The sequence below is a fragment of the Micromesistius poutassou genome (assembly GCF_964030765.1).
Source record: "Micromesistius poutassou genome assembly, chromosome: 22".
Classification (NCBI taxonomy): domain Eukaryota; kingdom Metazoa; phylum Chordata; class Actinopteri; order Gadiformes; family Gadidae; genus Micromesistius; species Micromesistius poutassou.
In genome coordinates this window covers 6,203,458-6,275,546 of record NC_140292.1, presented here as the reverse complement: position 1 = coordinate 6,275,546, position 72,089 = coordinate 6,203,458, and the positions used below count along the sequence as shown (strand labels likewise).

Below are 72,089 nucleotides of genomic sequence, written 5' to 3'. Positions count from 1 at the left end.
AGGCTATCTGCAGCTGCTGTTTGTTTGTTTGTTTTTGTTTTTGGGACTGAAGATGTTTCTCTTGATAGGAGGATTTTTTTTTTATACTATACGTTTATTTTTTGTTTTTTCTACGGCTGAAATCGTATTTATACGTCTCTAACCGCATTCGTATGGCATTTAACCAAATCGAATGTATGGATTAAAAAATCGCCATGTGCAAAGCTAATCTAAAGTGTATCCAAATGAACTGCCTCCCTCTCTGAATTAAATTTTCATGGAGGCTAATCAATCTCGAGTCATTAAATCCTCCACAGGTATCGCTATGAAGCGGTATTAATTAACTAATTGGGAACTGTAACAGCACTGAAAGAATAAGTTGTTTGCTTAACATAGCACTTCTGTCAGGCTTGTAACATATACAAATATGCATTGATCGTATCTATGGTTTAAAATCGATGGCAATCCAGTGAGTTCACTATTGCTGGTTTACCATGTAATTATTCATTCATGAAGAATTGTGTTGAAATAACACCAACAAACCAACCATTAGAGAAAAATCAATTCAAATTCTAATTACCAAATAAAAAAATGTCTTTACCTTGTGTGCCATGGCGCTATATCATCTTGAAGTTATGTTTCATTTAGTTTGCACCCTTCTATTTATTCCACCCTCTCCACCCTGTGGAGAGAGATGAACTCCTGTTGAACTCTGCTGTAGAGAATGCTGTGATAAATGAGGCGGATTCCAGGCCCAACAAAACAATGTTGAAGTGATGCTCCATGTGACTGTCCCCCCTGTCCATAATGTCTTATAAACCTATACTCCTAAAACCTATAAAATTATCCTCTTTGACCCCCAAGTCATTTTCTTACACCTCTGAAGCCCCTATACTTGTACCATTCTATTCCATCCAGTCATTTTGCAGAGGCTTTTATCCACAGTGACAGCATACCATCACGACGTACTGTAGGTGTATTAGGGAGCAGGTAGCGGTGAGCCAATCTTGCTCTATAGGCGGCGGACATTGGGGATCGAACCCAGTACCTTTCGGTGTTATGAGTCCCAGTTTCCTAGCCCTACTACCCCCCTAAAATGACCCTATTGCCAGGCTCGGCCGCATGAGTACCCTAATGGTGGAAGTCGTTCCAGTAGGTTTCAACAGGTTCGCTTCTGCGATATACACCCTTTTCGCTAAGGTGACATTGTTGGACGAACACGAGTGTCGCTCATAACGCTAATTATGGGTCTGCTCCTTTGAGCCTCTGGTTCAGTCTACCCACAATGCCCTGGTAAAATCGTTTCAAAAACGATCACTGAGGTGGATAAATGTGAAAACTCTGGGTTTGCATTGTCGTGTGGTCAGGGTAGACGAAGGCTTTCAGAGACGATGACGTTCAGTTGCCATGACGCTGCCACACGCTTGCGCTCGAGACAGAGACGCTCATCTAAACAAAAATGGCATGTGAAATGGAAATGATGATTTATCTGAGCAATGTACTTATGTATCTTCAGTTACAACTGGGCATACTGTGTCATACATATTCGTCACTCCAACACCGAAGGCGAGTGCTGTACTTGCTGTGCTTAAGCAATGGGAAAAAAAAACGCAAAGACACCAGTTCAAACTACTTGGAGTGGCGTTAAAAAAAAAAAAAAAAACTTGCCTTTGTGCTTTTGGTTTGAGACATATTTTTGCTTGTGAGTGAAAATGATAAGCCAGCTGATCAACTGCAACTATCAGCTGATCGCGCGCCTGTAATCTAAACAGAGAGGCGTGGCGGAGTCACGTTACCATGACGACAACTGTTTATCAAAATCATTTCAGTGTAGAACATGGATGCAAAACATTCCGTAAACGATATGAAAACGATAGTGTGGACGGAGATCATTTTCAATGCGAATGTGCGTTTTTATATTTACCCGGGTTAGTGTGGACAGGGCCTTAGAGTGTAGTTGCATTCCTATTAGGGTGTAGTTACATTGCTATTAGGGTGTAGTTACATTGCTATTAGGGTGTAGTTGCATTGCTATTAGTGTGTAGTTGCATTGCTATTAGGGTGTAGTTGCATTGCTATTAGGGTGTAGTTACATTGCTATTAGGGTGTAGTTGCATTGCTATTAGGGTGTAGTTACATTGCTATTAGGGTGTAGTTGCATTGCTATTAGGGTGTAGTTGCATTGCCTCCGGGTCAGTAGGACATGTACGACTTTGATAGGCCGAACCAAAACAGGAGCTTAGAGAGGCAGAGGACATCGCTTTACAGCCTTGGAAGGAGAATTAATTAAAATTAACCACTCGGTCATAGTTATATAACCTCTAAACACTACTTACTTTAATTAAAGTTGCTCCATAATTGAAAGGCTTCAAGCATGTGATGAAAATATAAGCAATGTCGGTTTATGACAGATTTCCTTGCCGTGTGTATATGTGTATAATTATAAAGTGGTAAAAAAATCCCTTTTAAAAGGGTTAAAAACAGCTCCAGGCTTGCATTATTCTTTACTTGTTCTTATCCTTAGATAGTTGTTGTTTTTTAAACCAGGTATTTTCACTCTATATTACACACTCCCGTAGTATTTACCACAGGCAATTGCTCTTTGATTAAGCCAGTACCAATTTGCTCCGCCCTAGAAAGTCTATTTGTTAATAGACGCAATAGTTGCATATCAAATTAATGTAAATTAATTGAATCTCCATTTTGTATGCAGGCTGTAGTCCCAAAGTTAAGGTACATTGTTTTAAATGCAAAACGGCAAATCTGTAGCTAAAAATGTTCCACCGCGCTCATCAATATTCAACAACCTCAATGTTTGGCTTGTCTGAAACAGTTTATGTTCCATTATGTATGTGTGTGTATATATACACACACACACACACACCACACAGCTACCAGAAAGTGTTTTTTTAGCGGTGGTGAGTACTTTTGGCTGACTTTACATTCAGAACAGCCACCGAAGCAAGCGGATACTAAAAACACGCCTGGTGGACAGAATCCTGTCATGCTTTATAAAGGTTTCCTCCATGATGCAGACAACTACAATGACATGCAATGCTCCTGCTGGATTGGTTGGAGGGCACACAGAGAACAGACCACTGCACATACATAATACATCCCTGTATATATAAATGATATTGGTATGTAAGTATGTATGTACATATGTATGTATGTTTGTGCATTGACAAGCAGGTTTATGTAAACTATATCAGCAACATGCCAACAATATATTAATTATATATAATTGTGTACAATATATTATATACATGGAACATTATAGACAGGTACATAGCATGAGGATTGGCACTCTCTCTCTCTGTCTCTGTCTCTGTCTCTGTCTCTGTCTCTCTCTCTCTCTCTCTCTCTCTCTCTCTCTCTCTCGCTCTCTCTCAGGTACTTATGACTCTCCTCTCCTCTCTCCCTCTCTCTGTGTCTCTATGTCTCTCTACCTGGGTCTCACCCGCCTCCCGCTGTGTGGCCTGCAGGTCTGGAGTTGCTCTACCAGCCGGAGGTGGTGAGGCTCTACCTGTCCCTGCTGACCTGCAGTCAGAACCACAACACCTTGGAGGCCGCCGCCGGCGCCCTGCAGAACCTCTCCGCGGGACACTGGGCTGTGAGTGGACTACACACACACACACACACACAGGCACACACACACACACACACACACACACAGGCATACACACAGGCACACACACACACACACACACACATACGCACACAGGCACACACAGGCACACACACACACACACACACAGGCACACACACACACACACACACACACACACACACAGGCACACACACACAGAAACACACACACACACACACACACACACACACACACACACACACACACACACACATACGCACACACGCATGCACACAGACAGACACACGCACGCACACACGCACACAGACAGACACACGCACGCACACACACACACACACACACACACACACACACACACACACACACACACACACACACAGGGGATGGGTGTAGTATGTATGTGTGTGGACTGCTGTGTGTCTGGACACTGCAGTGTGTGTGTGTGTGTGTGTGTGTGTGTGTCTGTGTGTGCGGACTGCAGTGTGTCTGTGTGTGTGCCTGTGCGTGTCATTTTGTAAGTACTGTATGTGTTTTGTGTGCATGAATGCATTGCCCATTATGCATTCTAATATACTTTGAGGATAACTTTACTAACTCCTCAAATTCCCGGACACATAGAAGTTCCTTATACGTGAAACAAGGTATTTGACTGCAGCTCGGTACATATACTAAGTAGTGTGTGTGTGTGTGTGTGTATTCCCAGTGGTCCAGCTACATCCGCGCTACAGTGAGGAAGGAGAAAGGACTTCCTATCCTGGTGGACCTGCTGCGAGCAGACGCCGACAAAGTCCTACGAGCCGTGTCTATTGCTCTTCGCAACCTTGCCATAGATAGACGGAATAAGGACATCATAGGTACACACACACACACACACACACACACACACACACTCATACTTGCAGGCGTGAAAGCACATGAACAGATGCACACGGTCCATCACACATACACGGACAATAGTTCAGTCAGTGTCATACACTCAAATGCACACACACACACACACACACACACACACACACACACACACACACATACACACACTCAATTCACACCAGAAAACCCACTCACACACACCCAATCGTTTGTCCTGTGTCCTCCTGCAGGGAACTATGCCATTAGGGACCTGGTGGGGAACCTTCCCTGTGGCCAGCAGCACCCGGCCAAGAACCTTGAGGGAGACACGGTGGTGTCCATCCTGAACACCATCCACGAGATCATCACCGACAACCAGGACAACGCCCGCGCCCTCATTCAAGGACAGGCTATTCACAAGCTGGTGGCCATCAACAAGACCAGGTGTGTGTGTGTGCATGTGTTTTTTTTCGATGGTGTGTCTAACATATGGTCGTTGAAGGTTATATACGATAGGAAAACGACACCATTCACAAGTTGCGTTTTCATGTGATGTTCTATTGTTTTTAGTTGCAAGCGTTTCCGCTCGTATTGGGGTCTTTTTTGTTTATTGTTGGTTTTCTGTTTGTCAGCCAATCGTCACGCGAGATCAAAGCCGCTGCTCATGTCCTCCAGACAATATGGTCGTACAAGGACCTGAGGCCCAACCTGTACAAGGCCGGCTGGAAGAAGAGCCTCTTCAAGGTAATAATGAGTTATTTAATCCACATCGACCTGAGATCAATGAAATCTCCCACAGAACTCTGTTGACCCTTTTGAGTCCATTTGTAGACTGTAGTTGGCCTTGTTGCATTGTATCTGTACTGGGTTAGTTAAAGCAAATTATTTTACAACCAAATAAGTCAGAAGTGTGAACCTAAATCCAAACACTGTTTTATACTACATGAAGCCGTATTGGTGATTTCCTATTTTGACATTCCGGTTTTTCATTTAAAAAGCCTGTTAGCTCCGGTTCCTCCAAAAAGTCGAAGGGTGGAAAGCAAAGCAATGATGAGATCACCCTGCCTCTCATGGAGAAGAACACAGGTACGGACACAGCCTGTGGCATGACTCATCAGCGTGACCTCCGTACCACTCTATAGGCTTTGGCCGTCGTATTTATTTAAGTGTCTGGTCTTATTTAAGTGTCTGATTGTTATGAAACCTTCCGGAGATGAAGCCGTATGCTGAGAACCCGTTCCCTCCACCAGAAGTTTTTCGTGACGTGTTTTCCCCGTCAGCGAGTTCAAATTAGCTCTCCCGGGGGCCCCATCTAAGATGACTCATATGTCATCGTTATATTTTAGTATTCAGAGAAGGGAGATCTTCTAAATCCAATCCGTCCCCCTACTTGGAGCCATTTCCTTCTTTCTTGTAAGAGGGTGATGGGAACACGTGATGATTTGTGACATCACCCATTTGTCATCGAGTGATTTTACGGTGCTGCATTGAATTTGGAGAAGTATTTGTCAAATTGCGAGCAGACCAGTAGTGCCATATTATAATAGATCTATTTTATATTGAAACGTTATATGGTTTGGTCTCCACTCAACACACTGCTTTAATGGTAATATGTTACCAAATAAACGACAAAAAAATGTTGAAAAATCGAGCGGACATGAATCTTAGAAACATATTGGCTCATATGGTTAAGCAATATCCTAATGACCTAATTAATAGCAACATCAGGGATTCATATATATTGTTCAATAAAATATATAATTCCTCATAAAATGCATTTGTAACAGAGTAACTCTTACAGAATTACAGAGCTAATGTCTTTTAGGGGTTTAAAAGCCTGTGCATTCGGGGACCTTTTTAAATTACACCATGCGAATGATTCCACAAGTCTCGAGTGAAGCTGACCTTATTAAAGATCATATGCAGCCTTGATTCATTATAATTTATCCTGACCTGGCTTTTACTGCACAAATGGGTTTTGGGCCGAAATTGGTCTCACAAATATGGCATCAGATTACTGTAAGTCTGATAGCAGACGATGTCAAATCTTGGCGAACACAGTGTTTTACTTTCCTTTGCTTACTATTTGATTCTACCAATCATAATGCTGGAAGCGGGGATCTGTAAGGGAACTGTTATTGATGAACGAATCCCCTTCTTAAATGGGCATTCACTCGGATTAATTTATTTTCTTTGATTGAATATCTGTAATGAAACAGGAAACTAAGTGTGACTCCACCCCTTTCCGTGTCTGGTTTCCGTCACAGGTTCTGTGCCGTCTACCCCCAGAAGTTCTGCTCAAACATAGTGGAATTGCTATATCTGAGATTAAGGATATATATCACTATATTGTTATTATTTGATGTTCCTTTCCTTAACATCTTTGATATGATATTATTTTCACTCTCAGATGGGTACACCACATTAGAGCAAAGCGACAGGACGGGCGATGCAAAAGCGGCCATCATGGAGAGAGAGCCTCAACAGGTATTTGCTTTTCCCCCTAAAAATAGCAGAAGTAACCCACTTGCTATGCAGTATGTGAACACGGGTCAGAACCAAAGAAGAACTAGGTCTATGACTCTCTTATTAAAAATTATGGAGCGGGTGAAAACTAACATGTGATTCTTGGTGGTGAATATCAATACTGTGCTTATGTATGTTAATATAAAAGGCTATATGCTTTATATATGGGCATGGCTATATGTGTTGTATATGGCAGTATATGTTCTTATATAGGCGATATAAGTAATTTAGGCCATATATGTCCTTATATAGTCAATATAATTTATATATATCTTTATATGTTTGTATACAGGGATTAAGTTATATATGGCTACATATTTTTGTATATAAGCTATTCAAGTTATATATGGATATATATATTGGCTGTATAAATTATATATGACTTTATTTTGTTCTTATAGGCTATTGCTGAGAGAAAACATTTCATACGCACGGGGCGGCCTGCGGTAGGACTGGTGGACAGCAAACCTCCACCACTCGACTCCTGGGTCTGAAGTTAACAGCAGAAACAAGCAGACCTTTTTTTTACTGGTATTATATGGATTTTTGCCGGGTTGATCAAACATTTCCAGATGGAAACACTGAAAGACTCGTAATCTGAAATGAGGTGTGCAGGGAACAATAAACCTGCACTATGTAACTTTTCTACTGCAGCTATTAAAAAAGTATCTGAACTAGAAAGTTTCAGTGGAATAAAACACAGTTATTAATGAGTCAATCCATCCAGGGAATCTTTCTCTATGAATAGTTTTAGAGATCGTACATAGTACATACAAAATGTACATAGTGCAGGTTTGAGGCTCAAAATTGAATCCCACCTGAAATGATATATACTATGTACATTTTATTACAAATAATGAAGAGAGGACTCTATAGTTAATATAGTAGCAGTTAAACTATGGGTAATTTAGTAAAGTTATAAATCCCTCTGATTAAATTATTGAGGAAACTATAAATTCAAATATTTTCAATATTTTTCAGTCATAAAATAATAAGCATTTAGTGATAGACACTGGTGACTCCAAATTACTTGTAATTCTGATAATTATTCATAACCTAGTTTATTTGTTAAAACACCTCTTTAATGACAGGACAATGGGATTGTACATGTGTAATAAAAGATTGTTAATATTCTAAATGAAGGTTTTTCTATTGTAATATTTATTGTTATACTCATATTTATTAATAGTTGTGGATGTTGTTATCCAGTTAACAAAGAAGCTGTGTATTTAGCTAACTGTAATAGGCCGTCCTACATTTAATAGTGGCAGAACTAACTTTTGCTTTGCAGTTGTCCTTTTGCAATACTATGCTGAATGGAAAATGAAAATAAAGTCCATGATTTCTCATTAATAATTATATTTCTTTTTTTCTCGGTAGTTGGCTATCAACTAGTTGCTTAGAGTTAGAAGCTCAAGAGTAAGGTTTAGAACAATCAACAAATATTATCAATAGCCTATCAGAACTTCAGAAAGTTTACAAAAACAACCTGAGACGAATGGAGAATAGCTGTAGGAATCAAAATGTATTTGTTGTATTTTTTCATTACACTATTAGTAGGTAAACAATGCAACAATAGCTGGCTTATATTGCCCTCTAAAGGTCAGAAATAAGTTATTTCCCCTTTAATGGCAACTGGAAAAATCCACCGTAAACACTGCAAAATTGATTATTAAATTGCAATTAATCAAACAATGTGGTTATCGAATCCATTCGTGATGGGTCTCTAATTTAGGCCTACCTTCCAAATGCACTCACTTAGAGAGACACGTCTGAAAGAGTGCATTAGATGATGTGTTCACTAACTGGCATTTACCGTCAGCGGTCTGCCGCTAATGAATCTTTGACATGTCCCGCCGTTTAGAGCTCGTCTGTACTCAGTTATGACCCTAGATGAGAGAGAGTCGTCATTTCTAAGAGCTGTATTGTTTAACATAGTGCATTAATTGCAACTTGATGAATTATGCACACGAATTATGCAAGCAGTGATGTAAGCGCTTGTGTGTGTGTGGGATGGATTTAACATGTGCAGCATCAACAACACCAGTGTCCGTTACAAACGAGGACGCAGAACAAAACATCCCGTGTGAGATGTAAAATGCACAGGTATGAAAATGTTTGTCGAGTGGACATCTTTTTTTTGTTGTGTATTCGTGTAGGCCTATCTGCAGTGCAAGACAGAATTGCAAGAATTGCAAAATCGGGGGACGGGGCTACTTTTCATTATACATAGGCCTCCATTAATATCAAGTATATTTTATATATCCCAAGATATAAATAAAGAAAAATGTGTAAAAGGTCAAAAAATAAAAGCATTAATCAACATCACAAACTTTAGGGATGATTATAGTTATTTTAGGACACTTTGTAATGTGCTTTTTAAAGGGTGCTCAACAAATGCCATATAGCTCGTAAAACATGGTTACCAAATTATTTAAAATGAAACAAAATCATAGCAGCAGAGATTTACAAACTGGGGAAACTCTGACCTCTTGTGGTAGTATTATGAGATACATTAAGACGCATTAAGACGAGTTATAAGTCATTCTTTAACAGGAAAAAGCAGCACACAAAATTTCAGTCATAAGATTCATCCTATACAATTAGAAAATAATAATTACTAATGACTCACATCAATCAGAATCAGTTTGAATGGTGTGCTATTGGTAAAAATGAATGGTTGATTACTCTACCATTGTGCTATTTAATTTTTATTAATCAAGCTAATTTAGGTGATATTTCTATCACTTCCTCCTTACATTTTTACACAGATACCCATGGCTTAACGCGTTTTCCATTTTCCATTTTCCAAGTATGGTAGAGCGAATAGAAAAAAAATATAGAAGATAAGCAGAGTCATGGGGAGTCATAAGTACCTGAGAGAGAGAGAGAGAGAGAGAGAGAGAGAGAGAGAGAGAGAGAGAGAGAGAGAGAGAGAGAGAGAGAGAGAGAGAGAGATAGAGAGGCAGGGCCTTGGTTGACATCTCCAAACATGTCAGCACGCCACATTGGAAAACACAGCCCTGCACTCCGCTCCCGATCACAAGATTAACAAGGTCAACGCTGTTTTCCTCCAGACCCCTCCACCACGACCTGCCCGTCCCTCAAGAAGAGCGCCACTACCCTGGGAAGGGGTCACAAGCTCACAGGTGTCCTCTCTGGAGGACCTCGCCAGATTCTCATTCTGGGCGTCTGATCTCGAACCTTGGAACAAATCCTATGATCGTCTTGAACCATGACTCTCTCTGTGTTCTACTGTCTCTGGTACGGCTGCCATCTGGGGGTTGTACTGTTAGAGGCGTTCAACGGCCTGGGCGTAAGCAGCCCGGTCATTTCTGCAGAGAAATACCCCAGGAGGTCACCTCTGGGGAGAGATCGTCACAAGGGCCCTCTCCAGTGGAGGAGCCATGACCTAGAGGCCCAGGGCCTCCTCACCCAGCTTCTGTCCACGCTGAACCTCACCGAGCAGGGGCCCCACCGGACAAGGCCCCGCGTGGCCCGTGAAGAGACGGCAGACTATATGTTGGAGCTGTATAACCAGTTTGCCAACGACTTCAGTGCGGTGCCCTCGGCCAGCATTGTGCGGAGTTTCAAAAATCAAGGTACAGCTTTTTTGTTGGTCTAAATCGAATTGTTCAAGGAACAGAGAGTTGATTCGTTGTAGAAATGTTGTGGCAATATTGAATAATAACAATTTTCAATAACAAAGTGACATGCATATTGCTTTGTATTCTTGGAAGAGAACGTATATTCTTATTTGGAAAATTCAATCTGTGTATCTCGTGTCTTGGAATTTGGGCAGAAAATATTGCATTGATTTGCAAATTTGAGTAACATCTGTATTTCTTTTAATGTAGTATGTCATTTTAATTTCCCATGCTAATGAGATGGTTGCAATCAATATAATTCCACCCAAACAATCTACTAAATCAATGACATGCCAGCAAGACTTGGATTCAACCGTTTCAACGCAAATAGCCCGAAATAAACATCACTAGACCAAAACACTATATCCTTTTTTAATTTCAGACTCCTCCCCCTACAGAGTGACAGCTGGAGGTACACGGATACACCCCCTGTTGTTCAACATCTCCGTCCCCCACCACGAACATGTAAGATTAGCCGAGCTCCGACTCTACACCGACGTGCGCCACTCCATATCAAGTACACACGCGGCCATTGACCGCAAGGTGACCGTATACAAAATTCACGAGGAGGACCTCTCAACAAAAGAGGCGGTCACAGGAGAGAGAAGGAGAGGGGATCAGGGGATGGTGTCGGAGATGGAGCGACTGGCCACCAAGCGGATCCATGCCAAAGGTCATAACTGGATGTCATTTGACCTGACTCATGCCGTGAACATGTGGCTGTCGTCTGGGTGCGCAGGGACGCACAGACTGGAGGTTCACGTCGAGAAACCTCCGAGGTCTGAAGAAGAGGAGGAAGAGGGCAGGATGGCAGCAGAGGTGACAGAAGAAGAAGAAGAAGAAGAGGAGGAGAAGAAAGAGGACGTCATCATCGAGCGGAATGTGGAAGGCAAACTTAACGCGGTGATCGTTGTGTTCTCGGACGACCCGGCCAGCGATCGCAAACAGGATGAGAAAGACCCGAGCCAGGAGACGGAACACGAGAATCTCCTTCCTGACGACCTGGACCAGCACACCGTCCGGGAGGCTGTCGATGAAAACAAGGGCCACACGTCTCAAAAACACCCAGATAAATCCCAATCCGACCACCACCAGCAGCAGCAACACTACCACCAGCAGGAACACTACCACCACCAGCAGCAACACCAGCAGCAGCAGCAGCAGCCGGCCCCGCCGTCCCGCGTCCGCCGCAGCGCCAAAACCGAGCCCTGCAAGCGCGCCCCGCTCTACGTGGACTTCAAGGACATCGGCTGGGACCAGTGGGTGATCCAGCCGCTGGGCTATGAGGCCTACGAGTGCAACGGCGTGTGCACCATGCCCATGACCTCCGAGGTGTCCCCCACCAAGCACGCCATGGTGCAGACCCTGCTGAGCCTCAGGCGCCCGCAGAGGGCCTCGGCCGCCTGCTGCGTGCCCACCAAGCTGGACTCCATCCCCCTGCTCTACCACGACAACGGTGTGGTCACGTTCAACCACAAGTACGAGGGGATGGTGGTGGCCGAGTGTGGATGCAGATAGTTCTGGTGGAAAACCCTTCGCCTTCCCCCCAAAAAATATGAAAAAAAGAATAGAAAGCATTACTCAAACTTCAACAGCGCTTACTTTATGTATACATATATATATATATATACAAACATACCAAAGATTTGCTGCTTCTAGCTTAAGATCAATAGTATTAGTATTATTATTGTAGTATAGAATAGTATTTTCTTTTTTATTCTGTTTCAGATCATCGCGAAATGACGACTGGCTGCTCGTAAGACAATGCAGGCAAACGTTAGATGCAGCATGGAGGATAAAGCTCTGTGCTGAAATAGATGTTTAGGACGCCCCCCATTAGGGTCTCTTATCCCTTCACAGAGCAGTGCACAGAGAGCTGCTCTGCAGACACACATGAGTACATTCGCTTCCGGACAAACCTACGACTCCCTACCAGGCCACGACTTGAGCGGGCGAACCCCACCCACCCACCCCGGCCTCCAGCCCCCCCTTCACCTCCTAGGGCCACATGCCACGCGATCCACTCTCTGCGCCTCACTTCTCACTCCTCACTCCTCACTCCACCCCCACTCCCCCGCCCCCATTCCCCTTCCCCGCCCTCCATGTTAGGCGATAAGGAGGTGTCAGAACCTGCAGTCCTGTAGCCCATCACTCAGGATGAGATGCCCCCCCCCCAAGTGGACAGTGGGGCTGGAGAGGGTGGTGTCACATGGGGCCTCAAACACCAGCGGCCGGTCTTATGTGGTAGAGCCAGCCAACGAGCGTGTTTGTATCGTCTGACTCCGCCCACTTCCTTTTTACTGACCCGGGCACGGGCACTGAGGGCCCCCCATATCAACACCATGGCAACTGGATAACTGGAAAACAAAAAACCTGTCATATTATCGCTGGTTGGGCTTCTGCTGTTAACAGTTGGAAGTGGATAAGGACATTAACATTGTGGAACATTTGAACTGCATGGGATTCTTCATGTATCAAGATTTGTTCATGCCAAGTGTACATAACGAAACCGTCATCCCACAGTTGGGCTTTTAGTTTGATATGCATTTGCATATGGAATATTCTATTTATTGATAACCAATGGGGATAGAATATCTCAGTTTAACTTGGTGGTACGCAGGCAATATATGAAATATATAAAAAGGGTTTCTAAAAAATATATTTATTTATTTTATATAAATAAATAAAAATATAACAGATATATATTAAATTAAATTAAATTCAGCATTACAAAATTTTTTATTCTTAGTTTTCCCTTTACTTTTTATGTTGTGGTACAGGAAGAATGTGCCAAAAAAAATCACATATATTCACAACATTTGTCAATGATTTTAATCATTTAAATAGTTTCTAATGAATGTTCAATGAATGTGTGTACTTATTATTATATATTCTGAATTCTGAAAAGTTTTAAAGAATAGTGTTTATGGCTCATGAATTATGTCATAGCCTAATACATCTATTTTTTCTAAAATAAACTAGCACTACGATGTTTTCATAATCAAAATACAATGACAGTGTGTTTTATATTTTAGATGTTATATATCTGCTCTTGTTTATCTGCTTCATCTCTCACCTGATTCCTGCCATGGAAAAAGTTGTGATACGTTTAGAATTTCATTTTCTTCTGATTAGTCCATCCTAATCGTTTTTGGGACTGCATCCCAATGTATTTTGCAAAGATCATCTGCTGTTATGTGTTTTAAAGGCAATGGGTTTCTTTATTCATTCTAGAAGCATTTTAGATAAGAAAGATTGATTCCAGACAGGACAATTTGGAATCACTTATTTCATTAAGCATGTTAAAGATTTTCGATGTACATCTCAATGTAAAGGAGAGCGAGAAATGGTGAGACGATTTCTATTAATTATATTTGAACCACTAGGGGAAGTCTTTATATAAAAGGTCTGAAACATGTTTCACAGCAGGACTTTGGCACGAAAGAGATGCCTGAAATAGTTGAGGCTGAATCTTGCCACAAGAGAAAACAACCCAATATTTGTTCACTGGGGAAATAGACTTTGGTTTAGAATACATTGAAACAAATAAAAACTCTAAAAAAGAATATCTGAAAATGCATCATGGTTTCATTTTATGTCTATCATTTCGTATTCGTTTTCGTAGATCTCGATCTACTTTGTCATGTTAATGAATAAATGAATCCACTATCTTCCAACCTTTTCAATGAGTGTCAAAGCAATGCTCAGACGTCACCTGGTAGGATGTGTTAGGCTACAGTAGGACTACTGTAGGAATAAAGTACTACATTTGCCAGCAATCTCTAAAGATAGGTGATGCCTACCAGACAAAATAAACATGGATCGGGACATTGCCTACCTACCTAGACACCAAACAGAAGGACAGCAAATAAATGGTTGCATTGTCTGTTCTAACTATAGCAGGTGGCCTTTATAGGATCACAATCAAATACAATTGTCCAAGTAAACGTAGCAACGTGTCATTCATTGAACATTGAAGCAGAGCCATGATCCTGTCTCCCATCTCCCAAACGTGTGTCAGTGTCAACTCACAACTAGACACAACACGCTCCTCTGTTGTGTCTGTATTAAAACACAGAGGTAATGTCCGTGGTTTTCGTGTGATAGTTTTCCGATTAAATAGCTTAGTTGGTTGATAGTCGCGTTCGAATATCTTCTGGCCATCAGGTTTGTAAAGGGATATAAGTGACGGAGGTATCTTGGAGCCAGACACTGCCTCCTGGGGGCCGCAGGACGTTCATTCAGGATGGAAATAATCCATGCTCGACCTTTACGATTTACTGTATGTCAGAGGTTATGACCCACGCCCGCTTGTGATTGTTTTTTTTTTAACAAGTAGGTCTTACACGTCGTTGAGTATGATAGTTATAATGAGTGATGTTGTATATGAAGTACAGGTCTACATACACACTAATTTCTTCATCCATCCAGCATCTAAAATATTTTTAGATGACATTTTAAAACACTGTGGAGGACAATTTATTTAAGGGTTTTAATTAGTTTAGGTCAGTGTGTGTATGTATGTGTGTGTGTGTATATATATATATATATATATATATATATATGTGTGTGTGTATGTGTGTGTGTGTGTGTGTGTGTGTGTACGTGTGCGTATGTGTGTATTTTCTTTAGTGTGTGTGAGAGAGAGGGAGAATGTGTGTGTGTGTGTGTGTGTGTGTGTGTGTGTGTGTGTGTGTGTGTGTGTGTGTGAGAGAGAGAAAATGTGTGTGTGTGTGTGTGTGTGTGTGTGTGTGTGTGTGTGTGTGTGTGTGTGTGTGTGAGAGAGAGAGAAAATGTGTGTATGTGTGTGTGTGTGTGTGTGTGTGTGTGTGTGTGTGTGTGTGTGTGTGTGTGTGTGTGTGTGTGTGTGTGTGTGTGTGTGTGTATGTACCTCTTCCAGCCTTTAGGTGGCAGACTAGTGCTATTTTCAAAAGCAGACGAAGGCCCTATGGGATGTTGTAGTTTTACCCTCATCTTTATCCCCATAATGATAAAAGTACATCCCTCATCTGGATGTTTCCCAGACAACAACAAGCTTACGCAACCACCTGAGATTTTCAGTCAATATTAGAGGGAGGAAAGAGGAATCCTAAGTGTTTTTTTTTGGTGAATTTCTCCCTGTGTTGTCTGTTGCCAATGGCCCTGGAGTTCCTAGGCTGGGCCCCTATAAACCACTGTTCCTGTGCCTGAGTGCTTTGTGTGCAAGCATAGCAGAGGGAGACGAGATAAGGCCGGCAAATAGAACCAAGAGAAAAAAAAAATCTTTGCTTGCTTTACAAATAAAGGGTTCACTCGGTTGTGACAAATCGATTAACGTTACACATTTTCTATGGTCCGGTTACGTTTCACTCTATTGGCAAAGAGGTGTTTTACTTAGTTTGTGTATACATGCAAACAAACAAAATCGCTCTTATTTCAGCCAAGTTAAATGGAACGTCAAGGTGATTAATACACTTCGTCGACCGTGACTCGTGAGGTGTAAACAATTAAAGTGTGAGTGATTATGAGGCTCTGATCCTGTTCTTAAAGGTCTGGATGTGTAGAATATTAATGGTTCTCTGACTCATGGCTACCCATCACTTGACCCCAGTAAGATTAAACTTGTGCTGGATCTTTCACATTTATCATCTCCTATCAGCTCTTTGCCACGTCCACCTTTTTGCAACATTCCTGATGTAAAACACATACATAAATACATACATACATACATACATGTAAACTTACATTAAATACAGTACAATATACATACGTATATACATGCACGTATCAAACCGAGAAACCTATAATAATCTAAATCAGACGGACCACCTAGAGCTCTCATGGGAATTATAGAGCTGTTTTCTGTCACCTTTCGAAACAAGGACATGGAGGATCAAGGGAAGCTTTTATAACATGAGAAACTGTAACATACTTTTACACTGGTAGTGCTGGACCCATTTGTATATGTCCCTAGAGTCATGGTCAAGGATGTTATGTTTTATTGGCTCATGTTGGGTTAGCATTGGCAACATCATGGGGCCAACCTCACTTTTGATCGACCGATTCAAGGGACGCAGGTAGGTAAGTGGAGGTGATGTCAAAGGTAGGACATTTAAAGCGGCACTATGTAGGCATCTTTCGTCTGCAGCCAGCAATTATTGAATACATTTCAATTAATTTAAAAAAATGAAGGGGTGGGCGTATACTGTACTAGTCTCTACTACTGGTCTGGTCAAGCCAAGTGTCCCTATAACCCCTCATTTATATGTAATTTTGCCTAATCACTGTTGGTGAAGTTACACATATGCATATGTGTACTGACCACACAAGGTTAACAATCAAATAACATCAGGATGAATGGTATTAAGCAAAAAACCCTGAATAGTTGCAGTAAGCCTATAGATCAAAACATCAGCCTAATCCCTAGATGGGAGGTATCGGTTGGTGTGGTGACCTCGCAGGGAAGGTCACTGCTGTGTTACAACGCTCTCTAGTTTCCAAACAACAGACGGCTTGAATTCACAACAAAAGCAAAACTCAAGGTCAGGCTTTTAAACCAAGCAACGAATGGACCACACACTGCTCAGCACGATTATATCTCAAGGAGCAGTTAATTAATCAGATGTGATTAATTTTTCTAGGGCTTAGAGACATAACGTAGGCCTACTTGGTTAGTGCTTGTTTATCTTCACGTTAACATCACTGAAAGGACATGACGTTTATAAATGAAACGTTTCACCCTTATTGTCTGTGATTGACATGTAAAATCAAACAGATTAAACCCGTCAGAGTAAGTTCGTCGACTCTTTGAGTTACCTAAATGATAAAGGCATTTTTTCCAAATGGGTACTTGTAAATATATATCTATATATATTTGTACGTTTGATAATTGTATTTAGCAGTATAATCTATATATATGCCTCGAGTGTTCATACAGTTTATAGAACCTTTCGTCACACATTTGATGTATTGTATTTATTTATGTATTATATAGTAGTACTTGACAGATGTTTCGTATTATATTTAAATACCCTAAGTATAAATATCATAAAATTGCCAAAATAGCCAGGACTGTATGATACCCAACGCTGGTATTCACGCATGCGCAAAGCACTGCATCGGGACGGGTGGAGGAGGAGAGGACTTTTGTTTATGTCGTGCCAGCTAACCGTTAGCCGCATTTAAGAAGTCATCTTTGCCCGAAGCAATCTCTCTTAGCGAGCCAATTGGGGTAGTAGGACGTAGTGGCAACTTGATACTACATTACTAGCGCGTTATTAGACATGATATAGATACATCTGGAAATCGACTGTCAAGCGTCCTTAAAATATTATATAGCGAGTTTTGTTTATCTTCTTGCTAGCCTGCTTGCTTGCTAACTAGCTTACGTTATAGCTCTATATAGCAAGGGCTGCCAACGCCGTTGTCCTCTGGGTGTCACATAACGGATTGGAGCAAGGACTGTAAGTATACTTTTAGGACGATTTTGAACTCTGGCATTATATTGTTCTGTTTTAAGCTTTACCAGATGTCTAAATCAAGCCAACTAGCCATAGCCCTGTCAAATGCTATTTCAATCGTATACCTCACATTGTATCGAATCATCTTTAGATAACTGAAAAGCTACTGTCTGCTATCTAGACTCTCATTTGAGAAAGCCTCTTATTTGAAGCACAGCAACATACATTAATCCTATTTACTTGGAACAGAGTGTTATGGATATTTTGGTCCAGTCAAGTGGGGGACCAAACGGTGCATTGTTCACAGATTAATGAATGTATCACGTTAAGTCTTTAAGGCGCTAACCAAACGACACTTAAAACAGGTTTTCAAATAATCAGCTGTTCTCTGATCCCCCTCCCAGGTTGCTTGAGGAACTGGAACTGGAACTGGAACAGGAACTGGAACACACCATATTTGGCCTTCCTCCCCTGCCCCCCCACAACACACTCTTTACCCCTGGCCCAATTTGAAAAAGAGGGTATCGCCCCTTTTCCCGTCCTGAACCCCCCGCTGGGCATAAAGCGTCGCGGAGGACACGAGCCACGATGTCCATCACGAACACGCCCACCAGCAGCGACGCCTGCCTGAGCATCGTGCACAGCCTCATGTGCCACCGGCAGGGCGGCGAGAGCGAGAGCTTCGCCAAGCGGGCGATCGAGAGCCTGGTGAAGAAGCTGAAGGAGAAGAAGGACGAGCTGGACTCCCTCATCACCGCCATCACCACCAACGGCGCGCACCCCAGCAAGTGCGTCACCATCCAGCGCACTCTGGACGGGCGCCTGCAGGTACGCAGACGACGGGCGCCATGGCGACCCCAGACCGGTTGGATACCTGGTAGGCCGGTGTCGTAGTTGGATTGTTTCCCCTTTTTACTTCAATGTATTCATCTCTGACTCCGTGCGACCAGTACCTAATGTACGCTTGAGTAATGCCGTCGTTTAGGTGAATTGCTAAATTGAATAGTCTTCTCCATCACTAATCTCCATAGCCTAATATGAAATAGCCCTGTATACCTAGCATGACTATAAAACTCCCCTGTATCTCCTCAACCGAGCATGACTATAAAACTCCCCTGTATCTCCTCACCTTACCACGGCTGTAAAACTCCCCCTGTTTCTCCACAACCTAACATGACTATATCTCCCCCTGTTTCTCCACAACCTAACATGACTATAACACCCCGTGTATCTCCTCAACCTAACATGACTAAAACGCCCCCTGTGTCTCCGCAACCCAACATTGGGTCTCGCTCTGCTCGGTCCTTCCAGGTGGCCGGGCGTAAAGGGTTCCCCCACGTGGTCTACGCCAGGCTGTGGCGCTGGCCCGACCTCCACAAGAACGAGCTGAAGCACGTCAAGTACTGCCAGTACGCCTTTGACCTGAAGGCGGACAACGTGTGCGTCAACCCCTACCACTACGAGAGGGTCGTCTCCCCGGGGATTGGTGAGTGGTGGTGGCTGCGGGTGGGAGGATGATCCATCCATGTCTCATTGATGAAGAAAATGACTTAAAAAATCAATTAAACGTCAACGTCTTCTCCTTCTGTGTTTTGTTTTCCTCCCAGATCTGTCGGGGCTGACGCTGTCTAGTGCAGGTAGGAGGAGATTCTCTTGGTGTTGTTGTGCTGTTACGGCCCGTGCGGAGTCCCTGTGTCTAACCGTGGGCCCTCGCTAGGGCTGAGCAGTTACACATAATGTTATAAAAATCGCATTATGGCCAAGTGCGATATCAAAATCTGCAATTTTAGGTGTTATACATTATAAATTATAAATCGAGTGCTGTTGAGGTGGCACTTGGCCTGCAGGTTTGTTACAGTAGTAGTACAGTAGTACTTTCAGTGTAAAAGTAAAATTGCGATTCCAAAAAAGTATCTATTAAGGCAATCTTCCTATTGGTCAAAATAACCCGCAGTACGTTAACCATTGTTGACCATATTGTTAAAACCCTAGTCCTCCGTTACTGTTTCCTTCTCTCCTAGGCCCCCTAATGGTCAAGGATGAGTATGACTTTGACAACCAGCAGTCCCACTCCAGCTCTGAGAGCCACCTCCAGACCATACAGCACCCCCCTTCACGGTCCGGACCCCCCGAGGGCTTCAGCACCCCCACTCTGCTGCCCCTGTCGGAGGGCAGCACCTCGGCCTCGGCCTCTGTGTTCTCCAGCATCACCGCCGGCCCCTCAAGTAGGACCCCACCCTACACTCATCCACTTGTTGCTGCTTATGTTTTCGGAAATGCAAACATTGGTGTGATCTGTATTCAGCAGCTTGTTAGACAAAGAAAAACAAATCAAAGACATTTCTCTGGGCCCGCGGGGACTTTGGTCATATTCCACTATCCGACCTCCCATGCATGAAGAATTTATGATGAAAATAGATCCACTGATGCAAGATTCGTGCCAGTACGTTTTAGCATGAAGTAAATGCGATGTGACATTCAATAATCTGTGTGGTGGATAATAAATGTATCTCATCATGTTAAGATTCCACCCCTAACTGGAGCCGGAACAACAGCTTCCCCCCGTCCGTGCCCCAGCATCAGAACGGCCATCTCCAGCACCATCCACCCATGCCCCACACAGGCCACTACTGTGAGTAACCCCCAGGATACCCTGCTGTTACTCAACCCTTTCAGCGTTTCAAAACACACTTAAGACATAAGCATTCATAGTGGATGCCCATTCATAAATACATTTCGTGTTTTGTCTCAGGGCCAGTCGCTAACGAAATAGCATTCCAGCCTCCCATATCCAACCACCCAGGTCGGTACCACCCATCAGTGATTAGTAGTAGTGATTCCCATTAAGACCATTGGATCTGTGAGGTCACTTACTGTGTTTATCGCCCCCCCACCCCCACCCACCCACCCCAGCTCCTGAATACTGGTGCTCCATCGCCTACTTTGAGATGGACGTGCAGGTGGGGGAGACGTTCAAGGTGCCCTCCACCTGCCCCACCGTGACGGTGGATGGCTACGTGGACCCGTCCGGGGGCGACCGCTTCTGCCTGGGGCAGCTGAGCAACGTCCACCGCACGGACAACATCGAGAGGGCCAGGTACCCAGCCCCCCCCCCCCCCCCCCACGGTTAACACAGCGGCCGTACCACAGTACATCTCATGTATTTAGCGTGACGCTATTGTCCACTTTGAAATGCTTTTCTCCATTTTTTTAACATAAAGGAGCATTTAACTGACTTGAGTATTTGGGTGCCAACTAGCATCCGCGGTAATAACTAACGATCGCTCAGGAGGCAGAGCGGGTTGCCTTGTAACCGAACGCTTGTGTACGCTTTGGATAAAGGCGTCTGCTAAATGTAATGTGACTAGTCGTGAACATCCCCATCAATAGCAATGCCTGTGATTTGTTGGAGTGCTTATTGCCAAGTTGTACCGGAAGTAGCAAATAAGTAAGCAAATCCACTGCACACCTGAAATGGAGCTGGATGTACGGACACATATGGGGGCCCCCCCCAGAAGGCCCTCCGCTCTAATTGTATACCATTTTGCCCCCCCCCCCCCCCCACCTCTGTCTCCCCGTCCCAGGCTCCACATCGGCAAGGGCGTCCAGCTGGAGTGTAAGGGGGAGGGCGATGTATGGGTGCGTTGCCTTAGCGACCACGCCGTGTTTGTGCAAAGCTACTACCTGGACCGCGAGGCCGGCCGCGCGCCCGGAGACGCCGTGCACAAGATCTACCCCAGCGCTTACATCAAGGTACCTCCCCCCCCTCCCTCGCTCCCATCGTGATGAGCCTGCTAGCAGACAGACACGTTTATCCAGACAGACCTGCAGGGAACTTGAGATGCATGTCATTATCGCGCCCCTTTAAGGCTCAGGATAAGATTAGATCAGATGATACGGTTCAGGTTGGGATAAAGTGTATAGATTATGGTCCTAACCTTCCACATGGGGGCTCGCTTTCACACAGGGATATCGCATTATCCATCCGTTTTCACAGTCCCCAATGCCTTTTGAAAGACGGTTAGAAAATGTGCAGATGAACTGTTGACATTTTCTCCACAAGATATTTCATCGCATATAAGTGTGTAATGGCTACATCCCTCTGTGATATGCCATGGTTAAATTATATTACTATTATTGAAGCCTGCCTCCCGCTAGGTCCAGTCCACCATGAGAAGCCTGCAGCACGGTCACCCTGTCTCTCTGTCCCCCAGGTGTTTGACCATGTCTCTCTCTGTCCCCCAGGTGTTTGACCATGTCTCTCTCTGTCCCCCAGGTGTTTGACCATGTCTCTCTCTGTCCCCCAGGTGTTTGACCATGTCTCTCTCTGTCCCCCAGGTGTTTGACCATGTCTCTCTCTGTCCCCCAGGTGTTTGACCATGTCTCTCTCTGTCCCCCAGGTGTTTGACCTGCGTCAGTGTAACCGCCAGATGCAGCAGCAGGCTGCCACTGCGCAGGCGGCGGCGGCGGCCCAGGCTGCAGCCGTGGCCGGGAACATCCCAGGACCGGGCTCCGTGGGGGGCATCGCTCCGGCCATCAGTGAGTCCCCCTTCCACCCATCCCCTTGTGACTTTGAGAAAGTGATGGCCAACTGAAAATGAATTCTGTAGACATGGTTTTAAAGGGGAGCCAAACCTCAACACCAAGTGTAGATTGGTTTGCATTAGAGGACTTTAAATGTGTTAAATATGATGCTATTACATGCAGAACTACTAACTAATAAATTATAGAACCAATCAAGTAAGTGAGTTGGCTTTGGAAGTTCCATCTTTCCCTGTCGACTTTCACTTCTAAACGTTATAAACACAAATCTTAGTAGAGGGAAGGGATTCATTATGAGCCAACATGGCCATCCAATGGAGGACATGTGTAATGACACTGCTGCTGACCAATTTAAACCCCCCCCCTCTAACCATACACAACCCCCCCCCCCCCCACCGTCCCTCCCCAGGTCTGTCGGCCGCGGCGGGCATCGGCGTGGACGACCTGCGGCGCCTGTGCATCCTGCGCATGAGCTTCGTCAAGGGCTGGGGGCCAGACTACCCCCGGCAGAGCATCAAGGAGACCCCGTGCTGGATCGAGATCCACCTGCACCGGGCCCTGCAGCTGTTGGACGAGGTGCTGCACACCATGCCCATCGCAGACCCCCAGCCACTCGACTGAGCCTCAGCAACCCCGACCCCCAACCCGGAACTCCTAACTATGGGAAACCGAACCGTATCATAACGCCAGACTTTTACTTTGAAGGCCCGTCTGTGTTGGAGCAGTGTGGGGGGGGGGGGACCGGGTGAGATCACAGTAGCTCGTCGGACCAGGGCTCTTACTGTTTCAAATAGGATGGAGGGATTGGAGGGTGTTTGGGGGATGTGAGCCTCAGACGTTAACCATCAAGTGTCTGAGGCTCCCCGCTGGAGACACCTCCTCAAAACGTCCTCCTTTCTGTTTGGTCTTTGTAATGAATGTCGGAAATGTGTGTTAAGTCGTGTACTTTGCTGTTTTTCTATTTTGTTGTTAAACTTTGATGTATCTTTGTGCTACCATGAAAGCGTTTGGTAAGATGCTGACCGTGGGAAGAAGTGCGACGGGGTCATGGGGGAGATTGCATGCCTTGATGTGTAGGGCGGTTTAGGTGTGGATGTGTGTGAAGACACTAGAACTGATAACTTTGAGAATAGTTTTAATACATAAAATGCATGCGTCCTGCAATAGATATAAAGTACTAAGTCAAGGGTGAGAGATATGATCTTATGGCAGGTAAATGTGTTTATAAAGTGGCCAAATGGCGGTCTTCGTCAAGGTTAATGAAAATGGTAAAAGATTTATTCAAGAAATGTCTTATAAGATGGAAGTAGTTGTTTGGCTTTTAATTTTAATTTAACATTTTTTTTTACTGAATTAGACATTTTTATGAACATACCTCAGCACGTCTTCCAAGAAGTTCATTATCACTTGTCAATGCATTAATGAAACTTTAAGTTTCAAAACTAAAATCAACAGTAACTGACATTTTGTCCTAATGGAAAGGTTGCCAACCATACGTCAGATGTTATACTTAGTTATACTTAGTGTTATATTTACCAACATTAGTAATTTTTGTATTAGCTACCCATATCATGAACATGTATTATCACCTCAACTAATGTTTACCTTTTTTGTCTAAGTAAATTGTATAATCTCAGTCATATGTGGTTGTTTTATATCGGCATATCCTACCATGTAAAGATGCTAAATGTTTTTGATAAATTAATGTAAAAAGCAAATCGATTTTAACATCCCCGTAAGTCTGTTTAACATGCTACACATTCAATCAGTTGAAGCACTATTTTCATGGCACACCAAATATTCCTCAGTTTTGGGACACAAGGTTAACTGTGAGGAAGTTCAAGCCATAATGATGCCAAATGCACCCCACATCCAAAGTCTCTCTCTCTCACACACACACACACACGGAGGAATCAGGGAGCGATGCGTGTAGACCCTTTTCAGGTTTTAGTTTGCAATAGCTGGAGTACTTTGAGGTGTGTCTGTGGTTCAGCGAAGGTCAATCTAACTTTCATGTTGTCTTTGTGATGTCAGTTCTCAGCACTATTACGCAAAAGCATTTAAATAGAACCAGGCGTCAAGTTAGTCATTTTCCATTAGTGTTGCCGTATTTTATACGCTTTCTTACCTTTGCAACATTGAACCAGTTGTTAAATATTCAACTAAACTAATATGTGCATTTTGTGCTAGTGCTGATTATCGAAATCTGTGTTCCCAGCAGATATGGCATTCTGCTTACATACGTGGTCTAAAAGATGTCAGTAACATGTTTGAATATGATGGAATAAAATCAATAGACAAAGCATGTGATTGTGTGCCCTTCACAACTTGGTATATGATTGAACTCAGAAAGTACAGGCTTTCAACAAGAAAAAAGTTTATTACTGATAAAGACAAGCCACAAATTTTAAGAAAACAACACTAATAAGCTAGCCTGAGCCGAGATCTGAAATATTCAGAAAACCAAACTACATGTGTCTTAATAGTACCTATATTCATCAATACGACACACTAAATAATAATATGTCTTTATAAATATAAAAGTCCCCCAGTTGTAACTTTTTTAATGCAAAATACACAATACAAATCACCCTTTTAAAACGCATTGGTTTGCTCTTGCCAAATTTGAAAAGATACGGTCTACAAGAAAGGAATTTAAACCACACAAATAGAGCCACAAGGAGTCCGTGTGTATATATTAGATACTATACAATTATCCAAAAAGAGAAACATGAGAGAGAAACCACAAAAGCACGGTCGCCAACGATTTGATCAAAACAAAATAACGAATTGACAAAATCAAATAGTTAAAACATAAATAAATACAAATTTCCAATTAGTTATTTACATTTTTTTTCCTTTTCAAAACGAGGGTAAATTTAAACAACAAAACGTTCCCAAATGCCACTGCCAAATACTTGTGCTTGCATTAGAGCGTGCTACAGATGGCCACAACTCAATACACCAATGGCACTTGAAAACAGCCAACCGAGAACATCTGAACGTAACACAGCATTCGGAGGAGCGAATATTTAAAAATAAAACCGGAAAGAAAGTTAAAAAAAAGAAAAAAACTCACAATCATGAAGAAATTTATCTCATTTTGGATAGCGTCACTGCTACCCTTCTTTTCTCAAGAGTAGTACATGTAATACAGTAAAATGCTCAATCCATCTGCAGGGTTATCCACCGTGTGTGTGTGTGTGTGTGTGTGTGTGTGTGTGTGTGTGTGTGTGTGTGTGTGTGTGTGTGTGTGTGTGTGTGTGTGTGTGTGTGTGTGTGTGTGTGTGTGTGTGTGTGTGTGTGTGTGAGGCCAACAGCGATCAATGGTGTGCTCTGGCTATAGGGTGAAAAATCAAAGGCACTGGAGTCTGCTATAGGAGAAGGGGGGAGGGAGGGGGGGGGGGGCACTGAAGCTGCCTGTTGTGCAGATGGTGAGTCATTTCCCTAGCTTCTAGCTGTATTCATGGGGTCATGTTGGAGTAGCTTATGTTTTGAAAAGTAATCTAGCTTGAAATGGGTTTCATTTGTAAAAGTTTTTTTAAGCATGTTTTTTTTTTTTTTACAAAAAAAAAACAAAAAACAATATCATACAATATGTGAACAAATAAAACTTGTGTTGGCAGCAGTGGCATAAGTCCAGTGTTAACCAGGCAGGCATTGATAAAGTAAAAGATAAATCAGATTCACCGTCTGGCACGTATTTTGAGAAAAATAGGAGCCACGCGGCCCTCCGTAGGCGTGTCCACACAGCACTTAAGAATTCTAAAGCACAAAATGTATATTTTGTAGTCGTTTTTCAGTCCAGGCACAAAAATCCACAGAAATGAACACCTACAGCTTTTCATATGACGAGCGAGTTTGAGATTTCAGTTAAAAAAAAAAAAAAAAAATGCTACGATGAGCAAAAAAACCAAACAAATAAAGAGTAAAACCCCATTAAGAATGGCTTCATGTTGTCATGAACCTCTATGCCTCATCTAGATAGTTAGTTAAATATTTAGGAACATATATCAAGATATTTAGCAGCCCACATCACTGAAAATCACTAAGGTCTTTGGGTATGGGGAGGATTGCCAACTGGGAGTCTGGCTGTTGGGAGGGCGGTAAGGTACCACATGTTCAGGGTCTAAAGTCAAAGAAAAAAAAGTAAAAAAAACGAAGCTTCTGTTTCAAAGCAAGTGTAAACCATCCCCTCCTGAACGTGTGAGCAGTGATCAGGGACTCCAGTGAACGTAAACGTGTCCGGTCTCTCGCTACTTAGAGCAGGGGGGCCTCTCTCTCCGCCTGGCAGGACGCGTACGAAAGCGGCTATCAGGGCCGCGAGCGGCTCTTATGACGGCGGCGGCGGTAGGTCACCCGTGCGGTATAGGGTGGTCAGTGCAATGCTCATCAATACATTATTTAGGACGATTTTTCGGGGAGGAGTCAGATTTGATTACAGGAGTGATAACGAAACACTTGAGGAACGCAAGTCTGAATGGGTTCATAACGTACGAAAACAAAAAAAAATCGAAAACATACAGGATCATTGTAAAGGAACACTACAGTGTGTATGCTGGCAGCATTAGCATTAGTTCAGTGCTGGGCCACGTTGAAGCAATTTCTACATTTAGCCATTTAATTATCTGACTCACACACACACGTTGTTGTGTGTGTGTGTGTGTGTGTGTCAGACAATTACTGATTAGGTCATGATTTATCTTTCTTTAAAACAAATTACAAAAAAAAGGAAATCCTCAAAATACCTTTCAAGTCTCTCCGTATAGCCGCCCCCGTTCTACGGCTTGCAGTAACCATGCAATCTGGGCCACCTGTCCATAGCTCATCATAATAATCCTAATAATAAACGCATCGCTTGGTTGTCAATTCAATTGAGCGTCTGAGTTGATAGGTGATCCCCAGCCTGAGCAAGAGGTCTTATCTATAGCCTCACTTACCAGCTCCTTAAAGACCGCTACGACAAACGGTCAAAACAACAAGGAGGAAATATAAATATAAATATAAATGGTGGTTTTAGGCCCATGTTGTAGCAACTGTGAATGCTTCTACAGTCAACTGTTCACTATAGTGACAATGAGTAGGGGCGGTGGATGGTGTTGGGACTCATTAAGCGTGGTCGAGCTGGAATGAGTTTGTTGGATGGAGACGATGCGGTGTGTGTTTGTACATCATGCGTTGGCGTGGCCCTTCAGATTGCACGGTAACGCAGGGCCGTGAACAGAGCCAGAGTCTGCCGGTTCCCTCCCCAGCCAGCAGTACGGTGACCATTTCAACCGTTCACATCTCTTCAAGACCATTTTATGTTACAGGTGCATAAGAACATCTAGAGATTGAAAAATAAAAAGCATAATAAATACCAATAAATTAACAATCCAAAAGTTAACAAAAACAAAAAACGTCATCAGTGAAGTCGATCTCGTACAATGCAACATCTTCGCTTTCCACAACCGGTAATTCGGATAAAACAAAAAAATAGAAAACTGGTACAGTAGTATGCACTTTGAGGACCATCGCAGCAGCTCAGTAGGCCATAGTGGAGAGTCCCGTCCCGTGGGTTCGAGTCAGTGACAGGAAAAATGCAGAAGCAGTGAATAAAGCATGCGACGGAATCCACCGAGGTCAAACACGTTCCTATGGATCACCAGTAGTTCACGGTTACTCCCAGCGTTTACATTACAGGAAATCCAACCTTCGAAAAGGATAATCAACCGAAAACAATAAAATCAAAAAAATAATAATATCCAGTTGGGAGCGCTTTTTTTTTTTTGTCGTCATCGTCATATTTTTCAAACCATCGATTTGCTCCACAAAGACTACGCACGGCGGTTCAAGTACACGTTTTACTCTTTCGAGAACAAAAGTTGGTCCCCGTATCCATCCCATTTCACAGTCTATCAACCAATCAGAAAAGAGGAGCTACCCACAGAACTCACAGATAATCACATTGGAGAAGCCCGCACGCCCTCCCGCTCACCAAGGTTACAAACAAAAGTAGTGTATCATATATAGACTATATCTTTAAAATATCAAAATATCTACTTTTGGTCCTCTGTACAAACATGATTTTGAAGCAGGGGTAAGGGGGGTGACACAGGGGAGAGAGAAGAAAAAGAAGGAGGAAAGGGGAAAGTGTGGCAAAGGTGTGAAAAAGTGATAGAAAAGCGGTGTACAGTATAGTCTTTTGTATGGCGAGGTGTGTGTGTGTGTGTGTGTGTGTGTGTGTGTGTGTGTGTGTGTGTGTGTGTGTGTGTGTCTCTCAGGAGTGGGGGGGGGGGGCAGGGCAAAGGGCTGGCAGCTGGCACCACTGGTTTGAGGTAGGGTGACTGATGGATCAACATACACAGACACAGGCACACAGGAGAATCAAAACAAAACACAAATAAACTCAGGCACATATAGCTGCACACGGAAACACACACACACACACACACACACACACGCACGCACACTCACGCACGCACAATCACACGTCCACCCACTAGTGGGGCACGCCAGGCGCGGGACCGGGCAAGGCGAGGGAAAAAGAGCCCACGATCGAGAGCTGAACTTAACATCACGTGTGACTAAAACGGAAAAATAGACCGCAATCGACCGGGCCGTTTCCCTATGTGAGCCCTGCCTGCCGACCCTGGTGTCCAGGCTGATAACATCCAGCCCAAATCCAGCCACCGGTCACCAGACACAGCTAGTGGCTAGTGGGGGGGGGGGGGGGGAGGGGGGGAGAGGGGGAGCGAGGGAGGGGACCGCACAGCCGTGCCCACGAAGAACAGCTGCATTGGAGGAGGATTAAGGCACTATGATAAAGCCGAGGTACATAAAATCCCTGACATTCCTTCTGCTCTGCGACATGGCACCGTGGGACAGACACCAGCTATATAGAGATAGAAATATGTATATATAAGTGTACGGTGGCCCGGAGGGGCCGGGTGAAAGGGTGGAAAAAACGCAAAGCTACCCTGGTTCGGTGGTACCTTGGTTCGGTGGGTTGGTTTGTTTGTTTGTTTGTTGTTGTTTTTTGGTCCGTCTTTAACTCAGGAAATCTCAATGGGAAAAGGAACTGCAAAGATACGAGGAACGGAAAAAAATATATTCTTGTAGCTGAATGCATTAAAAGATAAGAACAAATAACAAAAAGTGTAAAAGAGCCATCCGTAATAATGCATTAAGATTACGAAAATAAAAAGGAGAAGAAAGAGGGGGTCAAGGAGGGGGTCACACCAACCACACCCCTCTTGTGTATATATACACTAGTCGTAGCAGCACACAGTACAGTACATCTCTTCTGGCTTGCCTTCTGGGTGTGTGCGTGTGCGTGCCTGTGTGTGTGCGTGAGCGTGCCTGTGTGTGTGTGAGCGTGGCTCCCCCAGGCAGTGCTGGTCGATTTAAGACGGCCGAATGTTCAGACAAAAGGGAGGGAAACTAATGAAGAGAAGAAGGCAGATGAGCCTATCATACAGCGATGTTATATAAGATATGTTATATACACAAAAATAAGATGACACAGGCCCTCAAAAGCTCCTTATCCGACGATTGGAATGTATCGCAATAATAATTGTAATCAGGGGGGGTGGGGGGGATGCAATTATTTCTTTCAATAAATTAAAAACATTTTTCTTCCTTTTTTTTTACGAAAATAATACAGAAAGGATAGCACCGTGAGATTTTGAGTCCTTAACTACATTTTTAAACCAACCCCACACACACACACACACACACACACACACACACACACACACACACACACACACACACACACACACACACACACACACACACACACACACACACACACACACACACACACAAGAGTCCGGCCAATCAATTGACTTTGCTGATCTGGGACCTGTGACTTGGATTTGAGCTGTAAGACATCAGTAGTATACATGGTGTTTATTTAGATTTTTTTTTTTTTTTGAAGTTCCCTTTTTTTTGTCTCACAGGTGAAATGCATTCTTCATTATACAAACGATCCCCCACCCGCTGTCTACATAACTCAGCAGCACATATTTGCACACACCAACGGTACCGACTGCGACATTTTTGTGGCCCCCAAAGTATCAGGATCTCCACACACCTCCACTCTGCAGGCTCGATGAGCAAAGAGCGTTGACGGCAACAAGTGCAAGACACGCACGCGACTAAGAAGCCAAACACCCGGGAAAGTAAAGGCCAAAACAAAAACAACAACAGCACAGGGAGAAGAAGAAATGTAGAGGGTAAAAGCGTATCAAAAAAAAAAAGAAAAAAAAAAAAAAAAGGAGAGAGGCCTCTCACACAGAAGTAGCCAGGGGGCCCTCACACAGAGAAGTAGCCAGGGGGCCCTCACACAGAGAAGTAGCCAGGGGGCCCTCACACAGAGAAGTAGCCAGGGGGCCCTCACACAGAGAAGTAGCCAGGGGGCCCTCACACAGAGAAGTAGCCAGGGGCCCTCACACAGAGAAGTAGCCAGGGGGCCCTCACACAGAGAAGTAGCCAGGGGGCCCTCAAACATAGAGAAGTAGCCAGGGGCCCTCTCACAGAGGAGCTGCTAGGAGCCCGTCACGTAGAGAAGTCACTGCACGCCCTCACAACAGAGAGAAGTAGCCAGGGGCCCCCCTCACAGAGAGAAGACGCCAGGGGCCCCCGTCACACAGAGAGAAGTAACTCGGGGGGGTGGGGGGGTACTTGAGAGGGCCAGGGGGGGGGCCCCCCCCCTCACACAGAGAAGTAGGTGTTCCCCGTGGTGTCGCAGTGGCGTATGGTGGGCGTGCCGGAGGCCGGCGTGAGGATGTGCTCGGCGTGGTCCGGCAGGGGCTGGGGCAACGAGTGGAGCACGCCGGGCTGGACCACGCCCACCACCGGGTGCCCGCCGTCCTCGGCCCCGCCCACCTGGATCACCTGGATGACCTCGTGGGCCGGCCGCAGCCGCTTGGCCAGCGGCGTCAGCGGCTCGTCGGGGTCGTCCTCGGGGTCGCTGTCCAGCTCGCTGACCTCGTCTGGGGAGGGGGAGGGGACAGAAGGGCCGGGCGCTTGTGATACAACCAAGGATGAGATCTGTTGATTTGATTGATATTTGTTTTCTTTGCGCTTCCAATTATTATTATTATTATTATTATTATTATTATTATTATTATTATTATTATTATTATTATTATTATTATTATTATTATTATTATTAATCATTAGTTTTCCCCACAGTTGAGAAGGATGTTGTGAACATATAGACTGCTATTTCCATGTCATATCATTTGCTTTAACCAATTTATTGAATATACGACATGTTGACCACACGTTTTTTTTCTTCTTCAAAAGAAACTTCTTACAAAGCAGAATGGTTTCAGTAGACTGTCATGCAAATTCTATAAGGAAAAGACAAGAAATTGAAGACCACTGACCGATGAGCCACGTACCTTTGTCCACGTTGGACAGAGACAGTGCATTAAGGCTGGCAAACTGCAACAAACACAAAGAGAGACAAGCACAGAATTAGTACAGAGCTTTAGACAACCCAACTTCCTCTTTGACCAACATAAACTGAATATCTATAAATGGACAATTGAATGATAAAAATACCATTTGCCAATGATAAAACTAGATGTATTTAAAGGGCAACCTTTCCTGATTTAACAGTAAACATGACAATATTGACAATACAATTGAAATCTACTCGGAAAAGAGGTTGAACCTTTACGAAATGTTTCAGATTTAACCTTTATTTGACCAGGAAAGCCTTTTTGCGATTAAAAATCTCTTTGGCTAAAGTGCCCCGGCCAAGAAAGCACAAGCAAGTTCCCACACACTGCAGACAGAGTGCGACACAAACAGAGTGCGGAGCACAACAATCACGTTCACAGAGCTTGGGGCGGGGAAAGCCCATTCTAAGAACCGGCTCCTTAACCGAACGAGCAGAAACCACCACGCAGCGAAGCCGCACCTCGCCCATGACGCCGATGGCGGTCTCCCCGGTGGCGCGGGCCACGCGGTGCTCCACCAGGTAGAACATGTACTCGTCGTACAGCAGGCGGATGAGGTGGAAGGAGCCGAAGCTGGCAGCGCTGCGCAGGGTCAGGTCCCGGATCACCATGGAGCTGGGGAGGAGGGGGGGGGGGGAGGTTAGGCATGAGAGGCGAGGTCAGAGCGTGTGGGAGTGTGTGCGATGTGGAACGTACTGACTAAGATGTGAGATAGCGCAAGCAATTCATTAGGAAAGCATCACCGATTCATTAAGAAAGGTTCAGAACTTCATTAAGGAAGGTTAAGGAGCCATGGAGAAAGTGCAAGGAATTCATTAAGGAAGTTCATGAATTGATGCAAGTAAATAGGGATTAATAAGACTCAAGAGTATGAAAGTGTACTGTAGAGTGTGAGCAAGTAAGGAGATGCAAGTAAAAGTAATGGACTATGCTAATAAAAAGAAATAAAGAATAGAAGAACCAATTAAACAAAGTAAAAGGTCAACAACATTTCTACACAAAACAATAAGAATGAAATAAAACAAGAATGAAAAAAAGGCATCTTAAAATTATACCTTTAAAGACTACAGCCACAGTATGGACCAAAAAAAAAAAAACCAACAACTAAAAATACAATGCTCCACCTGTAGAAGGACCAGTTGAGCAGGAACTGGCGCGCGGCCTTGGGGAAGCTGGTGCGGTGGTCGTAGGGCTCCAGGGCCTGGGTCACCACGTTGTCCAGCCAGGTGGCCCACTGCTCCAGGGAGCTGTGCTGCTGCAGCGTGGCCTTGAAGTCCTGCTCCAGCCGCTGCACCACGCCCTCCTCACACTTGCACACCCACGAGGCCTGCTCCTGTGGAGCCGCGGGGTGGGGGGGGGAGGAAGGAGAAGAAGAAGGGGATTCAGGGATTGAGGGAGGAGCAACCAAAAACGGAGAGTGCATCGTCGGCACGAGCGTCTGGTCTGGTCGCTTAGAAATGTTTTTTTTGCGATCCGAGCTCAAGATATCCGTCTCGTTTTTTCTATTATGAAAAAATAACTAAAAGGCCGACACTGAACGATCGCACGAGGTCAGCCACATTTAAGTCTCGGTCCGTGATCGTTTCAGATTAGATTATAGCAAGAACATAAAACGCCCTTATTAGAAAAGTAAATAACAATTGCACTAAGGAAAACGTCAATGCAAACTTAGGAGTACTGCTTCATACGCCTTGACGTCCAACGGTCCTACTTTTGCAAACAAAACACTATTTCCTCAGAAAATTGCAGAGGAATGAATTCTAAATACATTCTTTCATTTAGAATCAAATTCAAACATGAAAAAAGAAATGACACCCCAGTACGAGAGGAACCTTGCACAACAAAAACAACAACAACAGCAACAGAGCAGAGCCTCAGACCTGCACGTTGGCGAAGTCCACGCGGTTGAGGTCGCTGAGCATCTGGTCTATCTGCGACGTGTTCTGCAGCACGGCGCGCGCCGCCTGCGCCAGGTGGTTCAGGGACGTGTAGCGACGCAGCGTCTGAGCAAAGGCACTTACAGCAGCAACCTGAACCAGAGACAGGAGGGACTCAGGGATCAGCAAAGTGGACCAGTGGTCAGCAGTGTGGACCAGTGATCAGCAGTGTGGACCAGTGATGGGCAGTGTGGACCAGTGATCAGCAGAGTGGACCAGTGATCAGCAGTGTGGACCAGTGATCAGCAGTGTGGACCAGTGATCAGCAGTGTGGACCAGTGATCAGCAGAGTGGACCAGTGATCAGCAGAGTGGACCAGTGATCAGCAGTGTGGACCAGTGATCAGCAGTATACAAATGCAGATGCATGCATAAAAAACGAAGCGTTTTTCTACACACCCTTCTAACTTAAAGTTGTATTCCCGATCGATAAAGAATCCTTCCATCCCTCCCTCCCAGGTCCAGTAGTACTGAAGTGTAATAAACGTGCCGTGTGAACGCATCCCGTACCTTGGTCTGAACCATTCTCTGCGGAGCGGCGTTCATGGCATTGTTGAGCCATCCTTCCAGGCTTTTAGCAAAGTTGCGGATGGCTTGAGTCAAGGCACCTGGAGGGACAGACGGCGAAACGAACACAAGCAACACCAAAAGATCAGCGAGGGTCCAGGGTGGGTCCACACAAGCCCAGGGTGGAGACGGTTGGTGTGTGTGTGTGTGTGTGTGTGTGTGTGTGTGTGTGTGTGTGTGTGTGTGTGTGTGTGTGTGTGTGTGTGTGTGTGTGTGTGTGTGTGTGTGTGTGTGTGGTGTCTTACTGGGAATGGGTCTGAGGACGTCTGGGATGAGGATCTCCACCACGGCCTGGTACATCAGGTAGTCGCAGGTGCTCATCCACTTGACCACCGTCTCCGTAGCGCACAGTGCCAGCAGCTGCGCGCGCGGCAGCCTCTCCTCGATCTCACTCACGCCGCTGAGACCACAGAATAAAAAGGAGAGAAATAAACTGAATGAAACCAGTGACAGAAACGAGTCTCTGCATTGTGATGACACACACACACACACACACACACACACACACACACACACACACACACACACTAAGTGATTAATTTGTAAACGCAATCCATTGTTGTAAACTGACCTATTTTCTGTTATGGTGGCGCCCTCTACAGTGTCAGAAGGGGAATAGCGCCAGAACGTCTGCCACAGCTTCTCGATCAGACTGAACTGCAGGTTGATGACCACGTCCAGGATTGCCTACACACACACACACAAAAACAAAAAAATAAACACAAACACAAGAACGTTTAAACACAAAAGTCGAAAATAATTCAAATGGAAGGTCGTAACATTGTCGTGGCCAAATGACCCAGCGTCCAGGGTTCAACGCAAAGGACCCACCTCACAGTGCTCTCTATAAAGGGACTCGAGAGTTTTGATGTCATCTGAGCTGTAGTGGTCGCTCTCCCCCAGATCCAACTCCACAAACTCGGGCAGCGCTCGTGACGGGTCTGTCGGACGGACACAATGGAACAGAGAGCGGAGCTTTATTTTGAGTATTCTGAATCATTTGTTGCTATACAACGGCCCATGTTACCATGGCGATTGCCATGCTTGTTTGGCTCGTGAGGTGTATTTGCGGTCCTGTAGTATGCAGAAGAGTGCAGTTCTGTGTTTGTAGACTGAGAGAAAGACGTTTGCATAGTTGCTACACCTTGCGTTTCAGTCGACGCAAATTGTGAGATTTGATGCAATGCAAATTCTTCTCTGTCATGAGGCAGTTGGATGATGTGCCAAGAATATACATTTAGCAAACATGACAGGGTTCCAATTAAATATAACTGGCGTTTGGTATAGGTATATCCGTGTTTCAAATGTATCTCAAGACTGCAGTAGAGACTGTGCTGCTGCAGAGATTCCTCAATAGTGGAGAAAGTGGCACAGAACTCAAATGGTGGTGGCGAGAAATTGTGTCAAGCCCAACCATCTGTTGGTTCAGCTACATGCAGAGACACACACACATGTTAAGTGTGGGCAGTGCTCGCGAGTCCTTTGTATAAAAGAAAAACAAATCACAGGCCAGCGTGTCGTGTCAGGGGCTGACCGGGCTCCACAGGGATCAAAGTCAGTCCGTCACATTTGATTGCAACGCGTCGGTTTCGCAGGCGCTAAAGTGACGGTGCGAATCCCACGGCTTGTCTAACCGCCTGGACTCCTTTGTCGCTGGTGGTGGGAGTGCAGTAAGCTACATGCCGGCGTTGGCCAGCATCACGAACGCAGCGAGGGAGTTGAGTGGAAGCGAGCGCCGTTAGCAGTGGAGAGACTAGGCTCGGATGAAACGGACCATCTCGGAGCACCGTTCAAGCGGTGCTGAGAGAGTCATGGGATTGTAGTGTTCACCGCAATAACATTTTCCCTTCTCATACTTCCTATTAGCAGTGTAGGCCGTTTACCAGTCCCCAGAGCAGGATGATACAATGAGAAAAAACATTCATAACAACAACAATCTCTCGTCGTTGAAGCCATGTTACTGAAGGGGATATCGCTCCCTCCAAAGCATGCGCAGAAGTCTCTCTCTCTCTCTCTCTCTCTCTCTCTCTCTCTCTCTCTCTCACTCTCTCTCTCTCTCTCTCTCTCTCTCTCTCTCTCTCTCTCTCTCTCTCTCTCTCTCTCTCTCTCTCTCTCTCTCTCTCTCTCTCTCTCTCTCTCTCTCTCTCTCTCTCTCTCTCTCTCTCTCTCTCTCTCTCTGAAGCCTGTTCAAGGAGTTTCGCCGTGGGAAGAGGTCGCCTGGAAACAGTGTTACGGAACAGTACGTAAACCCTGACTATAGCTACATCTTCTACTCCCACTACATCTTCTACCGCCACAACCACTACTACACATTAGACACCTTCGGCCAGACTAGAACTCTCTTTGTACGTCTGAACAATAAACGGAGGGTGTACTGTACAGACCTAAAAAACGAATGCAACTCTCCCACCACGATCTAGTCGCGTAGCAGAGATACACAGACTTAAAACGAGCCGTTATCGTTCATTTTAGATAGGAACACACAAGGATCCATAACAGAGCCTGGAAACCACAACAGAACAATGATCAATGTGCACACCCAGCCCCATTTTTCTACAAAACAAAAAAAACCAACAGGAAAGAGGTGGAGATGTCTGACCCAGGAACTCCTGGTGGTGCTGGTTCTGAGCGATGTCCGCCTGCTCCGTGGCGCTGGTGGGGTGCTGCGCCCCGGCTGCGTAGCCGTCCGCCGACACCCCGTCCACCCTCTGCACCGGCTTGAACCTGAGGGGGGGGGGGGGACACAGCAGACGGGGTCAGCCTGGCCGTCCCGCGGGTCAGAGCATAGCGGGGCATTGGGTTAGGGCTGGGGGCAGGGGGGGGGGTACCTCTGTCTCTGCTGGACGGGCTGCTGGCGGAGGGCCTGCATGAACTGCATGTCGTCCTGCAGTCTGTTGAGCGGCGAGTCCGGCTTCACCCGGATACCGTAGTAGTGGTACTTTGAGTTCCCCCTGAAAGACAAAACACAGGAATCATGAGCAGGACTAAGGAGGGAGGATTGAACCCTGTTCATCTCAAGATAGGGCGGGATAGTGGGGTGGCTACGCGGTTCGGCTTGTGTAGGGTGGGAGCGTACTGCGATCCATCCATCCATCCATCTATATCTATATACATATATCTGTGGCTGTCTCAAACCTGTAATAAGCCCGTCAAATAATTTCACTTGGCCCCCGAATGATTGGATAGCCTCTCTCTGTCTGTCTCTCTCCCTACCTACCCGGCGAGCTGTGTCCACTCATTGCACATGAGCGGATTCTTCCACCAGACTGGGCAGACCCATTACGAAAGCTAGCGAGCTAATTAAGTGTTTTGGGGGAGTGGCTTCGCAGGGAAGCCTGAAGGGAGGGGGCGGGATTTGCTTTCCGGTTGGGTAAAACAGAGCTTATTATGGCTGCTAGTTATTTGCTTTGGTAGAATACACAAAGCAAAAAAAAACAACAACCCAGGCATGAACAGACAAAGTACGCTGAGCTGAGGGGGCGCGGGGCCTGTTCTGGGTCACCTGGTGCCGAGGCGTCGCGTGCGGAGCCCCGTGAAGATGGAGCGGATGAGCTTGCCGAAGGAGGCAGCGTTGACGGGGTCCAGCTTCTGCTCCTGGCAGTGGCGCACGTAGTGGTTGTAGAGGGTGGAGCGCGGCAGACTCACGCCCTCCGCCGTCTCGTAGTTGTCCAGCAGCCACTGCAGCTGTTTTCCCCCCCACACAGAGACAGAGACAGAGAGAGAGACAGAGAGAGAGAGAGAGCGAGAGAGAGAGACACAAACCGCTTCAATTAACCAGATCAATTCATTGAGCTTTTCCGACTCCTATCCGACAGAGAGTTAAAGATTAGCGCCAGTCGAAAGCAACGACTCAAATTAAATAAGAAAATAAGATGAAAAGAAGCCCGGTAGTAAATAAAAAAAAGACACCAGGGCGAAAAAAAACCAGCAGGAACACCAACCGAATGGAAACGGCGAGCTAAACATAGGAACCCGAGGCCCGCAGGCTTACAGCTACTCGGGTGTAGGGGACGGGACGGGTTAACACTTAGCGGCTATAGAGGGGAACCGTGTTCCCCCGGGGAGAGCTAAGAGGCAAGGTTATTTCCAACACGTCCAACAGGCTCAATGACTATTCCCCCTCTACACTGCCCAACACCCGGGTACAGCAGATCCAATACCCGGAGTGGCTAACCGGGAAGTGGGGGGGGGGGGGAAACCTCTTGGGGTGGTGGGATCTGCCTTTTGTTGTAGCCCTGGGTTAATACCGAGTGCTGTATGAAAATGGGTTGAGAACGACGGTTTCTCCAAGCATGTACACAGCCCTGTGTTTTTTTTTTTTTTTTTTCGTGCAGCTTTAGGAATGCGATTGACGGCGACTTACATGGCTGTTGAGCAGCGAGCTTCTCTGACTGGATAAACCCTCAGTCTTTTGGAGCGTCTCAATCGCCATTTCAATCTGATTGAGCAAGAAGCACAGAACACACACACACACACACACACACAAAATAAACAAACACGACAAAAAAAAAGAAGTAAAAACATGCAATCACTTTAGTATGACACGTTACAAAAAAATTAATAAAATAAAATAGAAGGAAAACCCTGCAGGATAGAATAGCGCCCCAACCCAAACACCACCTCCACCCAAATGTAGCGGCAGAAGACCCTGCAGAAGATACTGTGAAGAGGGGGGGGGGGGGGGGGGGGGAGGAAATATGGTGAAAGCAGCAGAAGGCACATTTGTCTCAACAGTCGCCTGTTGTTGAAAATAACTATTTCATAATATACAGTTGCCGAGACATGCCAAAAGAACGCATATCCGTAATGTTTCGTGAATTCTACAAAAACCACAAGCGTATTAACATCACAGCCACAACATCAATGCAAGAGTCACAACAAATGCAAAAGCTGTTCCATTGTGAACATGCGTTGGCGCTCGGTTTCCGCTATTATGTTGTGGCTTTTGTGGCGTTTGTGGTGAGGCTTTTGCGTTTGGGTGTTTTCCACACTTGTGTTATTTTGAATTTGCAAAGCGTTTTGGATCTGCAGTGTGTTCAACACGCCTGGGCCATTGTACGTAAAAGAATAGGAAGAAATGTAATGTGTAAGCCAGTGCATCATGAAAAACCTGTCTAAAAGCTAAATCGAATCCAATCAACGCAAAGTAAAGTTCTGGTTTGCCCACACATGGCTTTTGATTGAATTGCTATTCTCGGTTTCAAAACACACCTATATACCTATTAAGTATAATGACGGCTGCTGCCACAATCACAGAATTGAATTCCCAGCGTTCGGCATCATTAACATAGAGACACTTTGACACTCCTTTGACAGGTGCGTTTGATAGACAATGCGTTGAATATAGTCTTGAAGAATATCAATTGCATTCAGGATCATGCCATGGGAAATTCACATTAACGGCGATAACATAACAGAACGCCGTGCACCTATGACTGGAGGCGGCAATTAAGATAAACGGCGGCACGCGTGCGGCAGAGAGAGCTAATGGACGAGTGCACCCTCCTCCTCCGTCGCAATAATAACTAAAAGGGGATGCATTAGTGGAAGGTCTTGAAAGTCCAAATAATGATTATGCAAACAGGAAGTACGAAGAAAGGGCTGGGTCTGAAAGGGATCCTGGAGAACGGCCCCCGTGCGGAGGAGGGTAGAGGGAGATAAGGGTGCGTTACGGTCTTTTGACACCGACGTGACAGCTAAACAAACAAGAGAACAGCCTGGATGTTATTACGGGAGGGGAGGGAACAGGCGTCCAACACGCAAGCACCGCTGTGCCCTACATGTGGGGTAGGATGAGCCCGAGCAGCGAGGGGTCTGTGACGCATCAACACACCGGGGATACGCGCGGATACGGGGAATATGCTGAGCGTACAGCCGCAATGGGACTTCGTGTTTGTGACAAAGAGTGCTGAGATTCTACACTGGATGCACAATGAAGTTTCTTCAGCACTCCGAAGGGTGAAGAGTGGAGGCGATAGAGGAAATAGGGTTGCAACTCCCAATTATTTCGGTTAATCGTTTAGTCTGTTAAATCTCATTAATAATAGAAAATGCCATGACAAGTTACCAGACTCTAATTTATGTCTTAAATGGGCTGTCAAGGTCTGGTTGGTTGGTTGGTATGCACTTGTTCGACTAAAGCGCTGCTGTTACTTTCATAAGGATAAAAGCTCTTTTTGATCCATTATTTTGAGGGTCAGGAGGGACATATGCTGACCAATATGTTTCATTTTTGAGAGATGGGCTATATTATTTTAGAAATAACATCAGTTATGAATAAAAATATTATTGAAGGATTTATTCCCCATTGACCAAACGATTGCTCTTGGAGTTGGTGAACAAATATTTGATTTAGTTGATTACAGCCCAACTTTATGCGTTTGCTTTATCCGACACGCAGCCAAGAAAAACTAATACTAATCCTTTTTAATGCTCCATGAACCAAATACTGGAATGGAAGTCCAACATTAAGCAGGAAATTTGTTTGTCATTTGTACTTAATCGAGGACTTAAACAATGCATTGATTGTCAAAATGAGTTGTGATCGATATTCTGGCGGTCACCTTAATGACTCATTTACATCTTGTTGCAGCCCCAGCAAGAAGTCAACAATAATATATTGATAACAATAATAATAATAATCATGACGATAACATTTATACTCATGATAGTACCAATGACCATAATGATGAAAATGATAATAATAACAAAAACATTAACGATAATCCTAATGATGACGATGACGAGAATCATCATGATGATAATGACTTTAGGATAATAAAAAAAGGGGTGTCCATACACTCACAGTGGCCGGGGAGGCTCGGGTGGCCTGGCCCGAGGCGTGGGGGGCGGTGGTGTCTATGAGGTAGGCGCCGGAGCTGCTGTCGATCACCTGCCCCCCGGCCAGGCCCATGCCCATCACCCCGTTCCCCCCGACGTTGCCGCCGCCGCCGCCGCCATCGCCGTTGTTGTTGTTGTTGTTGTTGGTCATGCCGTGAGACGCACCCACCACCACGCTGGGCACCTGCGACGAGCCCGCCTGCGTGTCGAAGTAGCTGCCGCCGCTGTTCTGGCTGTACAGCTGGGGCTCTGTGTAGGTGTAGGTCCTTCTGGTCGGGAACAGGAGGGCCGCCCGTTAGTGGGGTCGGGTCGGGACGGGACGGGACGAGGGTGGGATGCTTCATAGTGGGTGGGGGAGTGGTGGGAGTGGACGCGCAGCTAAAGTCAAACATTTACTTGGTTTGCTTTTCGTTTTTTTTGTTTGTAATTACGCTATTTGGTTTTCTTCACTAAAGAAAAGGTGCAGTGTGTAGGTTGTAGTGACGGCGAGGGTGAGGTTAGGTTGCAGACTGCAACTGCACCCCTTCTCCCATCCCGCCATCGCTCTCTTTTCTAAGACATAGGAGTGTCCTGTACGGTGCCCGTAGGAACTTCCAAAAGGATTTATGCGTCTTCTTCAGTATCGAGTACAATATCGAGAATCTATCAAGGAACCTCAATACTTGAGACTTAGCCAAGTCCCAAGTGATGAGGTTCCTTGATAGATTTATAAATTGTATTTATTGAGTAACTTTTTCTGTAAAACTATAGGTCATAGCTTACAAGTAAGATAGCTATGAAAAGCGTTCCGGGCTACTGTAGAAACATGGCGGGCTCCTTGGAAGAGGACCTGCTCGCTATGAAGATATACAGGACTTCAAAGTGCAGAAAGCACAACTATTTTATTTAGAAAATCTAGCCCAGAGTAATGAAAATGATGAGATTTGCTTAAAACAGCTTCAACAAATTGTATTTAATTTATAAAATGTAAAGAAATTAAAAAGGTCACCCATTGGATTATATGATTATATGCCCATAACCAGTGTGACCCATGGACTAGGCTAGAGCTGCACACAATAGGCACCTTACTAAGCCTGGCAAACCGAGCAGCTGACAGTGAAGTCACTCGAAAAAAAGAAGCAGTCTAAGAGCAAAGGGACCACTAACGGCGCACACTTGTCAAGCATTAAGTGAGCCAGTGTGTACAAACCACCACTTTCTAAGAGGCTCCGGGGAGGCTGGTTGTGGCTACGGCACTCCACTGATACTTCTGGTCATCATCAGGTGACCGAGCACAGTCACAACACTGAAACCCACTTCCCCCTACTAACCACCACCACCCCCACCTACACACACACACACACTTTCTCTCTCCCTCTCTCCCATGCACACTCCACCCATGTCATGTGCATGTGGCATGAACGGGGAAGTCATCAGGGATCTAGCAGTCTGCCTATGTTTTAACAGCATCTGTTGGGGGGGGGGGGGGGACATAGAGACCGGGCCGGAAAGCAGAAACAGCAAGGGGCGGAGCTACGCCTCGTTTCCTTGCAGAGAGATTATACAGAAGAAAACTAATTTGCGATAGAGGATGACGCTTTCAGAAGGGGATTTTAATGTGTATTTACACAGTGAAAGCTTTACAGACACTTTATTACATGCAAAATTTGTGTTGTGCCAATGACGTTCCTACGGATCGCCGCCTCCGGTGACATGATTGGTTGAAACAAATATGAAGCGAAAGAAGGTTGAAACGCCCCTTTCACCCAGATTTGACCTCATCTGCAATAAGACTTTAGATGCGACGGTTTCAAAACGAAATGTTCAAAGATGAACAGAAATCTGCACGGGAGGCTTCTCTCGGATCAGAACATGTCTTTGCCTCGCTACCCACCACAAAAGGGAGCAGGAGCATCACTCTGATTGGCCGGAGATTAAGGAACAGCGTTAGGCCCCGCGGCCATGTTTGGGAAATCAATTGCTGCCTGGCCGAGCCCAGACCATCAGGATGGTCTCAGGCGGCTCCAGAGGAAGGGGGAGTGGGAGGGAGGGAGTGACTTACATGGTTCCATTGGTATAGATGCCACTAGTCTCTTCTACGTACTGCACCTGCGCAGGGTAAACATGCTGCACCTGCTGGACAGTCTGGGCCTGTGGAGACGGACCAAACGACAACGAAACAGGACAAAAACAAAAAAGGAGGACAAGCGTTTAGGACTCAGGTTAGCAAGGCGAGCACACAAAGCAAAAACACATAACACTATATTTCAATATATAAAACTTTCATCCAATGCCCAAAAACTTATTTAACTTTTTTTTTTTTACGTGTGTGTATGTGTTCAGGAGTCCTGTGTGTGGTGTCGTATCATTAGGTCTTGTGTGCGGCGTCTATGTGTTCAGATGTGCGTGTTCAGATGTGTCTGTGAAATGAATTTCCTCTTTGGGAGGGCAATAAACGACTATCCATCCCATCTACTGACTTGTATTTACCTACTGTATTTACCTACTTTACACAACTCACCCCCTGCTCGCATTCTCACTCACTACCTGACTTCAAACCTTTTCTTTTCACACACACACACACACACACACACACACACACACACACACACACACACACACACACACACACACACACACACACACACACACACACACACACACACACACACACACACACACACACGGGGGCCAGCATTACCTGCTGGCTGGAAGCGGTAGGCTGGCCAGGCACGGTGGTCTGTAGAGGGACGGTGGAGGTTGAGCCAGTGCCGGCCTCAGGGGTCTGCATGGCGCCTGAACCAAAGAGCAAAACACACAGTTTTAGATGCTCAGTCCAAGAGACACCGTGGAGCGCTCAGAGACCCGCGGACCCACACCCAGGGGATGGAAAGTGTGGCTGTTGACACCTGTTAAAAAAAGTAATAATAGAGACGTGGGTATTCTGATAAGAGCGTGCTGGACGCTAACCAGAGCTAGCCGTTTGTGTGGCGTCTCCGTCTGTGGCGCTCATGCATCCGACACATGCTGCTGCTGCCGTCTCCACACACACACACACACACACACACACACACACACACACACACACACACACACACACACACACACACACACACACACACACACACACACACACACACACACACACACACACACACACACACCCGGCCGCCATAAAAGTTAATGTTTAACAAGGCGCCTAATTGCTGCCATTTTCGGAGCACGGCGGCTCACGTTACAGCGTTCACCCGAACAATACAAATAAAAAGAGCTAGTTTGCCCCCATTCTGATTTCTGACTCAAGCACCACAAACAACCACCCGGGTTCAAAGCAACCACTACTAGAGTTGTGTGCATCATCAGAGTGTTGCTCCGAGGGGGGTCTACCTTTCACACACACACATCCAGGGTAAATAAAGAAGCCAGTGTTGCGTTTCTGCCTGCTCAACACATTAACATGTAGACCCCTGTATCGATGAGAGTATGCCCACCGCAAACAACGGACGGCCCCTCGAACATTGTGGACTTTATTGGGAATATGGCCAGCCGAACGTTCCTGATCCACCCAGGTAAGTGCCCTGACTCTCACACACACACACACACACACACACACACACACACACACACACACACACACACACACACACACACACACACACACACACACACACACACACACACACACACACACACACACTTTCCATGCCCAAGCCTCTCTTGGTTAATTAAGAGCGGTCTCCTAACTGCAGCAGGGTCTCCCTGGGGACCGCACCGTCCCTGTAAGCCCTGCGTATCATGCAGGTGTCGTGTGTATTTTCCTGTGCAGGTCCTGAGATTTGTTTATTATTATTCTTCCATCTCCATGTTATAAAGGTGTCCTTCAGAAAAAAAGAAAAGAAAAAGGGGTGGGACTTGACCTTCTGTGTGCATGTGTGGGCGTGCATACGTGTGTGTTGTTCATAATAAACCTTTGAAAAGAATATTAATAATAATCAACAGGTAATGCAAGCCAACAGGTCTACTGCTACAGTGAGCCACCTCGGCAGGTATTGTATTTAAGCGAGATTTAAGAGACAAGACCCGGGTTAAAGAATCATAGCAAAATAAACACACACACACACACCACACACACTAACACACTCTCCCACACACAATGGTCTAAAATGTATTCTCTTTACTCGTTCATAATGATGGCGGTTATCCGAAAAATCAACGTGGTTTCGCTGCATTTTTTGGTGCAAACAGAATAAATTATTCAGCAAAAAGAAAACAAATATCTAATAACGCCAGTAAACACGTAATGCCCGGGAGACAAAGCAGCGCATCAAGCAACAACAGCTGAAGCACATCCTCCTCCCCAAAACAACTCGGAACACAGAAAGGTGGAGACTTTGATCCCAAAAAAACCCAGCTGGAATACGTCTTCGGAGGATGGAGCCAAATCAAATCACGGAAATCGAGGTTAAAAAAAAATGCCCACTCGTATCACAACCCAGTGGTTTGTGCGCTGCCACACACACACACACACACACACACACACACACACACACACACACACACACACACACACACACACACACACACACACACACACACACACACACACACACACACACACACACACACACCTTCTGCCTCCCCATTCAACCGCTCCCTTGTGGCCCACTTAAACGTTGTGCTCCAATGAACAAGTGCAAGCCCTACAATGACACACAGGAAAAGAAAGAGGGAAAAAAAGAAAAAGAAAAACGTCTTGCCCAGAATTTCCATTTTTTTTGCGTTCCTTGCCAACATCAAACACTGCACAAAGAGTCCCGAGATTAAATATGCTCCGACAAGACAGCTTATTTGCCGGATGAGTTAAGGGGTGTTCCTGTGCCCAAAGGCCAACCCTAGATGTGGATTTTTTAAACTAAACTAGAATAAGGAAAAAAGGTTAAAAAGGACACGAAAGTGGTCAGGGGGCAGGTTGGCAAGAAATAAACAGAATATCACCAAGATTGGTAGATACTTTGGATCATGCTACGACTTACACTTGATTATAACCACATCATTCTTATACAATTGTTAATGTGACGCCGCAATGAACTCATATGAATGCAGTTTACACAGTGGCCGCACAGAGGGTTCTGTCGAATATCAGTTCTCCTCCATCATGGGAAATGAATAGACTGGCAAAAAAGGAAATAATCCAGTCTTTCCCCCCTCATCATTCATGTGTTACAAATGGAGGACCGGGAGAACCGAATGAACCACGTTGTATTCCGCTAAGCCATGAAAATGGATGCCTGAATATTGAATTAATCGGCCCCCTTTCCTGGTGATTGGAAATGGAACAGGAGCCAGGCGGCAGGTGGCACAGTACTACGCCCGCCCTACCTGACTGCAGGTAGGACGAAACCCGAGCTGATCACTAGCAGGTCTGCCTCTCGCTGTGTGTGTGTGTGTGTGTGTGTGTGTGTGTGTGTGTGTGTGTGTGTGTGTGTGTGTGTGTGTGTGTGTGTGTGTGTGTGTGTGTGTGTGTGTGTGTGTGTGTGTGTGTGTCAAACAGCAGGAGGGGGGATCATAGGGAAATAAACACAGCTTGGACAAACACATTGATGTTCTATGGAGTACATGAAGATGGGCACAATTAGAGAACGTTTAACTGTACATATATTTCTATAGTAGCAGGTGTTTGAGCATAATGGTGGCACCAGCTACATCACCCAATAACCATATCATAACAAATGTATTTCTGCAGTTTCAGTGTTCTATATGCAAGGAAGCAGCGAAACATGTCTTGCTTTAATTCAAAGTAGAGACAGAACATGGAAGTACGGGCATGGCTATAAAAGGATTAATTACCTATATTTGAGAAAAAAAAAAAAGCACATGCTTCACACTATACTGGCATCTACTACACATAGGCTAGTTCTAACTCTATCTTTATTTAAAAAAAGAAAGAATATTTTACACACCGCCTCATACACCTATGCGAGTAGTATGTGTGACGGTCAAAGAAAAGAGGCAACGCTCTTTTTTTTCCTTCCAGATGGCAGACAGTAAGTAGAAGGTAAATTATGATTAAGATTTATTTTTTGTTAAATTGAATTACTCTTGATCCAGTCCAATTCTCTTGTCTTGCTGCGCTAGCTTCCGAAATCACATCATTGTTTTAATGATGGTGGTATTTCTAAAACCACTAAGCTAATGGCACAAGAAAGCGATATTATCTGTAAGCAATTTGGAAGTACAAGATTTATCAAGTTCCACTTAACAGATAATGGCATGCCTTTTCATTCAATCAACCCTCTATTGTATTACTTTTGAGATTGAAAAATGAATAGAGCAATTTAAAAGAAGAAGAATTAAAGAGAAGGTATGCATATTTTTCCTCTTGGAGTGTCACAACTGATTAATCCCCACCTGCCCACCCCCTCCCCCTGCACACACACCTGTTTTCTTTCCTATTGGGAATCAGTGGCTTCAGCTGCACACAAGACCCCATGGACTAAAGACTAATTATGATGCAACATGAGGACACTGCAGGCTGTGGCATTTCAAGCAACGTGTCATCCAACCAACACTGCACACCTTCATGTTGTCACCGAGGTATCCAAAAATATACATCCCCAAGCAATACAGGACCGTTCCGCCCAGATGTAATAAAGGTATGCCCTTTACAACGTAATAGCAATATCACTTTAATTTAATAAAACAATACGCACAATTAAGTTACATAGATTTTTGGTTGTTGCGTGAAATCACGTTTTATATTGGTCTCTTTAAAATGCATCGCCATCCCATCATTCAGTCACTCGCTCAAGAATGCGTTCCCTCTCTCACACACTCGCATCACTTTCATTCAATCCAGCCTTTACCTGTGTTTGTCCTAATTCAATCGGTTAAACAATATCGCCAAAACACTGTATTTCAAACGTAAGAAAGTAAGCAGGGCAGGTGCTTATTCATTGCCAGCCTGATACAAGGAAGCGTTAGCTTCTGATAGCGATCTAATGCCACAAAGAGTAGATAGAAATCGCTAGCTAGCAAGCTATCCCGTTTCCCCAAGACAAAAGGGAAAGTAGAGTCTTGGCTGTTCCCAATAGCAGTGCATGTACGCGAAGACTGGCTAAACCCCACTTTATTTAGCTATTCCACGTTAGTAAGTTCGTTAAACCAATCGGATATACCCCAATAGCACCAACACGGGTATGATTATCACGGTAACATAGGTGATCCACGAGACACCCAACATCCATTCTAAGAAAAGAGCGTTAGCTAGCAACCTAGCAACAGACACCTGCTCCTCCAGCTGACCAGCTAGCTTCAGGATTAGCATGGACCTGTACCCTCTGCAAGCATCTTTCAGTTTTACACCATTTATTGTGTACGCATACTTAAAAAAGATACATGGCTCTAAATAGGCATAATGTGTTGTAGCGGGGTAGATTGCAAGCGAATCGGACTTGTTACAACTGTAGTAATCTAGTCCCACGTCAGCTAGCGGTCTTGTTACAAAGAAACACCCTAGCTAGCAAACTAACCATTAATTCAGCCAACCTCGCTTCAACATGCAAACTAAACTTGCAGCATTTACATCAACTACACAAGAAGACCAACTTTAATAATGAACGGGCCTGAAAACGCGTAAGAGGTTGCAATAAAATATGATTCAAACCTGGGCTGAGGACTGGTTGATGATGATGAGGATGGTGGAGGAGGTGGTAATGATGGAGCGAGCGGTTGTTGTTGTTGGTGGGTTACAGTCGCCAGGACTACGGTGACTATGGCCCTGCCTCACTGGGCAACAGTTGCTATAAAACTCACTGGGCACGCGCAGCATCACTTGCTTACTGCTGATTGGGTGGTGAGGGCTCACAGGGTGTTTTACAGGTAGATGTGGTTAATGTTAACATTTGGATGACATGTCAGTCGTTCTCACGGAAGATATCAGTACCTCTTATAGCTCGGGTGGGGGAATCATTTAACGTTTGGTGTACCGGAGTGTATCAATCAGACTCTACATAAATACATAAATACAGTTATTTTTTATTTAAGCTTCTTCCATGTTTTTATTAACTGGTTCATTCAGATTTACTTTAACAGACATATAGAAAGCTTATATATTTTTTTCTTAAAAAGATCAGGGAAATGATAGTTATTTATTGCAGGACTAAGCTTCAGAAAAGTCAAACCATTAGTGCCGAATGTAAACCTTCATGAATCATCCTTTGTTTGACCTAATGTCCATCGTGTATTGATTGTTGATTCATGAATGTCAATCAAATATGTCTGATTTCCATAAGGAAAACACTGCAGATTTTATCAATCCAGAAAGCACACAGAGCGCACAAAAGGTATTAGGCTGTCAACCTAATATACATCCATTCTGTTCTGGGTGGAACCTATGGAGCGCCAGGTAGGGTTTTCCTCAGAAAAACATTTTGTTACCAGCCACAGTACATTCGGTCTATATACTTTTAACACATTCATTATTTTTCTTATTAACATCTTCTATGACATTATGACCATATTACCTTGTAATTAATACACAGAATAAATCAAATAATTGACTTGATAGTGTTTAATAACAATACGATTAGTCTTTCTTTGGACTGATGGTTTGATATACCCGTCTTTCTGAACCGTGTTTACAAAGGCTCTTCCTGTGGAGCATTCCAGGCCGGCCTCTATCCATGATTGCTTATACACACGTGCACACACACACACACACACACACACACACACACACGCACATACACACACATACACAATGTCTCACATGTGTGTGTGCGCGCATATCTTCACCATGTATGTCTATATTTGCCTTCCTTCTTGTTTATTTCTGTCCATTTTTTCCACACCTGACCAGTTTCCCTCAAATATCCCCAGATCCAGATAACTCCAGTTGCCACATCATCAGACATGCTCATCCATCACGGTTCTGATTGGCTCCCAATGATTTATATATTCCTCTGCAGGATTCCAATGGATTTCTCTGGGGTCCCATGGAGAGAGGTTCCCCATGTGCAACATCTTTACATGCCAACCATTCTGTCTCTATATGTCGAGCTTGGTCTCTTGTAGTGATATCCACTGTGAACTCCTACCTGATCAACACACTCTTCTGTGTGTCACATGCAAGATGCCACCTTTTAAATACACTATGAAGACAGGCAGGAGAATATTATATATGCATCTTAAAGGGATTGAAGGAAAAGGAAACGCTAAACTCCAGAGACAGTTTATGGTGATGAATGGGTAACTACTAGTGAGATACCACATAATACAGTGTAGTAACCAATTTGTGATCTACCACCATGATAATGGCTGCCTGTGCTGTGATGTGTTTTTCTGGACCATAATGAGAACTAGGATGTCACTTTGAATTATTAATAAATAATAATTATATAACATTATACATTAACATATGTTTAAATATTTTATGGAGACCATGACATATCTTTTTCTATCTGAATACTGTATCTCGGAAAATCTACCCGACCTTTGCATGCCCGCAATGTATTCTACCCTACTTTCTTTCTTTTTTTTCGGAAGGGTTTTGATTTAGGATTTCATGGCTTTTTGCCCAAAGCGTAAAGTGCCTCGCAACAATGCCTCCATCTGGCACTCTGGTGTCATGAGTTTTTGACATTGGTGATGGAGCACAAATGTATATAAAAAGAACTACAAAAACGGCTACAATTCTATATATAAAGGAAAATGCACCAATGGTAGCGCCCCTAGCTATGAATGACTTTCTTACTCACTTGTCTATAGTCTAGTCATTTGAGGTTCAAGACATGCATCTATATATCAGGAACAACTTCTACTATAAGACAGCAGTTGCTGGCACACACAAACCCCTTGGTCGCATACCTCTCAGTGAGTCGGATTAGAAGCAGGTGGGCAGGATTATTTTATCTTGAATCAACAATGGCGGCATACTGCTTGTTGCGGTTGTGGTCCATCTATGTTTTTTTGCAATGTGTTACAGTTAATTAATCTCGCACAGATGTTATTTACAGACAAATGTGAAGGGAGTCTGGCCGGGTATAGTTAGACATGTCATGTCAGCCTCATTGGATTTCCACTGCAAAATATACATACAAAGATCCCTTTGTTGGTGGTGGTGGTAGTTAGAACTACACTGTGTGTAAGCTGTTCCTCCTGGATGTTGTTATATGCCGAGAAGCACTTGTTATAAACTTACAGTACATACCAAGGTGTTTACCCACGCAGCTATCTTTGCTTTTACGCCTGATGGGCACTTTAAAAGTTTGTGTTGCTTGGGAGTAGGGTAACATGGCTTCTATGTACATAGGTCTATAGTAGTATGGTGGTGGGGGGGAGGATAATCTTTGTGGAAAGACAAACTGATATTAAACATGATAAAGGTTTAATCATTGAGTGCAAAAATATCCTAACTGAACCATATCATTTAACTACAATAGTTAAAAGTGAACCTCGACATTCTGGTGAAGCATTGCAAAATATTTATTCATTTTCAGAATTAATTCTAAGAACCAGCAGAAATCTTTCCTTTAGGTCTTGGCACAGAAACAAATGGGGTATGGAAATACAATAGCTACGCATACTACAGTGGCATGTTAAAGGGCTTTATTGTTACTATGGTTACAATTCAACTCCAACTTAATAAATTACCTCTTATGTGCTTTTTTTTCCTTCCAACGCGTGTTAGAAACGATGTGCAAAAGTCTCATAATAAACTACAACACAACGACGTTATACAATCGTTAAAAAAAAAGGAATCAAAGTAAACATTGACATTCAGCGCTATATTAAACAACGAAAAAAACAAATCATGTTGATCCAGGCACAGAGAAATATACAGAATATCAGACAATAACCCACAACCCCTGTGTGCGCTGTAAGAAGCTGCAAGTTAAACTGCTTCATTATTTTCGCTACTGGCGGATAGCACCTGTTACCAGCAGCGATAGTGCACAGCCCGTCACCGGAGGGAGTCTGCTTAAATAGAGATGCACGACAGATGACTTGGGCAACGTTTCACTGCATTCGATATACTGTTGGTCATGCATGGCCGGAATCACATCCTGGGATGTAGACGTCAAATTCTGGGGGGGGAAACAAACACACACACATTCACACAGATGCATGCGCCCACACGCAAATGCAAAGAATCACACACACACACACACACACACACACACACACACACACACACACACACACACAAATGCACGGATACGTACACACACACACACACACGCACACACACACACACACACACACACACAACATTAACTTTAACACAACGTCAAAGAAAAGCATTTACATCAACAACCACACTGATGGTAAATGACTGTGTTCAGGTCATCTTGTCATCACCTGAGATGCTGGCCTGATGAGGTCTGTGTGGGATGTCCGCTGGGCTGTGTTGGGTATTGAGCATGGAAGACAGGTCGTCCCCGTAGGCATGGCTGGGCATCAGGAGACATGCAGTGGACTGTGTCTCACCTATTCCAGGGCCGACCATGGGAGAGTAATGCATCTCCATCTGCCCAGAGAGCTCTGCAGATGAGCAAAAATTATATTATTCTGAATAATATAAAATAGTTTTTTTTATTGCATTTTATTATTATTATTATTATTATTATTATTAATAATAATAATAGTAATATTAATAATATAGTAACAATTGAAATATAAATGTAATCAAAGAAGCGGAGTAACTCAATTATACCCGACTCTGTCAATGCCATAATTCTCTCATCTTGTTCACATCATGCACACAAAATAATTTTTCTACCAACGCATTTCTTCCTTTTGAATGAACGTGTGCCTTTGAGAATATTCAAAGATGCCTGGCTTTTCTTTCTTTAGTTTCAACAGTTTCAAGCTGTAATTGTAATTGTAAGTGGTGTTTGTGAATAAATTGTCAACATTACTGTAGTTGTCAGGTTCAGAGGGAAGGGTTATATCTATTTAAGGCTAGATAAAGAAACCGCCTTCTTTCATCTCCCAAGAAGGAGAAAAACACACCAACACCAAATCAAATGTGACAAGAAAGAAGAAAAGCTATCCTTGGTAGTGCGTGTATTAGAAACCCTCCTTTCATTTTCTATTGGACTTTCAGATTCTAACAACTGCAAAAAAAGCCCCCCTTTCAAAATGATTTTAATAAAAGAGAATCGGATGTTGAAGAGGAAGAGCAAAAACTTTGTGTTAAATGTGGATAAACTGTCTCTGGGTGTACCTGGGTTACTGTATCTAGGTTACTGTACCTGGGTTACTGTACCTGGGTCACTGTTCCTAGGTGACTGTAGCTGGGTTACTGTACCTTGGTTACTGTACCTGGGTTACTGTACTTGGGTTGCTGTACCTGGGTTACTGTACCTGGGTTATGGTACCTGGGTTACTGTACCTAGGTTACTGTACCTGGGTTATGGTACCTGGGTTACTGTACCTGGGTTACTGTACTTGGGTTGCTGTACCTGGGTTACTGTACCTGGGTTATGGTACCTGGGTTACTGTACTTGGGTTACTGTACCTGGGTTACTATACTTGGGTTACTGTACCTGGGTTACTGTACTTGGGTTACTGTACCTAGGTTACTGTACCTAGGTTACTGTAACTGGGTTACTGTACATAGGTTACTGTACCTAGGTTACTGTACCTGGGTTACTGTACCTGGGTTTGTTAGATCAGCCATCGGTGGAGGAATGTGGTCGGCGTGGCTGAGCTCCGGCTTGTTCTGCTGGGGGGGGCCGGGGGCAGCAGGGCAGCAGGTGGCGCTACGAGACCCCTGGTGGTGGTGCTGGAGGTGGAGGTGCTGGTGGGCATGGAGCTGGGGCCCCCCAGGGACATGCTGGTGGGGGGACGGATCGACAAATCTGAAATATTTCAGACCGGTGTCAATACTTTGAGAAAAAAAAAAAGTGAGAGTGAGACAAAAACAATTTTGTGAAAAAAATCCTTTTGTTAAAATATACCCACCATTGTATTTCCTAACTGGTTTAGGTGCAGATGGTTAGGTACTATAACCCATTTGCCAATTAGATTGATTTATATATCAAACTAATTGGCACATGCTGACTAATTAAAGATAATCTGAAAGAGGCACATGCTGCACGGCTTCCTGCTGTGCGGCAGGTGGTTGGAGTGCCGTTTTCATCTGGAAGAATCCAGAAGCTTTTTTCGCTCAATAGCCTCGAGGAGGTTCATACTGGGGATTATGGTGTGAATAGAACCATAGAACATAACTCATGCCTCATCTCTCTGTCGCTCGGGTTGGCCAGCTTTTCACGGCGGTAATCAACACAACCATTGTTTGACTCAATATGTGATGCGAAAAAAAAGGCTAACAATGAAATAAAACAATGAAAGAAAAAATATCAAGACGCAGCCACGGAGCATCTAGTGAGGATCTAGCGTTTAGAAATAGCAATTACTGCTTACTTTTCCCTCCCCCCCTGACGGACATAGAATGGACATTTATTCTTATTTTTATGATTCTCTCATTGAATTCCTTAGCCCTGCCTGGCGGTGACTATAGCATCCATTTATAGTGACCCCTCGAGACCAATGAGGAAGGGGGGTGAGCGCGGCTTTCACAGGCCAATTGTGTGGCGGCGGGTTCCTGCGGTGAATGCCCGGGCCTGCCGCCGCTCCTGGGACAATAAGGGCCAGCGAGGGGGGCTTCGTGCATCTGGCTGCTCAGGACGGCGGGAATCCTTCGTCGCGCCGCTCTTGAAGTGCCAGGATGAAGGAGATTGGGGCTTTTTGTTTCCTTTTCTGTTTTAGTTTCGTTTTTTTTTTTTAAACCATGGACCGAACCAGGCAACAGTCTTTCTGTTGGCTGTTCCCGATCTTGTAAAATCCACCGCCCCTCCCCCGCCTGAACACATTCTTGCGTTAAGTTAAAAAAAAAAAAAAGATCTCAAAAAAACGTAGCTCCTTTGAGGCTCTCTGTGAGGTGGAGAGATGTGTCTTTTGTGTATATATATATTCTTTCAATCTTAATGTGATTACTTAAAGTATGAGCTTTCTGGTACGGTGCCATGACAACCGATGTGTAAAGTAAGTCGTTACGGGGTTGTTGTCTTCGGTAAACGGGTAGATAAAGTGGAATGTGGAGGCTTTCTAAATTTGTCATGGCTACAGCGAGCGTGCCAATAGGAAAACTCCAACGTGGACAGTGCGAAGTGAAACCCACCAGTCGTTGGGCTTGTGGGGGTGATACAGATCTGCTTCACTTTTACCAGGGTTATTTAATAAGTAGAGTGTGTGTGCGTCTGTGTGTGTGTATGTGTGTGTGTGACACTGTGCGATAATTCAACGATAATTCAAAGTGTCTGACAACAACAGCCGCGACAACTTATACATTAACAACATAACAACCTATATACATCACAAAAAAGTCCCTTCAAGAAGAAGCAGAAGGTACCTGTATGTTTCCTTCAAGGTGCAGAAGTATTGTGTGTGTGTGTGTGTGTGTGTGTGTGTGTGTGTGTGTGACGCTATGTGCGATAATCCAACGAGAAATGTAAAAGTGTCTGCAGCCACGACAACAACAGCAGTGACAACAACTTATACATAAACAACATAACAACCTCTACATCACAAAAGTCCCTTGAAGAAGAGGCAGAAGCTACCTGTATGTTTCCTTCAAGGTGCTGAACAGAGACATGCAAGACACGCCCGCGGGGTCTTGCTCCTGAAGAGCAGCTGTTGAAAAAAACAACACAACAAAAAGAGATCAGAAACACCCATTTTGAACACCCTTTCCTTTTCTTCCGTGCACCAGATCTGCTGACGCCGGCGTGTTTACGTCGGTGGTTTTTAACGTTTGTGTTTCCTACCGTACCGGGGTACGAGGGGAGCTCATTGGACGCTCCAGGCGAGTGGCCCGGCGGAGAGAGGCTGGCCTGCAGGGGCTGGATGGTCAAACAGCCTGTCAGCTCTTCCGTGGTGACACTGGCGGAAGACCTGAGCTGGAGACCCGACACATGACAGGTTAACCGTCGGACTGAACGCCAGTAGCAAGAGGAAACGGTTTCACACGTGTTTTCTCCCCTTAGAAAACGAATGGTGTTGATGAATGGCAGTAGATTTAAAATGAAATGAAATGAGGATATGATACATTGTGGATACGTTTAAATATACAGACACACAAACATAGAAATATATATATATTTATAAAACGGGTGGCTTAAATCAAGCGATCTGATTGGTTCCTAACTGTTGTATAATGAGCGTATACACACAGCTATGATGCCCATTCAGTTTATGGAGTTCCGTATCACTCTGCGCCTAACTTGAACTGTTGTTTATTTATATATAAAAGCAATAGCATAGTTCACTGAAGCCTAAAAAACATGTTGATTGATGGAGAGGGTGGAAATGTTGTAAAGCAACAGGCACACGGTGAGTGAACTGCTCGATAGTAGGCTAAATTGCCGCCGAACCAAGCTACCGTCTCTAGCCTTCACTCTGAAGGACGCTACAGTGTGTTGCATAGCAACCGCCACACACCTTGCAGGCAGCCAGGAGGGACTACATTTTTGTATTCGTTAAAAAAATGCTTTTCCGACTTTCTCGTTTTTTCAAAATTGAGAGTGTCTATGACTTTCATTTCGCCATAGTTACGTAACTGAAGAATAGACTTCAGTCAGTGAAATGTTCTCATTAAGGGGTTAAGGGGGTTGCCGTCCCAACGCGCAACGAACATTCCACAGCCTGTCGTGATCTATTGCTTAAATATATGTTATATATATTTTTAATTATACATATTTATATTGTATAAATAAATATATACATATATACATATACTGTACATATATTTATATATATATGTAAACATTTTGTATTTTTGTGCAACTTTTTTTTTTTCACACACACAACACACACACACACACACACACACACACACACACACACACACACACACACACACACACACAGTATATTTATATATGCACTCACTGAGTGCATTATATGCAAGTGAAGCCACTTATTGCTGTATCTATGGTAACATAACCCCAAGTCGTACAAGGCTCATGACAGAGAGCTTTTGACAGTAACACAGTATATAGTGATGCAGGAAAGGTTAAGAAACATAAGGTCAACAACACAAGTGAATATACTATTATTCGATGTTGCCCCTATAGGGAAGGTTACGTCAAGTTAGTAATGATAATTATACAGAGGTAAAAAGCATCTGCATTGTGTCGCAATAGGGCTACTATAATAGTAGTGCTATGTGCAATTATAATTAAGTTGAATGAACCAAGTTTGTATCTTATCAACTCACATCGAATCAACCAAAATCAATCTAACCCAAACAAATCGAATCTTGGAAAATGTTCAATGTTAAATATTATGTAAAATAATGAAGTCTAAGTCTGTTCTATGCAACAGATCAGAATGTTCCAGTCTAATCCTGGCACTGTTCCACATGTGTACCTTCTTGCGGAGCTGCCGTTCTCTGGAGGAGTGGGACTTGACGTGTTTCCGCAGGGAGCTGGGGTCAGTGTAACGCTTCATACACCCCGGGACCTGGCACGCATAAGGCTTCTACACATATTCGCACACACACAGTTATACACACGCACACAATTGTACATATACACACACACGCGCCGACCACACACACACACACACACACACACACACACCAGATACACACACACACACACACACACACACACCAAACAACACACACACACACACACACACACACACACACACACACACACACACACACACACACACATTCAACACAAGCACAAACACACAACACAGACTTTATATGAGTTCGTGGACATGTTCTTTGTGTATATGGTATCTTTTGTTCATGGTGTTTGTGTATGTATGCAGTTTGTGCACATACTGTGTCCAGATGTGTGCGTTGGTGCTTGGCTCTGTCGCTGGAGTTGCTGAACGCCTTGTAGCAGCCGGGGTGCTGACACTGGTACGGCTTCTCCCCGGTGTGGCTACGCAGGTGGATCTTCAAGTTCTCTAGCCGTGAGAACGCCTTCTTGCAACCCTCAAACTATAAATACCCACAGAGACACACAATTCCGAGAGAAGAGAGGGAAAAAAAGAATTGAGGAGAAAGTGTAATTATACCAGGTGGGCTCGGAGCACGGTTTTAATGTCACAACAATGTAGTTGACTTGTGGAGATAAAGTCATTATTTTTGGTGTCGGCTCCTTGGCGCCCTCCAGTGTTTACAGGCAGCACTGCAGGTGCTTCTGAGGCCGCTGCACACACACCTGGAGGTCGTTGTGGTCGTGGTCGTTGTGGTCGGTCCTTTAACCTCGCAAGGTCAGTCGGTCTAAACGATAATTAATTTGTGATTGAGTCATGTCCAGCCATGAATAATATTGATAACGTTGCCTGGTTATTCATCGTCGTAGCATGTATGCAGAAATGCAATTTCTTCAATGTCAGTATCGTCATAAAGTTAAAAGAAAATAACAAGGCTATTGCCCGCTCTGTATTTGGTGTGGTTAGAGTAAAAGACTTCACAGTGCTCAAAAACTTTCAGACTTGAGGCTTTTTGAATCTTGCCAATCTTGTCTTGTCAAATCTTTTTGTAACATATTAGACATATCAGATATCATACAAGATATATCTAAAATAGACTTAACACTATATACAGGGAGACAGGTGCTTGTGTTCATGTCCGCTCACCAGGGAGAAACACTTTATTTTAAGTTATTTTAAGTGTGAACTCTAACCAGAAGGGGTCAGTGTTTTAATCATTATATTTCAGTTGATCCGTCTGTCTGCCTTTTTAGCCCGTCTGTCTGACCGTGTCTACCCTCAAATTTCGCGTGAATCGCACATAACACACTGACCATTCTGTTCTTGTGACTGTCAAACCATCTTAACCACCGCGGTTCATACCCTGAGAATCCATCCCTGACACAGCATCCTCTCTGCTATCCCAGTGACCTCATCCTGGAAGCATGTCATCAGGAATGTTGCTGTTGCCCCATAGCGTGCCCAGAAGTTTCTGCACTTCTGGTCGCAGGGGGTAAGGAATGTACTTACTTACTAGCTTAATGGAGGAGAGACGCACAAACCATGACTCATATGGCTGGGCTGCATTCCGCACATACTGGACCCCCCCACCCCCCCGTCCACGTCCCCACCACAAATAACCCAAACCCAAAAGTGTTTCTTTCCTCTGCAGTTCAAGGAGGGAAATTTCAACAGTTCCTTTAATGAGAAACACACACAATTTTGTATTAGGCATGCAGCTCTGGCTGGCTGCACGACTCCTTATTATCTATCATACTTGTTATCTTTATTTGTTTTATTTTCAGCCCAAACGTCTCTGCTCAACTCCTCGTTTAAACTTTAGAAACTGCTATCCAAACTTATATGGAATGACTCAAAACTTTAGAGTCTTAAACTCCCATAAAATATAAACTAGCAAAATCTAAAAACTGTGACTTTGCCCACAATATTTTGTCCAGAATGACATACAGTATCATACATAAAAAATGCTGACCTCCTTGTAGTGATTTCTAAGCAATTGACTTTATATATTTTTTAAGAGATAACTTTAAATGTTCACCACATACACACACATTGAAATCCAAAAATAATTTGTTAGCTGTTAATAACATAATTCTCCCATTAGACTATTATTCACAAACCGACATATTCAACTCCTTCATATTTTTGAACATTAGTATTAGAACATGACTCAAAACTGACTATTTAACCTTTAAAATTATTAGACTTTAAAATGTAGAACATCATAGAAACCACCTACAACATCCTAGCATCCATCCAGAACACCATAGCAACCAACAAGTACACCCTAGCAACGACCAGGATAACCATAGCCACTACCTTGAACACCCCCATCCACCCCCCTAGTACACCAACACTTAGAACCACGTAGCAACCACCTGGAACATCCTAGCAACCACCAGAAACACAATTGAAACCATCCAGAACATCCTAGCAACCACCTGTAACACCCTAGCAACTACAAAGAGCACCCTAGCAAACATCCAGAACACCCTATTGACCACCTATATCATCCTAGTAACCACCAAGAACATCCAAGTAACCATCTAAAATACCCAAGAAGCAACATATAATATCCTAGCAACCATCATAAAACTACAGTCCTACTTCACTTAGACTTACAGGTCTTAAAAACACCTTTCCGTAAGATGCACAGAATTTCTTCTGAAGTTCTGTTTTTATCAATTTATTAGAACATCAAGTTGCACGAAGACTAGGAGTATGACCAAACGATGAAGGAATTGTTGGGCAATGACTCTTGGGTAATCGCCGGGTATTGGGAAATCCTTCGCAGTTTCATCCGGATATAAATAAACAGGGTTAGAACAAACATCATTATTTTTATGCCCTACTCGCAACCATTTGTCTGAAGAAAAGTACAATGCACACCAAACCATTAAGCTGAGGAACACCATTTTGATATGAGAAAAGCAAAACACACAAACACGAAACTAACGCAGTTAAAAAGATGAACACTATCTAGAAACACATTGAAGACAAAGCAAACCCACATAAATAACAGTCCTCATTCCAAAAGTGGCCAGAAGGGTCCGGTATGTGTATGTCTGTGTGTGCTCCCACCCCCCCTGCACACCATGCCCCCCAGCTACCCCCTCTCATTCTTTCCATCATGAAGGGGCTATAAAACATCGGAGGCCCTTTTAGCTGTCGCGAGGGACATTTTGGACTGAAAGGACAGCAACATGGCACCTCCGTGTAGCTTAATGTTACCGCCAGCCCCTGAAAAGGCACTTGGCAGCCCGGGGTGTAGTGCTGCTCCAACAACGACCGCACCTACCGCTGCCAACAAGAGTTAGTCCCGCTGCCCAGTCCTACTCTAGGGTCAGCTCGCTCTCCCCCCCCCCCCCCCCCCCAACCCGCTCTGTGTTTCATCCTTACTCTTTGTTTGTTTTTGAATTCCCCTGCGGAAAATAAATGTGTTATTCGTTTTTTTGACTTGAGCAACATTTGGCCAATAACCGTAGATACTTTTATATGACATGCAATAACATTTCGTTAGCAGACGCCTCATCCTAAGTGACTAACAATAAGTGAATTTGACAGCGAAGATACTACAAAGGAATTGCATGAATCATGCAAATATAAGAAATAAATCAAAAAAGTGAAGAGCTTAATGTGCTTCATTTTAGAAACAAGAGAAACTTCATCTTGGCCCTCTTTTTCAGGGGCCAAGATGCAGTTCGAACAGATGAGTTTTCAGTCTGCGACCGGAGGATGTGTAGGGGAGGTTAGTGGGGAATGTGTGCTGATGTACCAGAGTTTGGTTTTCACCGCTCATGCTAGGGAATAATGAAAACAGACCGGCATGTGTGCGGTTCTCTCTCTGGTGGGCCGCTGTGTACGAGCATTCATCGACAGCCGTCTCTGTGATCCTATTCAATTCTCTGATAGTGTTTCACACGTTGGTGAAGCTGTAGAATGCCATGGGATGGAGATGAAGAATAAAGTGTAGCTAATATGGTAAACAAAAGAGCTTTAAAACATAAAGAAAAGCCCTTAAGTGACCACTGAGACAACAAAGCATAAAAAAGAAAATACATTTTCTGTGTGCAGCTAAACACTTGTGTGAAGAGAGATGTTACTTCTGACATTGAATGGAATTATTTTCCCTTCCATCATAGTAAACCCATATAGATCCAGAAAGTGCTTTACATTACTATTATCTAATAAAAATTAAAATCATCAGTGTCCTAAATGTCATAAATCCTCAATGTATTATCTAGAGCAGTGTTTCTCAACTGGAGGGTCGCCCCCCCCCCCTGGTCTGAATAGGTCGTGACCCTTGTTCGGAGTGGGTCGCCACCCTTGTTCTGAATGGGTCGCGACCCTTGACATTGAAGGGTCGTGACCCTTGTTCTGAATGAGTAATGTGCTTTTTATGCAGGGATGAAAACACGTGTTTGTTTATGATTAAAAGGGTTAGGTCATGCTAACATTGTGTAAAAGTGGGTCCCGACTCAATGACCGTGGAAAATGTGGGTCCCAAGGCCAGTCCAGTTGGGAACCATAGATCTAGAATAACATGACGAACAGGAAAAAATAAAATGAATGTGACTTTTACTCTTTTACTATTTTTAATTATATATTTCTATGTTCAGTCATCAAAACAGCATGACATGTATTATTATAAATGGTGGATGTGATTACTTTATTAGCCGATGTCCCCATGTGGCATCTGCTGTCTTGAATCGTCGTGGGTGATTGATTTGAAATAATAGAGCTGAATTGATTACAGTACAGTACTGTACTGTACTGATGTGAGGACAGAACATTAATTACCGAGTTGATAAAAAAATAGTTTTCATCTACATGATGATGGACGATATCAAAGTGTTGCTAAACTTAGGATTACCTTTCAAAAGCTAAAGTAGAAAAAAAAAAAGCAGAACCAAAAAAAAACGTTTTCTTAAACACCTGCACTCCGAACCACAGCCGCGGTTTGGTTCCAAACCCAATCTTAAAAAAAAAACTTGACGTGACGAACTGCAACTGCTGGAAAGAACGAAGAATGCAGGTTGACCCGGTAATGCGTTTAAAAATAGGTGTTTGAGATGGAAAGGGCCATGACGCGAGTGCAAAAAACCAACACCGTGGGTGAGTGAAACCACGGGGCTCTCGCCAGGCAGAGCGGGGAGTGACAGGCACAAGTCTGTGCGTGCCCGTTCCGTGTGCAGTGTAAGGCGATCCGACATATTGTTCTCCTCCTTATGCTTCAACCAACCAGTCTGCTAATCATTTCCAACACATACTCGCCGCGCTACATGTTGCGCAATATGTATTTCGGAGCCTTTAGTGGAGTGGAAACATATTTATTTCAGAGTGTCTTCTGTCGTCCCTTGCAGATTCCTCCCACATAAAATCACTTTAACAGCTGTTGTTTTTCTCTGCGAGGGCCCCGTTCAAATCTTATTGAAGGTCTTGTGTTAAAAAATAGTTGCCGCTCAGTTCGGATGAGGTCTTTTTTTGGGGAAGGAGGTTCTGACCCCAAATATCTTTCTCCTTCGCTGCGTGGTCGGCGGGTAACGCCGAGGCATCCGTGATTGCGGTTGCCATGGCAACAAATCTAGGTTTCACTAATAAGTAAGTATTCTCTGTGCGGAAGGTCGACCGCAGGTATGCGCGCGGTTAATAGTTGACAGGCTGAGAGCAGTGACACGAGAAAAGAAGGAGAACAGCCTTGTCTTCTTAAGCGTACGTGCTGTTTTCCGTCAGTGAGGTGAGAAGAGGAGAGAGGAGGGGAGCAATGATCAGAGACCAAACGTCCATCCGTGTTTTGTTCACTGCTATGAACAGGAGAGCATCCGTTTCCGTGATCTCTTCCAGTCACAAACCAGGAAAAAATATGTCCAACCAGCCAATTCAAACGTTTACTGTTCTTAGTGAGCCATGCAAACGTTGTACTTTCACACCGTCCACCCTCGCACGCTTTCATAAAGCTCAGAGATAATCATTGCCCGGAATCAACAGTTAATTCATATTTATTTAAAATCACAGTCTCATTGGCCAGATTACCATCTCTGAGCGGAGCCAGAGCGAGCTCAGTGGCATCCCTTCGCCAGAATGACGGCCAAGTCTCTCAGAGGATGATCTGGCTTAGCTGCCCCTGCTGACAGACACGAAGGCTACTAGCATTCCCTCTGAGTGAGCGGAGGCAGGAGCCTGACGGCCAGATCGCATTGGCCACACTGGCATTGCATTGATTTAATAACTCCATCATTGGGTTAAGTCCCATGCCAGCGACGGGAGAACAATAGTTGCCCTAATGCAGAGAAATATTGTCACCTACACCTCGTTTGTGAAACAGACGGGTTATGACGTAGAAACGGATGGAGCTAGTGTTGTGATGGGTCTCCGCATAAGGCCTTGTAGGTTTGAAGGGGAATGTTGTGAACTGCAGCGCTTTGAGTAATTTGCTGTCAGTCTGTGTTTTGATTGCAATCTCTCACCTCTTTCTGGGAAAATGGATACAGGACTTGTCTTGTAGAAGGAAGTGGACCATGAAAATCTGATATTCATAACCAAGGATTATCTGTCGTTATTTTCCATCAAGATAATTATTTTTGGGCATTTAGTGTAACAGAGTGTTACGTGAGGTACACAAAACGAGACGGACACGGCAATAATTGGAAATATCACATATCAAATATGAGTGTGTGTATCTGTGCGTTTGTGTGTGTGTTTGTGTCTGTCTGTCTGTCTGTGCCTGTGTATGCTTGTGTATGCTTAAGAGTGTGTGTCAAGCTGTCTGTGGGCGCCTGTGGGGGCATGTGTCTCTGTGAGTATTTGTGTGTATGAATGTGTACGTGTGTCTGTTTGTGTGTGTGCATATGTGTGTGTTTGTGTGTGTGTGTTAGCGCATGCAAATGTGTGTGTGTGTGTGCGTGTGCGTGTGCGTGTGCGTGCGTGCGTGTGTGTGTGTGTGTGCATGTACCGGGCACTGGTTGGGCTTCTCCCCCGAGTGGACCCTCATGTGGATCAGGAGCTTGTAGCGGGCGTTGAAGGGCTTCAGCCTACGCGGGCATCCCCCCCAGTGGCATGTGTAGTCGTCGCCCCTCCGCTGGTCCACGTGCAGCTTCTCGATGTGCCTCACCAGCTCCTCCTTCTGGTCGTACACGGCGCTGCAGTCGGACCAGCGGCAGCAGTGGCTCCCGTAGTCGTCCAGCTCGCCGTCCTCCTCCTCCAGCATGGGCTCCTGGGGCAGGAAGCCGAACATGTTCCTGTGGGGCGGCGGCGGCGGCGGTGGCACCGGCACGGGGCCGTGGGAGGCGGGGTCGTCGCTGTCCTGATCGGGAGGTCTGTGAGGGTGGTGGCGGTGGTGGTGGTGGGGGTGGTGATGGCGGTGGTGGTGAGCGTGGTACGGCGGGGGGGGGGCCCTGAGGCGCAGCGGTTCCTTGGACGCGGTTCAGCAGCGACGGGTCTAGCGGGGCGGACGGCAGCAGGCCGTCCCCGGGATTACTGCTGCCCAGCGGGGTCTCCTCCGGTGCCCCCGCGTCCCCTGGAAAGACCTGCTGCTCCACCACCATGTTGGCCATCTGGTACTCCAGAGCTCCTCCATCCCCTCCTCCTCCTCCTCCTCCTCCGCCACCTCCTCCGTCGTTCATCAGTCTCTGCATTCGGATACACTCCGACCCGCCGCGCGGGGACGCCTCTACCAGGGCGAGGGCGGCGGTGGGGGCGGCGGCGGCGGCCGCTCCGTGGTGGGCGTCGGCCTGCGGGATGCAGCTGCCCCTCACGCCCAGGAAGTGTCCGTAGACGTCGCCGGCCCCGACCGGGGACAGGACGGACAGGGCCGACGGGGAGCCCCGCGAGCCGTTGATGTACGCCACCAGCGACGTGGGCGAGGTGCGGATGATGGAGTTGAAGTCGATGCCCATGACGTCCGACAGCGGCGACATGGAGAGCGCCCGCTTCTTAGAGCGGGACGCCGCAGCCGCTGCCGCCGCCGCTGCCGCCGCCGCTGCCGCCGCCGCTGCCGCCGCCGCCGCAGCCGCAGTCGCCAGCTTGGGGCTCCCGGAGTCGCAGGTGAAGAGGTACGAGGGCAGGGAGGCGGCGTTGCTGGCGGCGCCGCCGGAGACGGTGGTGGCGCCCGACATGGAGGTGCCTGCCGGGGAGAGGATGAGGCTGAAGCGGTCGCCTCCGGGGCCGGGCTGCGGCGAGCCCAGCAGGGGGCCCAGAGGAGGGAGGACTCGGTAGCCGTGGGGCCAGTCCTGCCGACCGCTCATCATGGACTGGGTCTCACACAGGCTGAGGGTGGTGGAGGCCAGGGACTCTCTGGAGTGCAGGGATCTGAAAACACGCAGAGCCGTAGAGCCGTGTTGTAGTCGGATGGGTTAGATTCAAGGGTAATCGTCCGCACAAGCTATGCAAAGGGTTGTCACGCCGAAGTTTACACTAGAGGGTGCTTTTCTAATGTGCGCAACACACGGATAATGGATCGCAGAAGTGTAACTTTTCAAAAGTAGAGCAATTACAATATTTCAGTAATTATGTTATGTAACGTGTTGTAGCCGTGTTCGATTCAAGCGCGTAATCATCCGCACAGCATGCATGCAAAGGGTTGTCACGCCGAATGTACACTAGAGAGCAATGTGCGCAACATCTGTGGATTATGGATTGCAGAAGTGTAACTTTTCAAAAGTAGAGCGATTACAAGATTCCAGTAATTCAATTAAAGATTAGGTAATCTTTGTTAGCTTGGTTAGCTGCAAGCCTGTAACTGAGAGATTGCGAACAGAGCCCCGCCCATCAGTCCACCAATCAGTGATCTGCGCCTTCCAGTGGAGTGACTGCGTCGCTAGCACGCGTTGACGTTACAAACGCCAGTGTTTGTGCTGCTTTACCAACCGAGCATGTACATGTCCTCGATGTATGGTAGTCAAAACGTACCTAGCATCAGTACTGGGTACCAGAACCCCCGGTGGGTGTGCTGGAGGATGAGGCGGTGCCATGGTACCCGGGCCGTGGGTTCTGCTCGGGCCCAGGCTCTGTACGATCATGGGGCTACTGGTGACCCGCAGGTTAGCGCAGGCTGGCTGGCGGAACTGCTCTGTGGACGCCCCCGCTACAGAATGACCTGCCAGGCACAGGGTTCAAAAAGGGGAACCTCTAGTTTGCTGGACATGGTGTGATTAAGATTCCCGTAGGTGTTTGTGTAATTTGCACTTTATATATCACGGTAGAATAGAATAATCTATTTCATATCACTGCAGTGAACCAGCAGCTCAAAAAAGAATCAAAGGTCTACAACTATGAGTGGGTGGAAATTAATTAGAGCTCATGGAAGGAATGGTTCCGGGAGCGAGGCTATATGTGTGTTCATTAATGTGTGTTATAAATTATATATTAAGAATGCCATTTGATAAAAAGAAAGATATCATATCCTTTTCCATGACAGATTCATTAAAACTGAAGATAACACAAAGTGTAATAAAGTGAAAACAATATGCTGTATGATACAAATTGTGATTAACTCAAATAAAGCTTTTTTCCGTCTTTTACTTGTCAGTAAATGAAAAGAAACTGACAGTGATGCAGTTACATTAGATAAAACAGATATTGTGGTTATTATACAAGTTGTTGTATAAATGACCACGTTCAACACTGTGTATGTGTTTTCATACCATAGACCTGAGAGAGAAGGTCCCTCTCTCACAAATGAAAGGCAAATACTTCTAAACCCATTGTGTTCAATCGAGGCTAGCAGAATTACACCTTTTAACACCTTATTTATCTCTCCATCAGGACTGAGCCCTTTTCTACTCAGGGTTGGTCAGCTTTTTAGTTTAGTGCCGTTGGCGAGGAGCTACTTAGCCATCCTGCAAGGCCTATGTCTGGTTAATCATCAATAACAAGGGAACCAGTGGACTATCAGAGGATACAGTAAGGAGGGCATGAGCACATTGCAAGGGCAGCGGAGCGTGAAGAAGATGTGCGCATGTTAACCACTTCTTTAACATGGTGGCTCGTAGCTTGCGACGAACACAAACTATGTCAGGCTGATGGTGGGAACCTTTCTTGTTGTTGTCTTTTTGCACACACACACACACACACACACACACACACACACACACACCACACTGTACTATATGTATTTGTCTGAAACTGGCAGACCAAAACCAATTATGCGGCCAAATCACACACACACACACACACACACACACACACACACACACACACACACACACACACACACACACACAGACGCACACAGTATGCACACAGCACATATGTTTGGTGTGTGTGCACATATGTGGGTGACACTTCACAATAAGGGTACATCAATTAACCATTGATTAACATGAATTAATGCAGTGATAAGCATTATTATATAGCATTAACAACAGGGGTTAGGTTTATGGTTAGCGTAAGGTCTAGTGGTTTAACCCTAACACTATTTAATAGTGTATAAATTCATACCTTAGTGAACACCATTATCTTACCGTGAACACCATCAGTAAACACGAAGCCCACTAGAAAATGATTACTATACAATTAATTAACTGTTGAATACCTCCAAGTCAATGCTTCCTACTGCACTTAACGAATGTTAATTCATGATCAACTCACGCACCCTCACTGTACAGTGTCACACACGTGTGACTTGTGTGTCAGTCTGCATACCTTACCTTTGAAGTGACCCGAGCCCTGTCCTCCAGGCAGGACGGAGGCGGCCTCGAAGGTGGAGTTGTGGAGCCGTCGGTGCCGGTGGTGTCCGGGCGACGGCGTGCCTAACTCGGAGCCGTTGGTCAGAACCCGCCGGCGGAGGCTCAGGGCCGGCAGAACCACGGGGGCGCTGGCCCCGGCCGACATCTTCCCAGACGTCATGGCCCAGTGAGGGTCTCCTCCACCTCCACCTCCACCACCTCCTCCTTCTCCACCCAGCGTACCTATGGGGGGACTCATGTCTGTCCAATGGGGGGACGCGGTGGTCCGTATGGGCATCCGGATGCCCGGGGACCGGTGTCCGTTGGTCATGTAGCGCGGGGGGGGCCACACTGCAGGGGGACACCAGGAGGTGCCCCCCCTTGTTCCCGTTCATTGCTGCTAATATGGAGAGGGTTCCACAGGCGTACACTCTGGGTCTAAAAGCAGGGGACACCTTGTCCGGTGAGGCGCTGCCGAAGCTGGGGAGCCATGACGGTTCACTGTTGCTGTTGTTGTTGTTTTTGTTGGCGCCTAGCTGTGTGTCGGTCTGTCAGTGGCAGCATCATGCTCTTTCCTACACCTAGGAATTACATTGATGGAATTTGATACATTTTAACAGATAATAGCCCATGTTGTGGCGCTCATCTTCAACTCAAATTTACATTTCCCTTTTAAAACCAATTCATAGGAGGCCTAACATAAAAAATAATCACAAATAAGGTATCTTATCGAGAATTAAATCCCAATTATAGGTCTATCAATGTCAAAACATAAAACGTACATAGGCCTACTTAGTAATCCCAGTGTTTGCGTTGCGTTCGGAAAAGTTGTTAACCACACTCACCACATATCAAGTAGCACGATCAAACTTTAATCAAGCATATTGATGAGAATTGAAAATAATTTAATCGCTTTATTTTACTCACGTGTTGCTCGGGACACTCGGACTCAGACGTCGAGACATGAGTACATGTGGGACTCGTGGAAAATCAACCGTGAGTTGAAGCTGTGATTTCCTCGCTGTGCAGCCCGGTCTGTCCCTCCTTCAGTTTGCGCCAAAGGCGTCCCACCAACTCTTCTGGTCATCGTCGTTACCAGGAAGTCTCTCCCCCCCCACTCCGATTACCCCTTTGCCCTTGAATGAGCTGTTGATAATGGGAATTGCCTGCGGTGCGCAACAGCACGCACATTTTTTTATTTGATTGTTTTCTTTTTTAAAATATGGGCCTATATTGAGTGTTTATTGAGTGTGAGTATTTTACTTTTTTTTATCCTTAATTTAAAAAGCCTTGAGGTAATGGAACACTTCCATTGGTAACCTTGTGAGTGGTGTAGGCTACTAGTGTGAGTTTGATGTGTATTCGTGTAAATATTTAGTTGCCTGTTTTGAGTTTACTCAGTTTAATCAGTTTGCAATGCATCAATTATACAAACCTTAATGGTGACTGGAAAATAATGTTAACAAAATGGAATAGACCGTTTGGCATTTCATACCTTGATCTGATCTGATATTCTCACAATATTGATGAGCCATTAAAATTGCATATTTTGAAGTTACATTTCGGCAGTACTGGACTATAAATGTAATATTGAGGCCTAAACTATTCCATCTTAAATTGTCAAAATGAGCAGTGAAATGAATGGCATGTATTTTTAGACAATTTAAGACAATTATCTTAACCATTCTTACAGTCTATATTAGGCCTACAGTTACAACTTTGTTTGCACAATTATAGTTTTGCATATTACATTTTCCACTCTCTCTCTCTCTCTCTCTCTCTCTCTCTCTCTCCTCTCTCTCTCTCTCTCTCTCTCTCTCTCTCTCTCTCTCTCTCTCTCTCTCTCTCTCTCTCTCCAGCTCCAGCTCAGACTCCATTGTTTGTCACTTTCCTCCAGACTGCTGGAGTGTTTGCTCTGAGGATCATGCTCCAGGTTGGCATGGAGACCGATGTGTTTATACTCAGGGAAGGCAGGGAAAGCAAAGCCTGCATGGAGGACAGACAGACCGACCGATCCACAGTAGACCTAGTGGACAGAATGGACTTGGACTTGAAGAAAATCATGCATAATCATGCTTTTGCTTAGCAACAGATGATGAAGACGATGATGATTCTGATGATGTTGACTCTGATGATGATGATGATAATGATGATATTGATGTTGCAAGATTGTAGCAGTAGTAGGAGTAGTAGTATAACTTATAACCAAATTTGTATAATTGTTATTTTTAATTTTTTTTATCTTAACTTACCTTTCCTTATTTAAAGGTTCTTCAAGTTCGTGGATGTTAAACCTAACTGTGACATCTGGTGGTTAAAGTTGTGTATAGCTGAACATTGCTTTTACAATACGACAAATACGCAGAAAATAACATGCTTAAATGGCATTATTCTTCTTCACAATACGCAATTATTAAATTTGGTAATAGGCCTGAATAATAATAATAAAAAAAGATTGGATAGGGTCGACGAATCTCTATAATCTACGTCCAACTTGGGAAAACTTCCCTATTTTGCCAGTAGGGGTTACTGTTAGTACACCAGAAACCTCCGTAGCACTTACTGCAATCCATACCAGTCACAGCAAAATTCAGAAGTTCTAAATTGACCCACACTTGGAACACCTTTACACTTTTTTTTTTCTCTATGCAGAATGAAGAGAGGAATTAACAAAGGTTGTCAATTTCTCAGTTTATTAAAATTTATTTCCTAATCTTCTCCAATCATAAATAATCGTTATACAGTGAAGACAAAAGGCAAAAGGCAAAAGCATCAGTTTTGGTGATCAAGTAACTTATAACCACCAACTTTTGTCAAAGAAGAACTTATATTTTACCGGCAGTCACTAGGGACGCTCTGTCCCTGAGCGCCACCCGCAGGCGGGGGTCTGGAACTACGATTACACTATACACAATACATTGATGCACTACTTCCTACAGGGATCTGACTGCTTGGAGCAGCCTGCTACTGGGGTACCACATTGATTCCAGCTCCCCACCCCCTCTCCTAGCTATGGTTCCAAGCTGGTTTCAAATGTCACCACAGTATGTCACACAGCCACGGTATAGGATGGGCACCAGCAATGATGGAGGTTGAATGCCAACACACGCACATGCACACACGCACGGACACATGCATGCACACATGCATGCACACACGCTATTGATTCACCCTTCCTCCTCAATAAACAACAAAAGGATTCCAGGACATTCTGCATGTGAATGTGAACATGTATTTCAATTCTAATGTTTCTTTTGATTAAAATTTTTTGCCTGCTTAGTTTGCATTTGTGCATCTTGTTTTTGTTAATGCTAGTCTAACAAGAAGAGTCCTATTAGGCTACAATTTTTCATTTGATGAACACGACTAGAGAATAGAGAAAACTAGAGACGGAGGGAGATAGACGGCGAGATGCAAGGGGAGGGAGAGAGGAAGGAAGGGAGATAGGGAGGGGCTGAGAAATCAGTGTTTATCCTCTTTAAGGACCTTTCATTTGTGGCAGAATGAATGCATATGTGTGCACTCTCTCCCCCAA

General features: G+C 44.7%; 5 protein-coding genes across 6 annotated transcripts in view; 3 read left to right on the top strand and 2 right to left on the bottom strand.

Annotated features, from left to right (window-relative positions):
• Positions 1-7,458, top strand: part of LOC311367555 (splicing regulator ARVCF-like) — a gene marked incomplete at both ends in the record, with an annotated part of 17,934 nt that extends 10,476 nt beyond the window's left edge. Inside the window, 8 exon segments of the mRNA XM_084486383.1 lie at positions 3,373-3,437; positions 3,440-3,592; positions 4,293-4,443; positions 4,690-4,882; positions 5,071-5,182; positions 5,437-5,524; positions 6,706-6,710; positions 7,366-7,458. Coding sequence (XP_084342509.1) covers positions 3,373-3,437; positions 3,440-3,592; positions 4,293-4,443; positions 4,690-4,882; positions 5,071-5,182; positions 5,437-5,524; positions 6,706-6,710; positions 7,366-7,458 — 860 coding nt within the window.
• Positions 7,459-10,199: 2,741 nt separating this feature from the next.
• Positions 10,200-12,129, top strand: LOC311367777 (bone morphogenetic protein 10-like; the record flags this gene model as incomplete). The annotated part of the gene is made up of 2 exons (XM_084486595.1): positions 10,200-10,566; positions 10,994-12,129. The coding sequence occupies 2 exons, from the start codon at positions 10,200-10,202 to the stop codon at positions 12,127-12,129; spliced, it is 1,503 nt and encodes a 500-aa protein (XP_084342721.1).
• Positions 12,130-17,752: 5,623 nt separating this feature from the next.
• On the top strand, positions 17,753-24,895 carry smad4a (SMAD family member 4a). Its single transcript, XM_084486594.1, has 11 exons — positions 17,753-18,053; positions 18,455-18,878; positions 19,362-19,536; positions 19,658-19,687; positions 20,072-20,275; positions 20,575-20,682; positions 20,803-20,853; positions 20,964-21,147; positions 21,635-21,803; positions 22,451-22,589; positions 23,002-24,895. Exons 2-11 carry the CDS (start codon positions 18,639-18,641, stop codon positions 23,211-23,213), a joined length of 1,512 nt encoding a protein of 503 aa, XP_084342720.1. The 5' UTR covers positions 17,753-18,053; positions 18,455-18,638; the 3' UTR covers positions 23,214-24,895.
• A 6,394-nt stretch (positions 24,896-31,289) lies between these two features.
• rfx3 (regulatory factor X, 3 (influences HLA class II expression)) lies at positions 31,290-44,160 on the bottom strand (the record flags this gene model as incomplete). Of its 2 annotated transcripts, none has more annotated exons than XM_084486592.1 (16): positions 31,290-31,570; positions 31,985-32,027; positions 32,509-32,662; positions 33,172-33,380; positions 33,928-34,077; positions 34,494-34,591; positions 34,796-34,950; positions 35,122-35,237; positions 35,382-35,491; positions 37,150-37,274; positions 37,379-37,501; positions 38,053-38,234; positions 38,914-38,988; positions 41,356-41,659; positions 43,432-43,520; positions 44,044-44,160. In XM_084486592.1, the coding sequence occupies 16 exons, from the start codon at positions 44,158-44,160 to the stop codon at positions 31,290-31,292; spliced, it is 2,331 nt and encodes a 776-aa protein (XP_084342718.1). The 2 variants fall into 2 exon arrangements, with proteins under 2 accessions (XP_084342718.1, XP_084342719.1); XM_084486593.1 differs by having other exon boundaries at positions 31,970-32,027; positions 41,350-41,659; positions 44,071-44,160.
• Positions 44,161-52,335: 8,175 nt separating this feature from the next.
• glis3 (GLIS family zinc finger 3) lies at positions 52,336-69,046 on the bottom strand (the record flags this gene model as incomplete). The annotated part of the gene is made up of 13 exons (XM_084486382.1): positions 52,336-52,453; positions 52,728-52,910; positions 54,030-54,259; positions 55,994-56,066; positions 56,206-56,332; positions 57,804-57,914; positions 58,231-58,392; positions 64,843-65,193; positions 65,564-65,860; positions 65,909-66,197; positions 66,798-66,984; positions 68,537-68,905; positions 69,010-69,046. The coding sequence occupies 13 exons, from the start codon at positions 69,044-69,046 to the stop codon at positions 52,410-52,412; spliced, it is 2,460 nt and encodes an 819-aa protein (XP_084342508.1). The 3' UTR covers positions 52,336-52,409.
• Between the last annotated feature and the right edge of the window lie 3,043 nt (positions 69,047-72,089).

Coding starts and splice junctions, on each gene's coding strand:
- smad4a (XM_084486594.1), top strand. CDS start 18,639: ATGTCCATCACGAACACGCCCACCAGCAGCGACGCCTGCCTGAGCATC. Junction 19,537..19,657: donor GGTCGTCTCCCCGGGGATTG/GTGAGTGGTGGT, acceptor TTTTCCTCCCAG/ATCTGTCGGGGCTGACGCTG. Junction 20,854..20,963: donor TCCCATATCCAACCACCCAG/GTCGGTACCACC, acceptor CACCCACCCCAG/CTCCTGAATACTGGTGCTCC.